Raw genomic sequence first — 72,089 nt, 5'->3', positions numbered from 1 at the left:
TTGATATTATTGTAAGAACATAGAGCGCTCTGCCTAACACTTCTACTAGCACATTAGCTTCTCCATCTAGCAAAGTAGGAAGTCCATGAAAACTAGCCCATATTGGGCATTCAATTTGCAAGAGCTCCTCAGGAATAAAATCAACATGCCATGGAAGCATGTAAACAAGGCTCACTTTAAGCCAAACAACTGAACCCGAAACCCAATCTCTTTTTGCTTTAGATGAAAGCAAGACCCAAAAGAAACCTCATAGCAAGCAAAACAATGTGAGCACCACTTTGATCCAAAGGTGAGCCAAAACAATCTAGCAAACTCATCCTTAAGGGGGGGACCTTCCCTTAAAATACATGTATATGTTGCATAGAGAATACTTAGCATTGCTTTTCTAAATGCATGGCAACAAGGATACCCCTCATGCACATAGCACTTGCTCCCCAAATTCTATTGTGACTCTTTTAATTCTCATTGAAATATTTTTTCTCAACTAGTAAAAGTGGAACACTTTACAAGTTAGTGATATAGTAAAATATTTCTATATAGAAAATTTTTAAATTCTAGTTGATGATGTAGTAAATTATTCCTACATGAGAAAACTAGTTGGAATCATAGATATAGTAAAATTTTCCTATATAAGAAAACTAGTCGAAACCACTTATACAAAAAAATATTCTTGTATAGAATTAACAATTTGAAAAAAACTATAATACAAGTTAATTAGTAGAATAAATATGATAATTTTTGCTCATACATGGGAAAAAACATCCAACTCATAGATAGGCAAGTAATACCAGTCAAGGATAGAAAAGGTTGCCCAAAATGTTTTTATTGAAATAATTTTGATCAAGTCAAAAAATAATCCACAAAATTCAAGTCACATTAGGATCATTTAGAATATTGCAATTTGTAAAGCTAAAGAAGCCACACTTGGAGAATTGTCGAGAAACCTATATAAACAAGTGGTTGGTAAAAGCACATCACCTGTACTCTCAAGCTTCTTCTCAAATGGCAAATAGATTAGCAACAATCATACAATTAACAATCAAGAATCACAATTTAGAAATCTCCTTAACCCTAGGCCCTCCTCACTCATGATGAGGGCAACCCTTGCTCGACAATTACAGTTTCCAACACAAGCAACAACACTTATTTCTATTCTTTTTCAAATTATGGATAGGTGTACCACACTTCAAACATTTAACATTCAGTATACCTTTTACCAAAGTAGCTTTCTTAGTCAGGCTTCGTTGTGATGGGTTTCTACACTTTGAGCCTCTCTTAATTTTGAACTGAAGGCGTTCCAACTACCCTATTTACCTTCCATTCTATTGATAAAGCTAGAGCATGTTCTGTTGATTTCATACACTCCCAATTACATCTCACATATTAGATAGTGGCTCTGATAAGGATGGATGACATCTGTCAAGTGCTCTCACTAAACATGTTACCAGATCCACATTGTAATATAGTGGTGGTTAGCATTTTAATATTTCATGAGATCCAGACACAACCAATAGACCGAATTGGAGCAACTTGGACAATCAATAGTTTTGACATTCATTGACTTGGCTTCTAGCAATCAACAAATGCTTTTAAAGCTCAGTAATGCTCACAAGACATCTACACACCTTAAAGACTGTATAAATTTTTAGTGATGCTATTTAGATTTTTCAATCCGTCAAACACTTTCCACTAGAAACACAAATTTTCATCATTTTATACAAAAAAACTCTTACTCATTTGGCTTGATGGTATATTGATTCACACCAAGACTTGGAATGAGCATCTTCAAGCACTTCATGATGTTCTTCATCCTCTTCTAGAAAAAAACCTATGAATCTAGTTCAAAAAATATTAACAAAACATCATTAAAAATCCTATGTTGCATGTAGAAATTCAAATACGCCCAAAAACATTATCAACAATCCAAGAGAATATCGTGCTATGGGAGAGACATCTCTTCAAATGATACATCAAAGCTCTCTTCCATGAGCAAGCACTCTTGAAGCATTATTTAGGATTTAATGGTCAAACAATAGCAGAAACCCATAGCAACTTTGACTTAGTTCTACCACAATATTTCAAATACAAGTAAGATGCTTCTCTACAACTTCACCGATTTGACTGATTCCTACAACAACATGACAAGTGCAAGTAAGATGCTTCTCTACAACTTAGGGCCATCAACATGTACATTAGTATATGAATTTGTTGTGATGTATAATCAAAAATTGTTTGTATCCTTAAAAAAGAATTCAAACATTTGGTACCTCTCATCATGGAGAATGCCCATTTGCATTTTCTACACACTAGGATGTGTATCCAACATCATTAGACATTTATGTACTGCTCCTATAGATGTGTCTTGGGAGAGAAATATTTTCAAATGATGCATCACCTTAAAAATCTTATAACCCACTACTTTTCAATAGGTGCAAGCATTGATCAATGGCAAAGCCCAAAAGCACTATGTCAAAGCTATCCTGATGTATCACAACCAAGAGAAACCCTACCTTTTTTAGCATACCACCTTCCCTTTGATCTTGTAGGCAGTGCAATCTCTCATAGCTCCATGGCATAAATCTACGCTACTGATAGTCCACTTTAGGTCATGTATTCCTATCCACCATGAGACAATTAAATAATGAAATGATATTTAAATTATTTGCTAATGAAACCATATTGTATCATACTTGCTGATGGGGATAAATGTAATGCCCATCCAAATCAATGCATACTCTTATGGGAATATGTAATGCTATCTAGACTGTAAAATAGTAAGATTTACAAAACACATATGCTAGTGTTGACTTTTCCCACAAGATAGAAATCAATGGAGGCTCCCAAAGAATGCTCTGTATACATTTACTTGAAAAAAACTTAAAGCATCTGTTAGCAAATCAATAGAGCGACATCATTGGTATTTACAAGCTTGATGTTGTACCTGTGTTTTCAGACCTTCCAATGCACAATCTATAGGGGTGCTCCATGCTCAATTTAGAGCAGCAAAAAACTCAAAAATAAATTTGATTCATGCTCGCATGCAGGCTTGATAGAATACCTACATTCATTGTCCCTCCAATGCATGGTTCTATGAGCATCTAATGTTGTACTTGCTCCATGCTCACATGCAAGCCTAATGCTACACACAACATTAGATGACACACCATGCAAGGACTATGAAAGTTGTAAGGTTTGTTATAGCAAGCATCTACCCTCTCTTAACTATGAAGAGCTCATGAATCTCCCAACATAAACCACCTCATGTTTACTTTTGCAAGAATCATAATCAAATCCTGTTTTATGCAACAAGACTTGCACCATAAGAAAGGGTTACCGTAAGTTAGGTCACATCCTCTTCAAGCACATGATTGAATCTTTTTTTAGAAGATTGAGCTATGTTGCACCACTTCTTGACACACTTGCATGGATCAATGCTTCATCACCTTAAAATCATGGCCAAGTGTGTGCAAACTTTAAAAATTTGCAAAATATAATTTTCACATTTATGTTTCATAGATACTGTAGTTTTAAAGGCATTCTAGATACTACTCAAGCCTCAAGGGTACATGTTTTGCATCCTATGACATGGTGTAGTAATAATCTCATGGATAAACTTTGCACCATGCACACTTCTCGCCCTTGATGACAAGTATTATGCATGGTTAAATGTGATGATGATGATGGCAATGCATTTTTTTACAGTCAACTAACAGACCTGTGATTTTTCATGAAGGGGCAGACCCTACTTCACTTTGGGAATATGCACATGCTACTCTGCTATCAAAATATGATAAAATAAAAATGCAAATGTCATAATATTTCTTTTGTATGTCATCTGAATTCAAAAGTGCCATTGGATTTGCCAAGCACATGCTAGCTATTTCCAAGATTCGATGCATAAAAATATTGGAAAAACCAAACTGTAATCTGGTACTTACATGCATATATGGGCCCAACAACCTGGAATCAATCCATGCCCCTTCTCCTCCATGCTCCATAATTCAAATTCTTGGCTTGATGTAGCAATTATGGAATAGGAGCCATATGTAGCTACTTCACAACAACTAATGCAACCATATGTAGTTGATACAGACATGGAAGCCTTTGGGGGAGATCACAACTTGCCCAGCACTGTTGAACTTAATAACAGGGAAGACATTGAGACCCATGCCCTTGGATCCAACCACCTAGTACATGGCTCAAGTGCAGTGGCCATCTCCAAAGAAGCCATACCTCTGATACCCACCAATAGTGATGCAATAGCATCTGAAGAGGTCAACGAGGCCATTCAGGTGCAATAACTAAAGTGACAGAAGAAGAAAATGAAGATGCACATTTGGTCCTCGTAGCCTCCCCCCTTGCTACTATTCACTCAGGGGATCCCTCTTCTTTAATACTGCCAAATCTGCAGATTAACACTAACATTGACCCTACAAATTGACACTCACGTACGCTGACACTAGCAGATCTGATTGGTAGATTAACGCTAACATTGATCCTACAGATTGACATTGATCATGTACGCTGGCACTAGAAAATTTTTCCAAATTGAGAGCGGAATTTAGGAGACGGCAAGTGCTTAAAAATAGCTAAAAATTATGAAGATCAAGGGAAAAATATCCACCGTCAAAGGCGGCGGCTCGATCTAGGACGATTTTAAGCGCCAAAGTGCTTTAAAGGCGCCCGAGCGACACTTGGTGATTTTTCATAATTTTTCAGACAGTCCTGCGGGTTGACACGAGCTACTGGCCAATGCGGGATGCTAAGCCGGACGCCCAGGATTTTTCAGAGCTCGATTCCGAGTCCGGACGGGGGAAAGGCCACAAACCGGTCAAGATTTGAAAAGGTGGACTTATTTTTGGCCAAAGTGGGCATGACCTTTGGGGCCCAAATTTTATGCCACATGAAATGTGGATGAAAAAAAACGTGATGAGGAAGAAGAAGGCGTGAGGAAACAGGCGCCGATTTTTTCGCCATGATCTTGGGAGATGGAGGATGGAGACTGCACACAACCCCCCCGAGTGATCATTGGCAGTGAATCCCCTCCGTATGCTGATCATATCGCCGCCCTTCGCCCGTGGAATGATGGCCTGGTTTGAAATTTCTGATTCTAGTCTTTCTCTCTCCTCCCTCTCTCTCTTCTAAGAGGCAGTTCATGTGTGAGAAGGAGCAATGAAGAAAGAATGATGGAGACTTGTCCGGCATGGACCGGATTGCTACACGGGCTGAGAATGGTGATTTGGGATGTTGCTGGACATGAAGGGTTGCTGTTTTCCAAATCTACAGCCATGGATACAAAACCCGAAACACGCGCTTAAGCGGTAAACCAAAAAATTACAAAGAAAATTTAGTGTTTTATGCTTTTGATTGATGGAATGCCGTTCATATGGACTAAGATTTGATTATGTTGCTGATTCTTCTGAGTTCTTACTGTTTATAACCAGAAATTATGAAAAACATGCATTTCATGGCTCGAAATAATGTCAAGAAACCCGAAAACCGTGAAAAATGAAGGAAAACAAGGGTTTTGGGCATATAAATGGGGAAAACTGTCGATACACATCAACTAATCTTTCAATTTTGTTGCAAATGAACTAAGGGCCACAGCCCACAAACTGGTTTTCATTTTCAGCAATTTAAAAAATACAAGAAAATGAAGAAAATGGGGGAAAATGATAAAAACACCATGAAAATAGGGGAAAAATACATTTGGGGCTACGAAAAATATAGAAAAATAGGATTTATGTTTGTTGATGTATAGCAAGGCTGGGGCATGAAGTTGTGCTTCAGTTCAGCCTTGTTTATTTGTTGTAGTGTGTGTTTCCTTCCTTTCTCCACATAAAATGACAAGGAAACCCTGAAAGAAATGAATGCAATGATGCCCTATCAACGGGGAAGGGTAGAGTTGTGGAAAAAATGGTTAAATGCCGTTGAGCATGAGGAATAATTTGCTGATTTTATATGCATTGCATCTAGGACGGAATAATAATGATAAAAATTAAAACCTAGTAGCACGAAGATCACTTCGGTGCTAGGTGTTGCAGCGAAGCACAAAGCGGTTAGAAAGAAAAGCATGAAAGAGATGTTTTGCACTTGCACGCTGCTGGTTTTCAAAATGTTTGAGCACTAGGCATCCACCTCTTTGCATGATCATTTAGAGGAAATTAAAAGTATCAGAGTTAGCTCCTGGATATGCATAGCAATTGTTTTCAGTAGGCCTGTGACCCACCGTTGAGAGTGTGAGGTTCCTATGCTGTAGGCTAGTCGTGGGATCCTAAAGGGGAAATTAAGTAAGGACAATGGTACATTCCTGGATACGTTTATTTGGTACCTTGAGTGACGTTTGTGCGAAATGTCTAAATGTTGAGCGGCGCATCGAGGGGCCAATCCCCAAGGTGTAGGAGAGTCGCAGAGGGTTGACGGCATTCAGCCGTAGGAGGAACCCATGTGTATGTGATTCGAGCCTTTTGGCTATGTGAAAGGGACTCCCTCTGAGGAGCAATATTGGGTTAGGATCAGTTGGACTACAACGTATTACAAACGCAATGTTTAGGAAGGCAGAGATTTTGATAGACGCTCCTGGCCGCGAGGCCGAGGGGGTTGTCTTGCGCATAGTGACGAGGTCCGGCTAGTGCATGAGCCAGTGCCGGCCCGTTTTTAGGTCCATCAGTGGTGCGTCTGCCGGGAGCTGCTTAAAAGTGGCGGTTCTCGAATCCTGGTTGTTTAAGGACCAACTAGTAGTTTATGCCAGAGGATACTGAGCTTGATCCGGTATTTAGTGATAAGCATCGTCTAGCAGAAATCCAAAAGCAAGAAAGAGACGAAAGAGCTAGGCGACGTGCTGAAATTTTTAGGAGATATTCCCCTAAGCGTAGCGGTGCTGAACCCTTACGAGGGAGTGGATCTAGTGGTCTTAGGACCACAAGAAGTAAGTTAGGAGGAGGTGGAAGCTCTAGTGCTCCCCTTCCTTCCATAAGCCAGTCCACGTCAATTGCGGGAGGTGTAACTCCACCGTTCCCTATTCCTAGTGCAAATCCAATCCTCATCATGGCACAGCCTATTGCAATTCCAGCAGGAACAACGGATTTGCCGGCTCTAGGTTACCCGCTACCCATTTTTAATGGGCTAGTTGAGGAAGATGCGGAACTCCACATTAGGGAGTTTCAAAAGTTGATGTTTAACTGTCGCATTCAAGAAGAAGGACATTTAATGATGTTCTTCAACATGACTCTCAAAGGAAGAGCCGCTATATGGTATCATGGTTTAGAAGCCGGAACCATATTGAACATTGATGCATTTTATGGAGCTTTTCGAAGGGAGTTTGCCCCTGAAAGGGGTGGGCAATATTGGTTGCGTGTACTCAACGTGACCCGCCAAGATCCACACGAGGATATTCGTGCTTATGCGAAGAAGATAAAAGAGGTCTTCCGTAAGTTGGACACCTCTATCCCTATCCCCGCAGCTGCCCAATTGCAATATTTCCTACATGGGTTGGACTTCAATATCCAATTGCAGTTGAGTAGTGTCCCCTTGGGGGATATAGATACTGCCATTACACGAGCACAAGAGGTGGAATCCCGACTACAAGCAGCCTATGCTTCTAGAGGCAATTCGAACATGGGTTTAGTATTGGGAAACAATATGGCAATAGCCAATGGCAGTAGTGGCCAAGGGATAGCGATGGCTAACCCTAATGGGAGAGGGAACATGATGCCGAATGTCCCTTTATTACCAGCTCCCCCTAGCATGTCGATGCCTACGGGCAGTCAAATGGCTCCAAGTAGTGGAGGCCAGGCGGTCAATTCTAACACCATGCCTGCAGCTCAACAGCCTGTGCCTAATCGAATTGTTAGGCCGATTGAACGACATGGAAATGACCAAGGCTATGAGTCGAGTTCTTCCAATGTTCTTGGCGAGGTTAAGGACATGATGAAGCATTATACCGACATGATTACGGAGCAGTATCGACAAATAGCCGTTGATGTCAACTTCCTTAAAAAACAACAAAATTTGATAGGAAGTAGATACCCAGAAGAGGGTGCGCCGTCGAGGTTTAGTTGCAAATGGTGTGGCGGGCAGCACTATCCAAGAAATTGCCCAAATGTTAAGTGCGACATTTGTGGAAAATCTGGCCATCTAGCAGCTACTTGCTGGAGTAAGATCAGTTCTCTCCAGCGTGGTAGTCGGCAACCAGGGCCTGTTAATCATCGTGCCCAAGGAAATGACTCCCAGCCAGAAAATGGGCCTAAACAAATACTTCAACGACCAAAGACTACAGTGGAAGAGCTACCAAGTGGTAGTGGGGTTAGTTTGATTGAGGCTGTACGCGTTAATGATGCTGAAACCTCTAATCTACGAGCTGTCCTTACAAGAGGTAAAAAGGGTAGAGAAGCCGACATGGATAAGCCTGTCGACGGAAACCCTAAACAAGGCGACAAAGGAACGCAAGTTTTGGATCCTGCCCTAGAAGGGGGACCTTTGAAGCCCGTAGAGAGTAAAGCCGATAAGGAACCACCAAAGAAGAAGGTGAAAGTTAAGAAAGAGGCAATGAAGCCGGTTCAGCGACCTAAAGAGCGGATGGTTTGGCGTGAAAAGCGAGCTCTATCAAACTATCATGAATTCGATTTGGCGGGCTCTCTTTGCGAAGTCAAGCCGGATGTGAATTTTTTACAGCTTATTAAGCTTTCCCCAGGAGTACGCAAGGAATTTAGAAAGATCCTACGTACCGGGTATATCGTAGAACCTTTGGGTATTGCGCGAGTTGGTGATGACTGGTTCGAGCATGCTGAGAAGCATTGCCCAAGGGTTGCAGCCTATGTCGATGGGATATTAGTAGATTATGCCATTGTCGACACGGGATCATCTGTTAACATTATGAGTTCTGAACTGATGGAAAGGTTAGGTCTTGCGATTCAGAAAGATACTTCCACAATTCTCAGAATGGCAGATGACAGTCTGAGACAGCCGGAAGGCTGCATTACTAAGGTCCATGTCACTGTTGCAAATGTAGAATGCCTGTTGGACTTTAGGGTGATTCGTTTTGCAGGGCGGCCAAGTTACCAAGTATTACTTGGACGACCTTGGATCTTGCAAGCGGATTGCCAAGTGGATATACCCGCCGGTCGATTAATATTCGGCAGAGGTGCTCAGCGTGTGGTGGTTGATGCTTATCCTGAGTCCCCACAGAGTGAGAGGGCTCCTCTATCTTCTACAGAATTGGAGACATTAGAAGATTCATCTGTTAGTGAGGCATCATCGAGTGATGAGTCCAAAGAAGGATCCACCACAGAGGACATCTATCAGATCACTTTGAACGAGCCGATAGAGGCCCAAGATCGTATAAGAGATGCAGATGTTATCGAGCTAGACCTTGGTACGCTTGATGATTCGCGGCCAATCAAATTAGGGTCCATGCTCAGCACAGCAGAAAGGGAGGACTATGTGGCCTTGATCCAGGAATTCCGTGATATCTTTGCCTGGAGTTATGATGAGTTGAGAGGCATCCCTCCCAGTCTTGCTGTTCATACAATTCCGTTGAAAGAGGGCAGTCGTCCTGTACGGCAGAAAGTAAGGCGTATGCCTTTCGAATTGAGGGACGGGCTGTTTGAAGAGTTACAGAAGCTTCGAAAAGCGGGTTTGATTTTTCCTGTGCAACACACGGAATGGTGTTCGCCAGTTGTGATTAGAAAGAAGAAGAATAATCAGATCTGTTTATGTGTAGACTTTAGGGAGCTGAATAAGCAGACAGTTAAGGACTACTACCCATTACCATTTATTGACCAGATTTTGGATCAATTAGCGGGTAGGGAGATATATTCGTTTATGGATTGCTTTGCAGGATACAACCAAATGGCAATTGCAGAAGAGGACAAGTTGAAAACAACTTTTATCACTGTATTTGGCACTTTTGCTTACCACGTGATGGCTTTTGGTTTATGCAATGCGCCTGGTTCGTGGCAACGAACAGCCGATAAGACATTCGGTGACATATCCCCTGACGAGTTGAGGGTGTTTATTGATGACCTAGGGGCTGCCACTGTGAGAGAAAGGCAGTTGATCATTTTGAGAAAATGCTTTGAGCGCTGTAGACAATTTTGCATTGCCCTAAACCCACGGAAGTGTGCTTTTGGAGTACCTTATGGGCTATTGCTGGGCCATGTGGTCAGTTCGGTAGGAATTGCGACAGACCCTGAGAAGGTGAAAGTTATAGTTGCCATGGGTCCACCACGCACTCCGAAAGAGGTTCATAGCTTTCTGTCTTCGGTTGGTTACTACCGTAGATTCATTAACGCCTTAGCAGAAAGAACGTTGCCACTTACAAATTTATTATCCTTTAGCTGTTCGTTTGTATGGGGTGACCCTTGTAAGGTAGCATTCGAGGATGTGAAACAAGAGCTAGCAAGAGCGCCCGTTTTAAAAGCACCTAAAAGAGGTGAGGTGTTCTATATATTCTCAGCAGCCACCATGTATAGTATCAGCTGCTGTTTAGCCCAAATTTGGGAAGAGAAGTGGTACCATCCGATTGCTTTTGCTAGTCGGAAGCTGGGGGTATCCGAGCTCAATTACACCTACATGGAGAAATTATGTCTAGCGATGGTCTTTGGGACCAAGAAGTTCAGGCATTACATTCTCTATGAAAAAGTCGTGCTTTATACGAAGGCGGAGGGACTTCGATTGTTGCTGAATAAGTTACAGCCGCCTGATCGGTTAGCGAAGTGGTTGATCACTTTGCAGGAATTTGATTATGAAATCAAGAGTAAGCCACCAAGGTTGCAAGGCATCGTGGAATGTCTAGTGGACTTTGGGGAGCCGAAAGAATCTGTGGCTGAAGGTAGTGACATGGAGATTATATTTAAAATAGATACGGCATCTATTCCCTCCTGGTATGCTGCAATAACGCATTATTTATCAACGGGAGAGGCGGGATCCGAACTATCTAAGGCTGAGAAAAGGAAAATTAAGCAGCAAGCGTTAAAGTTTGCCTTGATCGCAGGTACATTATATCGGCAAGGGGTTGATGATATCTATCGCCGATGTGTGACGCCTGACGAGGTGCCATTCATTTTGGAAGAGTGCCATGATTCTGCTTGCGGTGGCCATTTTGCTGGACGACTCACAGCACAAAAGGCTTTAAGAGCAGGTTATTGGTGGCCTACCATCTTCCAGGATGCGTTTGCGTATGTTAAGTGATGCGATATTTGCCAACGACATGATAGTCGAGAGAATAGGAAACGACCACTCACCCCTATTATGGCGATACTTCCATTTGAGAAGTGGGGAATAGACTTTGTGGGTCCTATTACTCCGTCATCGACTACGCAAAAGAGGTACATCATTGTAGCAACTGACTACTTCACAAAGTGGTCAGAAGCACGTGCAACAAGGAAAGATGATGCTAAAGAAACTGCTAGTTTCCTTTTAGAGCAGATAATATGCCGGTTTGGTCCACCGAAAGAATTAGTGTCGGACCGCGGAACTCATTTCCTGAATAAGGTGATCAAAGGTTTGACAGAGTTGTGGAACATCAAGCATAACAAGACAACCCCATATAATCCGCAAGCCAATGGGCAAGTTGAGAGCACCAACAAGCAGCTTGTGGGCATCCTGTCCAAAATTGTGTCGGAAAAGAAACGGGATTGGGATAAAAAGTTATACGTGGCAGTGTGGGCTTATAATACGACTTTCAAACGAGCTACTGGCCATACCCCGTTCAAGTTAGTATATGGGGAGGAGTGTGTCTTGCCTCTAGAAATTGAGCTGCCGACTATTCGGTTTGCCATCAATCATTCTTTGAGTGATGAAGACGCTCTTTTTGAGCGCTTGACGACACTGGCACATTTAGATGAGCTTAAGCTGCAGAGCTTATTGCACCAAGAAGTGGCGAAGCGCCGAATGAAGAAGCTACACGACCTCAAAGCCAAGAAATACACCTTCAAGAAAGGACAGCTTGTTCTGTATTATGACGCACGACGTGAATTATTCCCAGGCAAGCTAGAACCCAAATGGGATGGGCCCTATAAGATCGTTAGAATAGGAAAGAATAAATCCACAGTTTTGTTAGCTGACCTTGAGGGGATAGAATTTAAAAATAAGGTTAATCTTAATAAGATTAAACCTTATTACTTCTGATTGTACTAATGCTATAACTGCCTTGCAGGTCTAGGCAAGATTGATCAAACATCTGCAAGGAAATCGTGATAGAGGTTGATGGGTCGTCTGATCCCTTATTTAGAACACCCATATTTGGAACAGAGGTATCATCAGGGAAAGCTCATTTGGTGGAGCAAAGGATACAAGGTGATTGAGCAAGAAGGCGGGACATTTATTTGGGAAATCAAGGTCTTCTGCCATCACTGCCTACGAATTTTGACGAGTATCCCTGTTGAATTCAATGATGATGGAGGGATGGAGCCTACAGTCCACCCGTTGAATATGCTGAATTTCGATTACCATAATTACGAGTAGAGTTCAGGATGGCAGGATATGTAAACCCTTTATGGACGTATACCTTGTACTTTGATGGGGCGTCCAGGGGTCCATGCAAAAAAGGAAGTGTAGGAGTTGTCATCCGCGACCCCCGCCGACGCATTGTCATGAAGTTAGCTGCTTATCTCGGGGTGAATTTCACTAATAATATGGCCGAATACAAAGCCCTGATCATGGGTTTGAATATTGCAAAAAAGGGTGGTATCCGCCAGTTGTTGGTAAAAGGGGACTCTCAGTTGGTTTTAAATCAACTCAATGGGACGTACATGGTGCGGAACCCGATCCTTTGTATGTACCATCATACTGCCATAGCCCTGCTAGACGAATTCGATAGAGTGTCTTTTCAGCTGATTCCACGGAATTGGAATCAGTTTGCCGATTCATTGGCTAATCTTGCGTATGAAGAGGACCTCTTCTTTAATTGTGGCCCTTGTCCCGATATATCTATTGATGGTGAGACAGGACCTGGTCGTTTGTGGGGTATGCTTTCTGAACATGCCCTCTTTGGCAGACGATGGTTGATTTGGGTGATGCAGAGGGTAAGCGAGACTCATCTCCCTTTATTATCTGGGACCCATAGACTGATTCGACGACATGTGATGCGAACACCTCTTGCGATATACGCAGGAGGGATAGGTCATAATTTAATGCACCTAGTTTAGGGCTATGCGCCCTTGTTCCCCTGGGAATAGTATGCTTTGATGTCTATCATGGTTGTTTCCAGGAGGATGTTATGCAAAGTCATGTCTGATTTCATTAGGCCAAGAGGGCCATTTCCCTGTCTAGTGCGGGTGCGTTTAATTGGGTTTTTGTTTAGTGTTGTGCTGGACAGGTTTCGTGGTGCGTGGAATTTGGTGGAGCCTGGAGGAGCCTTTGCTGCGATGGAAGCTTCTTGTGGCCACTCCAGGTGATATTTCTCCTTTACGAGTACCTTTCTTTCCTGTTATATGTGTATTTGTACTTGTTGAGGGGATACTTTTTGTTGGGGACCGGCGACCAAGGCATGAAGTCCCAGGTTTAGGCTACGTATGTTTGAGGGAGGTCGGAGTAGTCATTGCCTCCTGTAAAGACATTGTTAGACATTGAAAGATCTGTTTTAGAAGGAAGCCTAGTGGCTCTGTTCTGCTAGCCTGCTAGGCAGCCGTTCTAGGAGTTCTTGTTAGCAGTGAGGCAGTTAGAGAAGCCTGCTAGGCGATACTAATAATGATGCCAAGAAATCCTAAATATCCTAAAAGATGAATATAAATGCGACGGTGTGTAAAAAGGGGTTCTAACCCCTCTCTAAGAAATGAAATGAAAAGAAATGAAAAGATATAAGCAGTTGATCATTGCCTTGCGAAGGCCTGGTAGGTTCCTGGGGACGAGTCAGACCCGGGGCCGATACCTTGTCTTCCTAGGGGTGGCTTCTTGCTGGAAAAATAATATCAAAACAAGGAAGGTTGGAGCGAAAATAAAAGTGAGCGTTAGAAAAGGATTAAGTGTCGCCTTGCGAGGGCCTGGTAGGTTCTTGGGTGCCGAGACAGGTCCTGAGACCGATGCCCTGTTCTCCTTGGGTCACTACGCTCAGCTCCCTCCTTTTTACATGCCCAAGTATGTTCATCCAATCAAAACCCTCAAAGAAGAGATATACTGAAAGAAAATATCCTTTGTTCAGGCTATAGGAGTCCTCGCCTTGTAGGAGCTCCTAGTTGCGTTGTCTTTAGTTGGCCAGTAGTTCAGACTACCACTTAGGGCAACCTCTTTGGCAGTTCTTTTTAGTTTGGCTGTGTTGGAGCAGCTGGTTAGTGACTCACTTCGGATCTTCTATTAGATGATGCTAGGCCTACTCCTTGTGGATGTCATGCCTTGGTTCTGTCCAGGGGTAGGGGGAGCATTGTGCTGAGTTGTATGATGATAATTGCTTTGTATCAGTTTGATGCTTCTTTGGTTGTTTATGTGCAGATATGTTCGTGGATTCGACGGGCTGAGTCGCCCTATCCCGTGGTCGCCAATGAGAGCGGAATTTAGGAGACGGCAAGTGCTTAAAAATAGCTAAAAATTATGAAGATCAAGGGAAAAATATCCACCGTCAAAGGCGGCGGCTCGATCTAGGACGATTTTAAGCGCCAAAGTGCTTTAAAGGCGCCCGAGCGACACTTGGTGATTTTTCATAATTTTTCAGACAGTCGTGCGGGTTGACACGAGCTACTGGCCAATGCGGGATGCTAAGCCGGACGCCCAGGATTTTTCAGAGCTCGATTCCGAGTCCGGACGGGGGAAAGGCCACAAACCGGTCAAGATTTGAAAAGGTGGACTTATTTTTGGCCAAAGTGGGCATGACCTTTGGGGCCCAAATTTTATGCCACATGAAATGTGGATGAAAAAAAACGTGATGAGGAAGAAGAAGGCGTGAGGAAACAGGCGCCGATTTTTTCGCCATGATCTTGGGAGATGGAGGATGGAGACTGCACACAACCCCCCCGAGTGATCATTGGCAGTGAATCCCCTCCGTATGCTGATCATATCGCCGCCCTTCGCCCGTGGAATGATGGCCTGGTTTGAAATTTCTGATTCTAGTCTTTCTCTCTCCTCCCTCTCTCTCTTCTAAGAGGCAGTTCATGTGTGAGAAGGAGCAATGAAGAAAGAATGATGGAGACTTGTCCGGCATGGACCGGATTGCTACACGGGCTGAGAATGGTGATTTGGGATGTTGCTGGACATGAAGGGTTGCTGTTTTCCAAATCTACAGCCATGGATACAAAACCCGAAACACGCGTTTAAGCGGTAAACCAAAAAATTACAAAGAAAATTTAGTGTTTTATGCTTTTGATTGATGGAATGCCGTTCATATGGACTAAGATTTGATTATGTTGCTGATTCTTCTGAGTTCTTACTGTTTATAACCAGAAATTATGAAAAACGTGCATTTCATGGCTCGAAATAATGTCAAGAAACCCGAAAACCGTGAAAAATGAAGGAAAACAAGGGTTTTGGTCATATAAATGGGGAAAACTGTCGATACACATCAACTAATCTTTCAATTTTGTTGCAAATGAACTAAGGGCCACAGCCCACAAACTGGTTTTCATTTTCAGCAATTTAAAAAATACAAGAAAATGAAGAAAATGGGGGAAAATGATAAAAACACCATGAAAATAGGGGAAAAATACATTTGGGGCTACGAAAAATATAGAAAAATAGGATTTATGTTTGTTGATGTATAGCAAGGCTGGGGCATGAAGTTGTGCTTCAGTTCAGCCTTGTTTATTTGTTGTAGTGTGTGTTTCCTTCCTTTCTCCACATAAAATGACAAGGAAACCCTGAAAGAAATGAATGCAATGATGCCCTATCAACGGGGAAGGGTAGAGTTGTGGAAAAAATGGTTAAATGCCGTTGAGCATGAGGAATAATTTGCTGATTTTATATGCATTGCATCTAGGACGGAATAATAATGATAAAAATTAAAACCTAGTAGCACGAAGATCACTTCGGTGCTAGGTGTTGCAGCGAAGCACAAAGCGGTTAGAAAGAAAAGCATGAAAGAGATGTTTTGCACTTGCACGCTGCTGGTTTTCAAAATGTTTGAGCACTAGGCATCCACCTCTTTGCATGATCATTTAGAGGAAATTAAAAGTATCAGAGTTAGCTCCTGGATATGCATAGCAATTGTTTTCAGTAGGCCTGTGACCCACCGTTGAGAGTGTGAGGTTCCTATGCTGTAGGCTAGTCGTGGGATCCTAAAGGGGAAATTAAGTAAGGACAATGGTACATTCCTGGATACGTTTATTTGGTACCTTGAGTGACGTTTGTGCGAAATGTCTAAATGTTGAGCGGCGCATCGAGGGGCCAATCCCCAAGGTGTAGGAGAGTCGCAGAGGGTTGACGGCATTCAGCCGTAGGAGGAACCCATGTGTATGTGATTCGAGCCTTTTGGCTATGTGAAAGGGACTCCCTCTGAGGAGCAATATTGGGTTAGGATCAGTTGGACTACAACGTATTACAAACGCAATGTTTAGGAAGGCAGAGATTTTGATAGACGCTCCTGGCCGCGAGGCCGAGGGGGTTGTCTTGCGCATAGTGACGAGGTCCGGCTAGTGCATGAGCCAGTGCCGGCCCGTTTTTAGGTCCATCACAAATGATGATGCCTTCTTTCCTGGAACAACACGCACCATTAAATATGCCTCTGTCATCCTTGCATCCTCCACTTTCACGGACTATGCAGCAGATGTCGTCGATGATGCTCCAGATTTCCTTCATGGAGGCCTTGATCTAGTGCAAGAAGCACACGAAAAAGAATACTCAGATGGGGAAGCAATCACCACCGGGTTGTCCTCAACCAATACTCGTATTCTTGCTTTTTCCCTCTTCAAAATAAAAAGATGCTTCTTTGTGTTTTTTTCTACTGTCCTTGCTAATTTCAACACTATGCTTCTACCAATGCATGATATGCCACAGGAAAAAGACCCTAGAGAGGCCGCCAATGACAGGAAAGAAAAGGTTAAGGAAGCCCCACATTAAACCCTACTGCGCCGCTCAAAGCCGGGAGCTTGTGTTGATTCACAATATGTGTCTCCCCACCATCGCGCACATAAACATTAGGCCTCTGTATTTGGGTATTGCATGCAAGTTCTTTGAAGTAGTCGAAGCTGCTTTGGCTGTGATTGGCTATCTGGGCAACATTACAATTTGTTAGTCAATAAGCTCCTCTAGTTCTACATGTAGGCTCCCATTCTGTTTCCATATTACTTTAGGTATTTTTCTTTCGTGAAAATCTGCCCTAATGGAGAACTAGTTAAGGCGAAAGTCATCCTCTTCTCTAATGGTTGACAGTCCTATCATTCTCTTACATTGCCTTGCCATGAGCAAACCCATCATCTGAGCCTATCTACATCAATATCCTTTCCATTAAGGCATGTTGCAAGCTCTAGTTTCCTAATAAATTCTCTAAGGTCCTATCCTTCATGGCCTTGATACTCTTTGGAGTGATAACTCAACCCCAAGAACAAAAGAGGTCCTCAATGGATGGATGTCTTTTCATTTGAGGCAACATACCCTAGAAAGTCACCAAGAAGAATAGGAACTAACAAAGTTTGTGTTGTAAGATGACTTTGCCACTAATAACCAATTCCCTTGGTCAAAAACTCTAGCTCTACATCACAAACCCTGGAACAAAGATGCCATCTATGCAAAGACACATTAGCATGTGACTAGGATAAGATCTTTAGTGGGTCCTTGCATTGGCAAAGCTACTATGATTGGAGAAGCATGGGGACATTGGTGGTATTGATGGTGCAGTTTCACTAGTCTAGAAGTGGAAGCATTCATAGGGATGCAAGTTAGCTCGGAAGTCATCAATGCCAACTACTAGGTCTTCATGCTTTCTTCTCACTCTCTTATTACTCATGTGGACTTTAAAATATAGTAATGCAACTCCTCAATGGCTCCTCCTAAATGTAATGATTGGCCTCTCTCCAAGTAAAAAAGAAAAGACAACCCTATTGAATGCACAGACACATACACCCACACACATCATTAGATTAAAACATTCTATTTGACGTATGTACAACTAGTTGAAGGTTCAAAACTAGGGATCACGAAGGGTTTCACACATTCTATTTTTGAAGAAGCTTCCACAAAAATCACCCACAGACCGCGGAAGGACACAACTCGGTTGTGAAGGGAGTTCCCTTGTGGAAAGAAAGGACTGCCAGCTTGCAAAGAATTTCAACACACCCTCCACTTGCCCAACTTATTCCCAAGTCCCAATTGCGATGGCCCCAAAGCGCCACAAAAGAGGAGCACACGCGGGAGTAAGAGGAGCACATGTAGGAGTCCCCACCCGAAGTGCAAGAATCGATAATACCCCTCCTGCGGATATTCAGGTTCCATCAAATTCACCCTTTTCGTTTCCACATGATATAGGTGCATTAAGTATAAATTTGCATAGGGAAAACTTAATTGCATTATTAGAACACTTTGTTTTAAAAAGATCATAGGAATGTTTGGAAAAGTTTTAAATTGCATGACAAGGTACTTATATTTCTCGCACCATCATGATAAAAAATTTGTTGCATTTTTTAATATATGGTTCATGTGTTAAAAGATACACTTATGCAATAAGGTCCTAGTTGCATCTCGCATATAGGTTAAATATAAATTGTGATGTTCTTGTGCATTGGAAGGGTTGCATTGGGTAATTTACGCTGGAAGGAATATATTATGTTGTACACAATGCTTTTGTGCAATAAAAATCCCTTGTGATGACCATAAATAGGTTAATTCATAGAAGGATGTTTAATTAAAGAATTAGATAGTTGCTATGGAGAGCAATAAAAGAGTTATATTTTATTTAGAATTCGCATAAGTAACTGCATTCTTATTCGTGTGACTTGCATGGGAAAAATGTAGACGCATTTTCAAACACGTAATTATTAAACCACCTAAAATTGGGCTTAATATTTAAAAAAAACCAGAGTTAATAATTATTTTTACATTTCTCTCTAATGAATGATAGTTCCTCCAGTTGACAAGCCTGATATATTTAATTAGCGGCAAGTGACACAAATCTTATTATACAATTAGTAGCAAGCATTGCATGTATCTCGTAATTTCTCTACTTGAAGAAGATAAAAGATACTTCCTTTTTATTATGGAAATTTCAATTTAGCTTTAAATTTGACTATTGATTCCTGAGTATACACATGTGTGTATGATATTTTCCATAGAATTAAGAATACACATTGAATCATAAAGCGAATTAAGTATGTTACAGTGAATGATCCATCTCATCTTCAATTAGATCAGCCCTTGCTAAACTATCTACTTCTAGGTCTATGTTACCAAGAGGTAACGAAACAAATAAGTCTATCCCACTATCAGATGTATTGCTATATTGCTCAATAACTTCATCATCATCAACCACATTATTATCCTCTTCTGCGTTTCCTTGAATATCCTCGTGAGGTTCATCTTGTACTACATCACACATGTTATCCATTATAGTGTCATCATGTGCATTATCATTAATTGTTGGATTGTCATCTGCTATCTCTATGTTGGTAATATTACCATATATTGGTTTTGAACGATTAGATATAGGGATGGCATACCACCATCGGTTATTGTTTACCATTGGATGATATATCACAACCTCTATTTGAAAAACAAAAGCAAGAACTTAAATACTTATTATATTGTGTATATGTATCACATGTATACATATAAAAAATTTAGATTTTACATATATAGATGCTCACATTGTTGAGGTAGTATTAATGTGTCATTCTTGTTTTGGTGAAATTTTGTAGAGTCAATGATTACAAAACCACTTGGATGGCGTCTGATTGTGCAATGCTCACCATTTGTTACCACTTCTTTAAACCACTTCACATCTAGTACATATATAAAGAATCGTCTGAAGTCAAGCTTCAGAATATCTTGGATCAAGCCACAATAACCTTCCATGGTACCATTAGCATCCTCGAAGTGAGCAAGGACACCACAATCTTGGGTATTTATCTTTTCATCTATACGTTAAGTTTGAAGATGTTTACCCTCACACCAAATAGCATTGAATAATGTGCACTAATAGTAAAGGATTAAGATCAAACATGTCAATTTATTATATAAAATATAACTAGAAACAAATTAATTGATAGTATGTCTCACCTTTGATTAGCAACCTTGTGTGTATTCCCACTCTTCTTGAGATATATTAATTTCCTCCTCTTTTTCCATTCACTCCATTTCCTCATGTAACCAATCTATATCAATATGACGTGGGAGCGCATTTAGATGATCTGAAAATGAGACATTACGTCCATATCTGGTGCAAAATGCTTGTCTTTCACTTTTTCTTCTTGCCCTTGCTTCATTATATAGTGTCACCCATTTGCTCATTACATCACTATTGAGCACACAAAAACTATTTAACTTACGAAGTTCTTCTTTTGTTAGCACTTTACTCATTCCTTTTCCTTGAGGTATTATACAGGTCATCCTCAAGTCTTCATCGTCTTTCCATAGTCATGGTTGAGAGGGGTCCACTTCAGCAAGATATCCAGAGATATAAACAAGGGATGATTGCAGTAACCAACCCTCAGCCATGCTTCCCTCAGGCCATGCTTTTTGCCTCACAAAATCTTTCAAGGTTTTCATGAAGCACTCAAGAAAAAACATCCACCTTGCATGAACTGCCCCACAAAGTGCGATCTCATTAATCAAATGTACAAGTAAATGTTATTGAGTAGTGAAAATGGAGCGAGGAAAAATTTCTTCCACCAAACAAACCACCTCAATAGATAATACTCGAGCATCTTGCAATGTGTTTGGATCAATTTCCTTCGAGCTCACGTATCTGTCAGGATGTATTTGACAATTGTTTATTTTTGTGTAGAAATTCAAAGAGGTTCACTACATGATGTATGTAATATATAATGAAAAAATACAATGTATACACACCTCACAAGCTCTCCCATCTTGTAAATGATATCACGTATATCTTTGGATACACAACGGGATATGCTAGTAGGAAGTACGAACTGAATGTAAATAATATTCATAGATCAAATGATTAGTTGAGGAAAAATTCATTATACCCCAAAGTTTACACATAGTTACTCCACTAATTACTATATTCATGGTTAGAGATATCCTTACTTGAATCATTTTGTGCCAATCATGGGACTTTAAACCAGATAGTTGCTCCACACCTCTTTTCTTTTTCTTTATGAAGGCTCCCTTGAGACATCTCGTACATCCTGTGGGTATTCGAAAGCTACATATTTGTTCCTTCACAATTTTTTCATCGTTCTTTGACAGCATCCAAGGTGCATGGGGTAGCTCAATCTTTCCTCTGGGTCCAATGCGTGGCCAAGCTCATCTCATGCGACCAATGTTACTTAAATCCTCCCTGACATTGACTGAATCACGAGCCCCTATCAAGTGATCCCATAATGTACATACAACATTTTTGAATATGTGCATGGGGTTCAATAGGCGATTGATCTTGAGTTCACTCCAATACGAAAGACGAAAAAATATAGAGAACCTAACAAACAAAGAATATATTATGTAAAAAATTCATCATGCTAAATACTTTAAAGTCAATCGAGAGAAATATACTTCTTATCGACTCATGCCATCTCTCCTTCCAATCTCGAATGGTTAGAGATTGTGGATTCATTCCATTAGTAGGGAGAACATATTTGGGATGGTCAATAGGAAGAAATCGATGATGATGGTCATAGATTGTTGAGATATCGAGCTCCACTCATGATATACTAGGGTGACCATTGTGCATTTATGTCACCGACTTGTCAGTTGTAGATGCACTTGGTATACCGCCCATGAATAATAGCTACATGATAGCTATCCTTATCTACTCTAGTTCGTGGCTCAGTTAGTATGCCACCTTAGTTAGTTGAGTTTGGTTTGAGACCCATATATAGGGTTCTTCTATTTCTTTGTACTCGAGTTCTTTTTGGCTTACACAACTAAGAAGAGGAAAACTGTTTTCAGCCTCCACCTCTGAGTATTCCCCCATTGTGCAAGCAAGAAAGCTACAAGTGAGACTCCTTCTCTCCCACAATCTTGACATAGATAACCTTCTTTAAACATGCTGGCCTAGAGGAAACTAGAGAGGGACCGCAAATAGGACATGCATTATATCCTGATGTGGTTAAACCTAAACAAACAAGTGAATTAATAACATGCAATTGATTCAAGTCTTGAATTTCAAATATAGAGTTATATATATGTACCTGAACACTCTCCATATCCTGGAAAGTCATGCATAGTCCACAACAACATGGCCTTCAAATTGAAATCTCTAGAGGATGCAGATGCACTTGTATCTTGCACCTCAATACCTTCCCATAACATTTCTAACTCTTCAATCAAAGGCTCTAAGTAAATATCCATGTTTTTTACCTTGTGTTTTCCAGGAATCAGAAGGGACAACATTACATTCATCCCTTTTTAATTGCCATGGATGGAGGAATATTATAGTTCACCAATACCACTGGCCATACACTGTATGATGTGCTTTTGATGCCAAATGGATTGATTCCATCCATACCTAAACCAAATCTCAAATTTCTTGGCTTTTCTTTGAAAATGGGCCACAAATTGTCTATATGTTGCCATGCCAGTGTGTCTGCAGGGATCCTCCATTTTCCATCACTTGAATGATGACTAGCATGCCATGACATGAGCTTTCCAATAGACTTACACTTGAACATAAGTTGAATATGTGGAATAATCAGAAAATGTCGCAAAATAGGACACTCTCGTGCAAACTCATGAATCCCACGAAATAAAACACAATCATTGACACATGCATGGATCTTGACATAATCGAGGCCTCCCAGAGATGTCAAGTAATGTCTTGCTTGCTCTCTCTTAGTTGGAAATTTGTTTCCTTTTGGAAGAATTTGTGATAATAACCTACATATATTTTTAAAAGTGAGTTAAAAAACCACCAACATATATTTGTGTCTGATTTCAAAATAGAACAATTAATATTATGATTCATAAGCCAAACTGAATTGATACCTACTTCAATAACGCACTCAAAGTGACATTACTCCATCCATAAATTGTTTTCAAGTTAAGTATCTCGAGGGACGCACGAAGAATGGAGTACGCACAACCTTCATACAACGGAGTAGATGACGCTACATATAGTGGGTCATCTGGCTTTGTCAAGTGACCTTCTCCCCGAACCAGTTGTGAAAATAGATCGTGTACCATGTTGTCCAAAATCTCATTCTCTACAACTTGATGGGGCATTTCAAGAGGGCTACTATCATGGTCGTCTGTCTCCACTCTTCTTGAAGACTCTGCCTCCTCGCGTCGACGTTTTGCAGCCTCTCGATGCTCGGGAGGGAGAATCTGAGGATGTGGCACCGCATCCTGCTCAACCACAAAAGGGAGTTACATGTACATTGATATATATTTCGAACATAGACTAGCAATCTTAGTGTTAAAAACAATGAATACCGGTGATTTTTCTCAGTCCCATTCTCCATACATGCTCATGTGTGACATTGCAACTCAACGTGCTCAAAAAATATGCCCTCGACAACGATCACACATGCATTTAATTTTTCGTCGTAGCCATGCATCACGATTATGAAGATGTAATGTTTCATCCTCACTTGAGGATGTGCTCGTTGACTCATCAGCATGCACCGTACTAGGTGATGACGACCACATGATTAAACCTAATTCATGACAACATCAAATTTGTTATTAATATGTTTACATAAAAACTTCAAGGCGTATTAATTATTCTAAGATATTCAATTTTAAATACACAAAAATGATCATAAATACATAAAAATTTATGATAAAAACTTACTATCAATACTTATCTTAAATACAAAAACTAATTATGATAAAAATACAAGCGCACTAAATGCGTGCCTACTAGTGCGTTTACGTAAAATTAGACGCGCATATACATGCAAAAATAGACGCAAACGTCAAAATTCAAAAGATACAAGCGATTTCTTTTCAAACTACACCTTTCCTGCGTCTTTTGCGTGTTCTGGAGCTCGAGTTCAGCCGACATACAATCTACCTCCACTAGTCTCTTTATGACTCACCTCCTCATGACTCACCTCTTCTTTCACTTCAAAGAGACAAGAAGGGAAAGAAGACAGCTAAAGAGAAGAAAGCCAAGAAGAGGAAGAAAGAGAGAACAAAAGAGAGGAGAACAAGAGGAATAAGAGGCAAAGAGAGGAGACAACAAGCAGGAAGCATCAAGGGAGAACAACTCACCAAGGGGAGGAAGAAGGAGAAGGAAGCAGCGCCACCACCCGTCTACACCAAAGACCCAAGGTGAGTCCTCTCTCTCTCTCTCTCTCTCTTTTCCCCTCCCTCCCCCTCTCTCTCTTTCTGTATTAGGATCTTTCTTTCTATGAATTTGAAGTTTTTTTATCACAAAACAATCATGGCGGTTGTCGGCCTGAGAGCGGCTGACTTAGTGCGTCTGACACTGCGTGTAGATTTCAAAGCAGATGCAGATATAGATGCGCAGCTATGCTTGTTGTTATCGCATCTGCAGTCGCGTCTCTAAGTACATTTATTATGAATGATAGACGCAAGTATACACGCGCCATGCTCAGTTTTTTCCATGGTGGTACCGTGTCTCTAAGCGCGTCTATTTTGCATGCTAGACGTGAGAATACACGCGCTCTGCTCAAAAAACAAAGGCTTTGACTTCAGGGACGCGTCTGAGAGTGCGTCTATTCTGCATCTCAGATGCGAATATACACATGCCAGTTCTGATTAAAAAAACAAGCTTTTATTTCTGGAATTGTACAAACATGTTACATAATAGTACAATTTACATAATATTGCAGTTTAGCAAATTTGTCTTATTCCTGTGTTTTGTTTGCAGATGTCGCATCCTGGTTCATCTAGCAATGACCCAGATTTGGAGCGCATGAATGATACATTGGTCTTGTTCAGTAGAGGGATCAATGCTTTTTTTGGAGGTTTTCCTAGTAAGGAAGACTTCATGGGAGAGATGACTAGACACCTTGACCGCTCTCCCACAGCAGATGAGGTGTTCAGCGTCATGTCTGAAACGCCTCTGACGTCTTTGCCTAGCACTTCTTCACAAACACCAAATGTCCAAACCCCGATTGCAGGTACTCCACGTGCAGCGCCTATATATGCATCGGCTGAAGCAAAATCGTCAGCCGACGCATGTGCATTTGTGGAAGTACGTGCATCTAGCGAGGCAGAGGGTAGTCGACAGAGAGGGAGGAGAGAGAGTCGAGGGGGAGGAAGAGGCTTGTGTGAGGGTAGTCTAGGAGGTGGTGAGCGATCACCGTCACCAGAAGATCACGTAGAGGAGCCTCTATGCCAGTACTATAGAGTTATAGATACTGGTGGCATCTTCCATGATGATGAAGTAAGGGATGTAATGGCATACATGAGGAGCGTCGTGCATGCAACGTATAAAGATTGTTTCATTTACTTCAAGATTCAAAAAAGTGGCTTGTGGTAGGAGGTGCTGAGGGCAGTCCATAGGAGATACCCAAATCGTGAGGGTCAGCGATTCTCGGATGATTGGGGATGCACAAAAGTGAGGGATTTGCTTCACAACAAAAGATCCCACCTCATGACACACGCCAGGGAGTTACTACGAAGATAAGAGGAGGGGCGTGGAGCCTATAGCCAACCACCTATATGCCACCACATAGAGTGGAAGAAAGCCAAGAAGAAAGCAGCAGAGAAAGTGAAGAGTTGCTAGCACGCAGAGGCGCGACGCATCCAGATGGAAACTATGGGATCGTCACATTATGGATCGAGCGGCAGAGAGTCGTGGGGGGCAGAGTTTGTAAGTATATTTTGATTTCTAGTTTTTTAAAATTTATATTTTTTAAAATTCTTTATATAATTTGTTTTAATACATTGTGTCTCATAATTGTTTTGCAGACTACTGTCGTTGGTAGGATACCTACTCTTAGAGAGGTAGGTTGCCATCAAGGCCATTACCGCCCAGCCACATGGCTTCACTTCTATGAGGAGGGTCTCATCACTGACGAGCGATACAACTCGGCTATGAGGATTCGACAGCCAGAGGAGGTACGTTTTTCTTACTTTCCTATTAAAATTATGGCTAATTATAACTTTTTCTTTACAATTGTACGTAAGCAACCTTGATCTTTTGTGTGTGTAGGTGAACCCCGATGTAGAGTATAGCGAGGAGGGGGATAGCGACGCTAGTAGCGATGGTGGTGCTAGCGAAGATGTTTCTTCTTCAGATTTGTAGAGGAGCACCATACCTTCTCTATGGCCTACTGCTTGCGGCCACACTTTAGGTCGCAAGCACTTAAACTCCCCATGTAAATGCGTTTTATATATAATGAATACATGAATTTTTGTTTTCAATTCTCGTGCCTTGAGATCCATTGTGTTTTTCCCAAATGCACAATTTGATGTATGGGAGGGGGAAAAAAAACCAGAGAGCAAGCAACCACATGCTCTCTGGTTTTTTTTTCCAATTCTGTGCTTCGCGTCTATTTGCGCATCTAAATTGCAGAAAATGCACGTCTATACTCGCGTCTAAAATATAGAGTACACGCGCCCATAGACGCGCTATATAATTCAAATTAATAAAAAGAAATTAAATATATTGTTTAGAAAAAGTAGATTTTTGGTTTTGCGGTCGCGTCTACTGGCGCACGTAAAAGCGCGTTTATGCACGTGTCTATGTGCCCCTCTAATCTTCCAAGTAGACGCGCTTGTAGACGCACAAAAGAAATTAAATAAATAATAATTTTGATTTTCGTGTGCGCGTTTTTTTATGCGTGTATATGCGCATCTAAAGCGCGTCTATTGGTGCAGGTGGATTTCCTTATACACGCGACTATAGACGCGAAATGGTACACGCGTGTTTGGACGGGCTTATAGACACGCCCGTAAGATTTTCTCTCAATTCAAAAATCGCTTCTAAGGGTGCATCTAAGAGGCCTTTTTGTTGTAGTGACACTTGCATTTACTTCAGCTTGCATACAATAATACACCACATACAGCTACACAGAAAGCACCTTTTGAAATAATTTATGGACATAGACTGCCTACACCTGTTACATCATTGTCAAACAAAATTAAAGCTACTGATGATATTGCCAATATGCATGCTACTATTTTTACTGAAGTCAAAGACATGATTACGAAAGCTCAACAATTATACACAAAACAAGCTAACAAGAAAAGAAAAGCTATGAGTTTCAAAATTGATGATTATGTTTGGTTACGCATTGAATAGAGAAGATTACAAAGTGTTGAGAAACACCCTGTTGTTAAGTTAGCCCCTAGATTTTATGGACCTTTCAAGATCATTCACAAAATCAATGATAATGCATTTAAATTAGAACAACCTCAACACTAGAAAATCCACAATACTTTTCATATCAGTTTGTTACAACCTTTTAGAGGCCAATTATCTGTTCACCCTATCTATGAAGACTCTCCTTTGTTAGAAGAAGAAATTGAAATCCTTGAACCTGAAACTATTCTAGATATTGACTTTATGACCACTAGAAGTGTGACCTAAGTGCTTACCCCTCACTGCTAGCTCCACATTGAGCTAATAGCAATGGAGGACAATTGCTATCCCACCTCGGGGATATGATGCCAGGAGGCATATTCCACGGCAGATTCTGTGAGACCACAGTGGATTCTGTGAGTTTTTATTCCACGGTGGATTCCATAAAACTATATTTATTTATTGGGGCTTGTACACAAGGTGGATTCCTTGTGCGAGAAGTTGATGAGGACGCCTGTCCTTTTCGGGCGTCATGTTAATTTAATGTGCATGTGGGTGATTCCATACCGGGTGATTTCGCAAAATGCATATTTAAATTAATGGACGTTTATGAGTTTACAATGCACTCGTATTGAATTAAGGTTAGGACAAAGTTCCAACCTATTTATTTATTTTGTAGCTGAAGACTACTAGGTATTCACCTTTGTCGGTTCAATTTTATTATTTTCTAACAATTGTGAATGCTTCAGTTGATGTGTAGAGCACGCGAGGGTGGCGTTGGAAAGCACTGAGCGATAGAGTGTATTCAAATTACCTAGAAGGAATTATCATTTTTGATGGGCGCGCGACTTATTATTAAAGGCATGGTACTAATATTTATTTAGGCATGCTTATTTATTGAAGCACTTAACAAATATTTATTATTTTGTATATGCATGGACGCACGGTTTAAATTTTTTATTATGGAACATTGTATTTGGGCATAGCTACAACTTTTGGGCTATCCAACTGCTTTATTCTTTATTTGGACAAAAGCAAACACAAAAGCTAAAGCATGCTTATTGTAATATTGGGCTAATTCTGAGCTTTGAGAGGAATAAAATTTATAAATACATGCCTTGTGAAGCGCTCACACAAGGCATGGGGGGAGATTGTACCCAATTAGTCTCTTTTCTTCATGTCATGCAAAACCTTCTTCTTGCTTTTTGAGCTAAAGTAGAGTTTTTTTGTTCTTGGAGACCTTCCGGTGCTCGCTATGTATGCATCCATCATCCGATTTGCGCACCAATCTATGGAGAGGAGAACTTCCTTGAGTGGAATACCAGCGGATGCATATAACCGTCATCTCCATGCTGGGACAATATAGCTCATAAAACATAGTTTGATACATCGGTCTCCAAGAAAAATAGCTTGGTAGGATCTGGGTGGACAGGGCAGTGAAAGTAGTCTTCAGGTTCTAGAAGGCCTTGTCAGCTTTTAGGGTCCATGAAAACTTTGAGTTTCCTGTGATTCTGGTGAGTGGTGTGACTATCTTTGAGTAGTCCTTGATAAATATCTTGTAGAAGTTAGCAAAGCCAAGGAAGCATTGAACATTCTGGATACATGTGGGTGTCTGCGAGTCAAGAATAATCTTGATATTCTTGGGGTCCATGAAGATTCCTCTCTGGGAGACATTGTACACCCAAGAATTCCACTTCTTTTTTATGGAGAACTCGTTTTTCTTGCTTCTCTTATTCAGGCTAGGTTCCACTATTTGGCAAGGCCATATTTACATGATATATGAATTCACTGATAAAATACTCCTCATGCCAAGTGAGGTCACACATTAGTTGCCTAAATTGAGATGCATAAGCAAAGGCAGGGCAATTACCTTGTCGTAGCTTCTGAAGTTTTTTTTGTGCAACTTGACCAATGTCTACATCTCTAAATATGGAAGTGAGGTCGCAAATAAATGCCTCATAGTTATGAAGTACTGGCATATTCTTTTCCAAGATTAGAGCGAACACCATAATAAAGCTTGACCACAAAGCAAAGTCCCAATGAATCCCACCTTGGAAGCATCATCTGGATACCTATCCGGTTGCATATGGATATAAAGCTTTACTTGTTGTAGGAATCCCGTGAACTTCCAACAGTCACCATTAAACTTCTCTGGCAGGGGTGGATTAACACGTGGAATCATCTGATCACTTCCTCTATTATTCTGCAAGTCTTAGATCTGGTATTGCATCTCTTAAAGTGCAGGGCTTAGATGCATAGGGTATTTTATTTGAAGTTGCGCTTGTCGTTCATTGAAGTCTTGAATTTGTTGTTAGAGTTTTTGAAGGAAGGCCATGATTCTTTCAAGGACCGCCTCCATGGTGCTCAATAGGGCTAGAAAGTAGTCTTGCCAAACTATTATGGGAGCACTAGACTGTGCTCGAGAGACTAGACTAGATGTAAGATTTGTTAGAAGACTTCTGATTTCAAGGTAGTCCCATGTAGGGGCACAAGGTACAATAATGACATAACAAGATATGAAAAATCCCACAACTCAGGACCATAGGTATAGACAACATGACTTGATATGATATGAATGATCCCACAACCTGAGACAGTAGGTATGGATACAAGATATTAGAATTACAAGATCTCCCTCGACGGGGATGAACAAGATGCAAGACATCACTTGACAAGATCTTGTACTATGAAATTACAAGGTGACAAGACAACAGGAGTATAATGGAAGATAAGACAAGACTAGATACTATGACTAGACAAGAACTAGAACTAGAACTCAAAGTTACTTACTTGGAGGTCTTGACTCCTTGAGCTCCCAAGACTGGCATTGGTAAGACTGAGGAGCTCTATGGCAAGCCCCTCATTTTATAGGTGTTGGAGGGTGGCTAACAATCTTCTAAAATGTTCCATGATGACATAATTGATGATGCAAGCGATGACATGGCATATCTTTTAGAAAGTTCTATGATGGGATTGCAAGGGTGGTTCGCATGGTTGGCTCGAGGATGTTCTATTAAGGGTGCATTCGCATGGGGTGTGGATTCATATGGCATGAGCAAGAATTAATATGTACACTTGATCATGGCATGTGCATGACAATGGGCCCGTAAATGCCCCTGACTCCATGCTGTGCCATGTTTCTTGCCTTAATGAGGTAGCCACATCACCCAATCCTATCTATCCCTTTGGCTTGCTTTTCGAGCCCTCCCTCAATACATGAAAAAAATCATGTGAGCTTCGAGAGAGCTCACTATCAAAATGGTTGCTTTGAGATCTTGCCTTTATTTTGACCGACTAAGTTTAAAAAAAGTTTGTCGTGGGGAACTAACACCCATGACCCATCCACATGCAGTCCAGCGCATACCATACTGACATGTGCAAGTCAATCGCCTCCCAATCGTAAGCATGAGTGCTAGTGGAGCGACTTCGGAGCCGGGACCCTCGGCAAGTCCCTTCAGAAATTATTATAACATGCCTTGACTTTGGAAGTTATTATAATACGCCCGGAGTCACCCAACGAGGGTGCTGATTTATATTGCCATCTTGGAGCTCGGTAGAAGCCCCGAGCAGAAGCTGAAACCTAGAAATTTAGAGCACCTATTCCATGGCAGCTTCTAGCTCAAACAGTTTTGCAACACCTTCGACGTGCGATCTCCAGCAAGCCATTCTCTGCTGTGCTTGTAGCTACACGCAAAGGTGCAACAAAGAGGAACTGGCGGCCTACGCTCATTCGGTGCACCTCACCACACTCCTGTATGGAGAGCGCAGTTTGTACAGAATGGTGCTAGCTATTGCAGCGGATGATCACAAGCGCACCCTCTTCGTAGCACTTCCGGGGTCACAGACCTTCCGAGACTGGTTGGTGAATCTGGACATCCGCCACAAGCACCTCCGACGCGGCCTGGGTATGTTCCAAGGGGCCGTCGAGGGCCTGTATCATTCTGGTTTCGTGAGTCGTCTGCAAGAGATGCTTCCAGATATGGCTCGCCTCGCAGACTACATGTCCAAGGAGAGTATCGACCGCCTGGTATTCTGCGGCCACAGCCTCGGCGGGGCCTTGGCGCACATAGCGCTGATCAGATTCTTCATCCACAATGGGTTGGATGTAGGAAGCTGCCAGCACATCTCTATTGCTTTTGGACCTCCGAAGTTTTGCGATGATGCAGCTGCGAGGTACCTTGACGGCCAACATCTAGGCCTAGGAAAGAGGATGTTCACGTATGTAAAACAAGATGATCCTGTGCCACATCTGCTCAATGACTTCCAGAGCGCAAGGTCAGCAGCAATTAGGTTCCTTCTGAAGCAGGGAGGCAAGCGAATGAAGGCCATCAACTGGTGCCCTCAGAGGACGGTCGACAGCAATCGCAACCCTCACAACGCCGGTGCCAACCTGCTACCGGCGTTCCATCATCACCAGGACTTTGGATTGTTCTGGGTAGCACTTTTTAGTGTGTTGCAGTTCGGTGGAACAGCACCTCGTTACGCTCACGCGGGGAAGTTCTTTGTCTTGCCAGAGGAACGCGCCGACGCGAGCCCTCCCCAGCTGGAACCTATACCTATACGCCCCGAAGATCTGCCGACCAGTGGCGTTAGAACCATAAATTCAGATGCCATCCAGAGGCATACCACCGGCGCTTACCTCCGACTATGTCAGGTGAGAGCTGGTCAATCGCCAGAGGGACGTGTCGTTCGTCCAAAGAGCATCTACCCTCACATTACCAGCGCCAAGTTCAACTTCAAAGGGAAGGTCCACGAAGAGCTGAAAGAAGCACACATCTTCATCAGGGGACAAAATCTGTTCCTTCCCTTGAGATGCCGGGTGCAGGGGCCCAACTGGTCGTGTGGTGATCGCGGGCGGCGCCTGATGGAGGGTGTGGGATGGGAGATCCACTCTTGCGACCATGTGCACTCCAGGATTGTGCTTGAATTAAGACAGAAGGTGAGTCTTGCCATGGTCTCTTCCCTTTCCAAATGTAAGTTTCGGGTGAGCATCACCACCTGCTTTGGAAAGAGCAACGAATGCCCTGTCACGGTGCCGCGACCTACCTTCGACAGTCTTATTCAGGCCAAGGCATCTCGCTCTATTAGTAGGCTGCTCCTGTTAAAATCATGCGGGTTTTCGGAGGAGCTGGATCGGTGCGAATTGGTATTAAAGGATGCATTCTGCAAGGGGATTAGCCATTTAAACGAGCAAGGACAGAACTTCTTGAATGAGCTAGAGTACATGCCTCAGGGGCTGCATGAAAAGATGAGCAGAACAAGGGAAGAGCTTGTGGATCCGCTTGTGGCAGAGCTCACCAGTGACATAGACATGTCTAAAAGAGCGATCACGGCTTGCTCAGCGCCTGGCAATGAAGTTGTCGGCTCCGATGCACGCGGCCTCCGGCTATCGGATAAGAAGGCGTCCACGTACAACAAACAGCTAGCCTATCTCGTTCAGTGTTTTACTGATGATGAAACAAATGCTGAACCGCCGAGCAGGAGACAAACGAGGGCATCGTCTTTCTATGAGGAGAAGCTATACATGCTGCTGCGGGAGAAACCAGACTTACTGGAGATGGGTCAGATCAATGATAGGATGATGAGGGATATCCTTCCACAAGACGTCAGGGAGAGACTGTTGCAGAAAGCGCAAGTGCTGCGGTGCATTTGGCAGGTAAATGAGCTGCTAGAAAAGGAAAAGGTGGTAATATTTGTAGGGCCTGAGTTTGCAGGGAAGAGCGAGCTGATCGAATGTTTAATGGAGAGCGCTGAAGTATATTATGATGAGGCTGGGAAGCAGCAGCGGCCGATGAAGCGGCCAGAGCACGGTGTCAAGGGGAGCGTGCAGTGCTGCAAGATGGTGGGCGACGTGGGGGCGGTGCTAGTGGAGGTGCCAGGGAACGTGCGGCGGCGGGGCAGGTTCGAGCGCTGGCCCGACCTGGAGCACGTGGCAGACCTCTGCGTGGTGGTGGTGTCGTACGCGGGCGACACCAGGGAGGCAGCCAAGGAGTGGGCGGCCGAGGCACGGCAGCTCAGCGGCTGCCGGAACCTGCTCATGGTTGTCAACGGCGCGGACCGCGTGCTCCACGGGCGTGAGGGCGCCCGGGTGTGGGAGGAGGTCACCAAGGACGAGGTTCGCTCGGACTACCTCATGTTCGCTGCCGCTGCGAGCCTTCCTCCCGAGTGCGTCTTCATGGCCGTCGCTCGACCACCCCACGAGCTCGAGCCCACCACCCTCGTCCTCCTCCAGGAGCGTAACATCCTTCTCCGCCCAGATATCACCGGACAACTGCGCGCTCGCATTGCTGCCATACAAGCTGCGCCCAAGCTCGCGCTCCCTCTCTCATCTCCGACGTCGATTAGATAACGTTATTTAGCACTGGCGTAATGTCTTGCACGGCTTTATGTTCATTGTTGCTATCTCTTTCCCTCCGCGCCCCCCCCCCCCTCCCCCCTCTTTCTCCGCTTGTTTGCTCAAGATATAATCAACAAAAGGTCTCCTGTGAAACAACCTGTACGCTCTCTCAAGCTTGTCTACCCCAAGACGTCGGCACGAATGACATTATCTTACGCTTCCCTGCACCTCTTCTTTCGTGTCATCCACAACTTGGTAGGCTTTGATTCACTCCGCTAGATTGCACTTTGCAAGAAAATACCAAGAACATTGCACTCTCGTGCGCATATAGCTCAAAAGTTTGACAAACCTCTTTTTAGGGTCAGCGATGCAGGGAGATGGGATGACATTGTGTTCAAAGGCCTCTCGTTTTTGGAAATGTCCTATAAACTTGAGAAGTTAAGTCACAAAGAGCTAGCAAAAGTTTGAAGGCAATTAGACTAGTCAATAAAGTGTCTCTTCTTTTTAAATGAGAGGCATTAGCTCTTTTTTAATTCAATTATATTTATTTAATTCAATTACATCTTCTGGCATCTACAAATTTGACGAACCACATTGTTCCGATGAAGCATGCCACAACACTTGTGTGAAATGATAATCTCTACCTATACACCAAATCAATTTCTAGATACCATGTTTGTTTTTTTATCGTTGGTTGTCATAGTAGAGATGTATATATGTGTGGCAGGGAAAAGGTTGAACCTCAATATAATTTAGGTTGCGACACTATGCTACTCTCCTCTCTCTTGCAAGCACTCGATTTTGATCACCTACAAGCAAAACCTTTCTTTCTCTACCATTTAAAGGTTGCATGAATGTCACGAGCCTCTTTTGTTCTATTTGATGATCCATGGACCATTGAGCTCCATTTTGCACGCGGGATACAAGAGTCGCTCTATTTATCATTTTATGATATATTATTGTTAATCTTGCATCTTCCCACAAAAGGAACTCTTAAAAAGTTCCCTATACAAGAAAAGAAAGGGTATTCCCCACATAATTTCTTCATCAGGCATGAACTTGATTAGGAAATATAAAAGCTAGGGAAATTTTGGGCATTTCAAAAGCAAAGCATGTAGGTTGTTGAACTTGGATTGTCAATTCCTCATATAGAAAAGTTTTTTCAATCCATTTCTTACATAAGAGATTGTGCATATATGGTGTAGGAAAAAATTGACAATCGATTTCTACATAGAAAAGTTTGATTACTACAATCAAGGTCAAAAAAGTTACATATTCTCAAAATCATTTTCAGCACATGACTTGCATACTTGTACTTTGCAAGCTCTTTAGCCTTGACTTTGCATCCTTCTCTTCCTTTTTCTTTTTTGAAGTTGCCACTAGATTGTAAAACCTGTCTCTCAAAGCTCCACCATGCTTTTATTCAACAATTGAGTGTCCCGGTAACGGTTCAATGTTAATAGATATATTACTAAACTTTAAGATATACATAAACACGTAACTAGATTTGACTTGTCCTATTTCATAAAACACCAAGGAGTTGCTGATTGTAAACTTCTACATAGTATGCATGCCTATAACTAGCAACTTCCTGGCTTTTTTAAACTGATGTTTATAATTACACAATTAGTCCAAAATCATACAAGAAATCTCATACATTATCCCATGCATATATTTGTATACAAAAAGTACATTCACGATTGTGTACATGGACTCTAATACACCATTTTTAGCTTAAATTATAATAAATATACATAAAAACATAACAAAGATATTTATATCATCTTGAGGTCACCTATTGTGGCTTGTAGCATTGACCAAGCTAGCTATGATACTATACACATTAATCATAACTTTTATAAGGAGATATTATCATCTGATTTACCTCTTATTCATCCTCCTCATTACCATCCTCTTAGCTCACTTTCTCATTATTTACCTTATTACCTTGTTGCCACTAAAAATGTGGAAAATATATACTTAGAAACAACACAAAAGTTCTAGTGCATATGACAAAAAGAATTACTGAATAAATTTTAGTTATTGTGATTTTATGCTGCATTTTCTCATTATGACATCCTCCTCATATAAGTGTATCCAAATGTCAAACCTACTATTATAGTACTTATGAGCTATCTCCCAACTAGTAGAATTTTGACCCACAATATTAAACTTCAAAATAAAAATGCCACAAGTATTAGAAATAATATTCAATCACAAATTTAAGCGCATAGAAAGTTAAGACTAAATTTATGTACTTACAAACTCTACCTCGCACATATCAATGGTCTTGATCCAAAATGCAACAATCCAAATTGCTCCATGTAACATCCCGAAGGCACGCGTGAACTACCTCAATAAAAATGGAATTGGATAAATGACAAAATTTTTTATTCCCCTTATCCCCCCAGCCAACTGACAAGCTGGAGGGAGAGGGGAATAGAAGGAGTGATTAAGCTCCTTGGTAGAGCTTGGAGTGAGGGAGAGCCATGCGTGATGCCACGCAGGGGAGGGACGATCCCCCTCCCCTCCCCTATTTAAATCGAGGGGGCACAGGCTGAAGGGGGTGGCCGCTGGAGATCGAGAAGACGACGCTGCCGCCAGTCATAAGAGAGAGAGAGAGGGTTATTACCCCACGGCCAAGGGATAGTAGCCGTGAGGGAGAGAAGAAGCCGATATGATGGCAAGTGGTGAGCTGGGTGGGCGCCGCCATGAAAGGGAGTGAACACCGTGCTGTGGATGAGAGGCTGGGCTGCCGTGCAGCTAGCGGGAGTCGCCGCCAGACTGCGAGAGGGAGAGGAGGAGATTCTGCACGTCGCCACGCTGCACAAGCGAGCCGTCTCCCTCCACGTGGTTCCACATAATCCCCAGAAGCTTTGGAAGCTTCTTGAGGAAGCTTCCAAAGGCCTTGATAAGCCCCCCTTCATGTGGGCCTATTCAAAGCCCTTTTTTCCCCCCTCCTGAATTGCCATTAAAGGCACCCTCCTGTGGCCTTAATACTATCCCCCTCAAATTTCCCCCTTGGAGCTTTATAAGCCCTTTTTCCCCCCCTTGATTAATTCTTTCCTAGTCCCTTGTTTATACCTTTGTTTTCCCCCACACAAAAAGGAAAAAAGCCCTTTCATGTGACCCTGAAGTTTTTCTTTATCCCCATACAAAAAGTCTTTTTTTAAGCCCCTTCATACCCTTTGTCCCCCCACACGAGAATCCACTCTTAAGGATCTTCTACACCTATTTTCCCCCCTTTTCGAGGTTCTTTTGGAAACCTAGCTATGAGGGTTGGTATTCCCTTCCCCCCTCGGGATTCCAGAAAAGCTTCTTTCTGTGGCTTTAAAGAAGCTTACCTCGAAGACCATTTAAAACCCTCCCAAAGTTTAAGCACCCCCTTTTTCGTGAAATCCCTACTTCAAGGAGGAAGCCTTCTAAAACCGCTTCCGACGGACGGTGCAAGTTATCACAAAGGGAGCTACGGTGGAATTTCAAAAAGGAGTTGCAAAGCTGCATCCACGATGGAAAGGCTGCATTTGCAATGCCTCCTAAGAAAGCCCAAGGCGCAACCGCAGGAGGATCGTCCCCTAGCATCCACGTGGACATCTCACCACAAGTCCAGGTTTCCCTTCCTAATTTTTATTTGGTATTGTTATAATTCAATCGTGTGAGGATAATTGTTGGAAATAGGATGCATTTTCGTCTTAAACGCTTTAGAAAAAAATTAACTCGCGACGAAGGAATTCAGTCATTAGTATTTCTAATAAAATGAATAAAATAAAGTGGGCAGAAAAGATTAACATGCATTTCTAGCAAGTAATTTGATGCATTGCAATGAACTGAACTTAGATTAATGTCCACATTTACAAAACGGAATTAAGATAACGCACTCCGTTTAGGCATGGAAATATAAATTGCATGTCTCAATATTAGGACATATCTTCTTCGCAATGAGTTATTAAGGAAAGTGCTAATAATCCATGCAAAAAAAGCAAGGCATGAAATGATTCTTAGGTTGCATAAATTGGTCAATTATCGTTTTTCAATTGCATAATTACTAGTAAAAGGTTACTTGTTTAGCGTGAATCTTGTTCGCAAGTTGATTAGTTGGAATTAGGTTATAACCTAACCTATGCTTGATCTTAAATCGATAAGTTAGGATTGAAAAATCAACTTACGCATAGACAATGAGTCATATGGTTATGAAAACGATAGCGTAATTATCGCCAAAAATAGATAGATTAAATCGGCATAAACCTAAACACCAAAACCCGCGGAGTACTCGTTTTAGAAACAGTTAATTCAATTTCAAAGAACTCGCTAGGATTTAATACGTGACCTGGTCGCACATATTGCTGAAACCAAAACTCCTATACCCTAAATACTTGCCCACATTCACCGAATGTAGGGACAACAGAACATACTTGAGAAGTGATCTAGGGTTTGTCCCTAAGAATCTTACGCTAAAAAGATGGAACTTGAAACCCTAGGACTGACAACGTCAGCCTAATGTAATGAGGAACAAATTGTTTTGTGGCTCCATTTGATGGGTAGAATAGTCCCATAGTTCAATGCGACACTTGTGCAACAAGTGCGGAGTCGTATGATCTTGTGATTGGACACAAGGGAATGGCCAATTCTCGCAATGAGGTTGGCAGGTCCTTACGCAAGTTTTCTTGCAAGAGGATGAATAATCATCCTAATATAGTATCTTTCTTGAGTAGAGATAATTGCTTGGAAGCAAAAGACCAGCCGATAAAGTGGAATAATCTATGAACTTAAGATTTGACCAAGTTGGGTTAATAGGGTACGCCCTAACCCAGGATATAGGGGATCTTGCCAAGTCGCACGTCATCCCAGATCGAGTGCTGGACGCATTTAAAAGGAAGGATTCATTCCTTAGCAGTTGGCCAACAATAAACGACCAATGGAAATGTTTGTGCTTGTTACAGATTTAAGAGCACTGTTTTGCTTTGTTTGACCAATGAATTAAAGGATAAAATGATAACCTATTAATAAGAAACTTGTTTGACATTGTTTTTCTATGTCAAGTGATATGATTACGTGAAAGAACCAGTGCCTAACGGGCTAATTAAAGAAGCTGATTGTTACATGTCTAACTAAATGTGTTAGGTAATTAGATAACTAAAACAACTTGAGGAAAGTGCGGTGGATGTGTTCATAGGTCCATCGTACAGATGGGTGGTCCCGGTTGGCCGAAAACTTTTCTCAAATCACGATGGACAGCCAGAAGATCGTCAACAAACACGAACAACAAAAGCGTTGACCTAGAGTTATAATTGATCCCGATTTATGCTGTTTTAGGGGTACGAAATGGGACTATGCCTTATGGCAGAGAGGTTGAGCTTCGCATCCCTCTCGTTTTCCATTCTCCTTTAACCAAGTGCAGCGTGAATCCGCTTCGGACTTGGCGTTTCTGCGTAAAGTAGTTTGCTTGGGTTCGATCGCAAACCCCGTAACATTCCATGGGAGTGCCAGGAAGAGCTTTCTAGACATCCTTTCCGATGGACTGCCAAGACGTGTCATGAAGATAACAGGTGGACACGTTACAGTTGGTATTAGAGCGAACCAACGAAGGATTTGTTTTTATGAAATCTTAATAAGATAAAGTAAAGCAAATGTTGCTATCCAAACATTTCCTTACTTTCAATCCTATCTTGCAGAATTACGAAGTATGGAACAAGTCCTTAGTGTTCCAAGTCATGTTTATGACTGTGATGCATTCCCCGGATTATTGACAAAGGGTTGAGCTGATGAACATCCTAGAGTGAATCTATAATCCATCACCTTTGCACATGGAACGAAGATGGACGGGTACTTCACGAATCTACTATATAGCTGCCCACCGGTTTGCTTACCTACAAACCAACCTAAAGAGAATCAAGTGGTTGGAAGACCTGAAAGTCGTGAAGCTATTCATTTTTATGGAAGCTCACGTAAACTCAACTTTACATATTCGAGGTCGAAGGGTTGAGATGAACTTATATGTATATGAGGAAGTAACCCGTGTGATCCCCACCAACAGGATTAAAGTGTTGGGGCGCCATGAGAAGAATGGATTCCAAAGGAAAGGATACCCTGAACTTCCAATGAGTTACCGATTCCTGAAGATCCATGACCCGAAACCATACTATTATACAATTCCTCTAGATAAATGTAATACAACGTTGTTCTCCCCAAACTAAATGTAACAATTGGCTTATCATCGCAAGAAATGTTGTATTCTGAAAGGGGCTATGCCCATATAAATACAAATAAGACTTCTTTTTATCAATGTCTGATTGTGCATGAGAATCAATAAAAAGTTAAGTGGTTAGATTGCTTGGATGATAGCGAAATTGAAGATGTAATATAAATCAATAACGATTATCGTGTAATAACGTTAAGAAACCTTTATCCAGGCACAACCCCAGGTACAGGTTCCTAGTTCGCCTCCTACATCAAGTACTGCTGTAATCCAGGAGAAGAAGTTTCTTCTCAAGCAGATTAAGCCGCCCGAGTTTGACGAGAGAGGCAGGTCCAAGCAGACGCTAAAATTTGGATTGAATCCATGGAGGATCACTTCGAAGCAGCCGGTACTACACCCGCTAATTAGGCTATGCTCGCCAAGCTGAAGCTCACCGGTGAAGCCAGGCTTTGGTGGAAGCAATGGTGCAGGGATCAAGGGATCGCGGAAGGATCCATTACCTGGGAGAAGCTAAAGAAATCCGTGCAGAGAAGATACTTACCACTTGCATATCGCACGCAGAAAATGAATGAGTTCTACGAGCTAAAATAGCTGGGGCTCACTCTTGACCCATACTACTCTAAATTCATCTCACTTTTAAAGTATGCGCCGCAGATGGACATGACACAGCAGGTGTCCGAATTTTGTGCTAATTTAAACCCACCAGTGAATACTCATCTCGAATCTATGCATCCATCAGATCTTCAGGACACACTCATTCGAGCTGCGCCTATAATTCAGGAGGTGCAGGCTAGGCCAAGGGGTAACAAAACTTGGTCTGATAATGACCCGAACAGAGGAGCATTCAGACCTCAGATGAAGAGAGTTCAAGGTCAGAATCAGGGACAATGAAAGAAAGCAAGGACTAATAACGTCAATAACTTTGTTCCTACTCAAAGCAATGGCCGAAACCTCCGTTGTTTCCATTGCAACGAGCTCGATTACTTCAAGAGGCAATGTCCCAAACTTGGAGGAAGACATCGCTAAGCACCTTTTCAAGGAACAGGCTGTGGTCAAGGAACCGCTACCCGAGGTAGAGGAAGAACTGTCTACGTTGCCAATAGGCAAATGTGCGAAGAAGAAGAAGATCTGACCTTGAAAGCAGAGTTTGAAAGGGAGACAGTCCATGCCCCTCTACACAAGAAAGGCCCAAATCGCCAGTTCTCGGTGATTCACACCGTCGGACTATCAAGGTAAAAGTTTCAAGACCTTGATTGATTGCCGTACACATTCCTTTATCTCACCAGCTTGTGCAAAAAGACTAGGAATAGCCACAGTAGAAGCACCTATTTTGCTTGTGGAATTGGCAAATGGTTGTGAGGTTACTTGTACAAGGCAAACTGCTAAGGTGAAATTCTTCCTCGGAGGAAAGATGACTTCGGTCAAATTCAGAGTCATGAATTTAGGTATCCATGAGTGCCTACTCGGAATGGATTGGCTTAAGCCTAATGACGCCCACATTCATTGTTAAAAGGGCCAAATTTCCTTTCGAAACTTTGAAGGGGTTTTGGTCACAACTCAAGGTGAGGCTGGAGTGCCAAAAATCCAATTGGCCAAAGCATCTTGGATCATAAAAGGAGTCAGGAAAGGATTACTTGTCTACTTGATTAAGCTCAACAAGTTAGATCAGAAGCAAGAGTCTAGTGAAGGACCTTCTTGGCTAAAGGAATACGCAGACGTATTCCCTAAAGAGTTGACAGGACTCCCGTCTCAAAGAGAAGTGGATCATGAGATTAAGCTAGTACCAAGAGCTATGCCAATTGCAAAAAGATCTTATAGAATGTCTATACCAAAAGCAATTGAGCTGAAGGAATAACTCAAGCAACTGTAGATCAGGGCTACATCCATCCTAGCAGTTCACCATGGGGAGCTCCAGTATTGTTCCAGAAAAAGAAAGATGGAACGCTTTGGCTATGTATTGATTACAGAGGGCTAAATCAATTGATTGTCAAGAACAAGTACCCTATTCCTAGAATAGATGAGCTTCTTGATCGTCTTCAGGGTGCGAAGATCTTCTCCAAGATTGATCTCAGGTCTGGTTACTATCAGATAAGGATCAAGGAAGAAGATATCCCAAAGATAGCCTTCAACACAAGATATGGGCACTTTGAGTTCCTAGTTATGTCATTTGGACTTACAAATGCACCTGCCACTTTCAACAGGTTAATGCAGGATATCTTTAGGCCATATGTTGATGACTTCGTGCTCGTCTTCTTCGACGACACTTTAGTCTATTCTAAACAGGAAGAAGATCATGAACCCCAACTTCGGATTGTCCTTGAGACAATGAGGTCACATAATATGTATGCTAAAATGAAGAAGTGTGCATTCTTCAAGCATCAGATTGAATATGTGGGATTCATAGTATCAGCGGAAGGAATCTCAGTGGACCCAGCCAAGGTCAAAGATGTGCTACAATGGCCAATACCAACATCTGTCAAAGAAATACACAACTTTCTTGGATTGAAAGGATGGTATAGGGTCTTCATCAAAAACTATGCTTTGATTGCAGCACCTCTGACGGACTTACTGAAGAAGCAAACTTCCATTGCATGGTCAACTCTCGAACAAACTAGCTTCAATAGGTTGAAGCAGAGTTTGGTATCAGCACCTATCCTGAAACTTCTAAACCTCAATAAGGAATTCGAGGTAGTAACTAATGCTAGCACACTTGCCTTAGGATGTGTGCCTATGCAGGAAAGCCATCCTGTAGCCTACTTTTCAAGGAAATTGAAGAGTCATGAGAAGAATTATGCTACGCATGATTTGGAATTGCTAGATGTCATCGATGCTCTAAAGCTTTGGAGACACTACCTGTTGGGTAACAAGTTTACCCTAGTAACTGATCATAAGAGTCTCAAGTGGATCTTTACCCAGAACGAGCTCAACATGAGGCAACGTCGGTGGATTGAAGTACTGGAGGAGTATGACTTTGAGATCAAGTACCGACCTAGAAAAGAGAATGTAGTTACCGATGCACTCAGTCGCAAGGCATTCCTTAATTCCCTAATCTTGCATAATCCATCAACAGCTAGATCTCTAGCTACAAAAGTATCTATGCCAAACAATCCAATACTTGAGCTAGCTAGAGAGGATGCATGCCATGATCCAGCCTACCAAATGATGCTAAAGGATCAAGGAGATATTCAAGCTACATGGGCTACCCAAAATAATCATTAGTGATCGTGATTCTCTCTTCACATCACACTTCTGGAAAGCTATCTTTGAAGCCATTGGGACTCAACTCTGTTTTAGCACAGCTTACCATCCCCAAATGGATGGCCAAACAGAGCGAGAAAATCAAGTCATCGAGGATATGCTTAGGGCATACTGCTATCGTGAGCCAAAATAGTGGATTCAATACTTGCCTTTGGTTGAATTTTCCTACAATGCTTCTTACCAACAAAGCATCCAAATGACCCCTTTTCAAGCATTGTATGGTCATGACTGTCGAAGTCCCCTAAACTTCTCAGATCCAACCTTGAGGGTTGAAGCTTCAAGGCAGATGTTGGAAGAGATGGATGACCAAATAAAGTCAATAAGATAGGACATCCAAGCCGCCAAGGATAGACAGAAGGCATACGCAGATTTGAAACATCAAGATAGAATCTTTGAAGAAGGAGATATGGTCTTCATTCGCGTACACCCTAAGAAGAGTTCCCTATCCATAGGAGATTGCAAGAAGCTAAGTCCAAGGTATTGTGGACCGTACAAGATCCTCAAGTACCTAGGACCTAATGCTTATAAACTGCAACTCCGTGAGAACCTAAAGGTTCACAATGTATTCCATATCAGCCTATTGAAGAAGTATGTACCTTATACTAACCATGTACTTGATGACCAATAAGTTATAATGCCTATTCAAGGAGTCCTTGAACTAAGGCCTGATAGGATCTTAGATGTAAGGGAGACACAACTGAGATCCAGAACCTTGAGAGAATGCCTCATCCAGTGAAAAGATTATCCCGAAGAGGATGCCACTTGGATAGATGAAAGCACTCTCAACCATCAATATCCCCAGTTTATCTCGAGATGAGGACATCTCGATTCCTCCAAGGGGAAGAGAATGTAATATCCCGAAGGCACGCGTGAACTGCCTCAATAAAAATGGAATTGGATAAATGAAAAATTTTCTTATTCCCCTTATCCCCCTAGCCGACTGACGAGCTAGAGGGGGAGGGGAATAGAAGGAGTGATTAAGCTCCTTGGTGGAGCTTGGAGTGAGGGAGAGCCATGCGTGATGCCACGCAGGGGAGGGAGGATCCCCCTCCCCTCCCCTATTTAAATCAAGGGGGCCTAGGCTTAAGGGGGTGGCCGCCGGAGATCAAGAAGACGACACTGCCGCCAGTCATAAGAGAGAGAGAGAGAGGGTTATTACCCCACGGCTAAGGGATAGTAGCCATGAGGGAGAGAAGAAGCCGATACGATGGCCAATGGTGAGCTAGGTGGGCGCCGCCATGAAAGGGAGTGAACACGGTGCTATGGACGAGGGGTTGGGCTACTGTGCAGCCTGCGGGAGTCGACGCCAGATGGCGAGAGGGAGAGGAGGAAATTCTGCACGTTGCCACGCTGCGCAAGGGAGCCATCTCCCTCCACGTGGTTCCACGTAATCCCCAGAAGCTTTGGAAGCTTCTTGGGGAAGCTTCCAAAGGCCTTGATAAGCCCCCCTTCATGTGGGCCTATTCAAAGCCCTTTTTTCCCCCCTCCTGAATTGCCATTAAAGGCACCCTCCTGTGGCCTTAGTACTACCCCCCTCAAATTTCCTCCTTGGAGCTTTATAAGCCCTTTTTCCCCCCCTTGATTAATTCTTTCCTAGTCCCTTGTTTATACCTTTGTTTTCCCCCACACAAAAAGGAAAAAAGCCCTTTCATGTGACCCTGAAGTTTTTCTTTATCCCCATACAAAAAGTCTTTTTTTAAGCCCCTTCATACCCTTTGTCCCCCCACACGAGAATCCACTCTTAAGGATCTTCTACACCCATTTTCCCCCCTAGCATGACTTGGGCTAATTAAGAAAGCTGATTGTTACATGTCCAACTAAATGTGTTAGGTTATTAGATAACTAAAACAACTTGAGGAAAGTGCGGTGGATGTGGCCATAGGTCCGTCCTACGGATGGGTGGTCCCGGTTGGTTGGGAACTTTTCTCAAATCATGATGGACAGCTAGAAGATCATCAACAAACAGGAACAACAAAAGCGTTGACCTAGAGTTATAATTGATCCCGATTTACGCTGTTTTAGGGGGAACGGAATGGGACTATGCCTTATGGCAGAGAGGTTGAGCTTCGCATCCCTCTCGTTTTCCATTCTCCTTGAACCAAGTGCAGCATGAATCCGCTTCGGACGTGGTGTTTTTGCGTAAAGTAGTTCGCTTGGGTCCGACACTAGTTGCCGTTAGGAAATGACCAATAAGAAAAACCCTAATTCAGGTTGGTCCTAAGTGGGAATGGCCGGAATACTTTCGCTACGTGGCAGACGTGGAAAGCCCTAGATCGCAAACCCCGTAACATTCCATGGGAGTGCGAGGTAGAGCTTTCTAGACATCCTTTCCGATGGACTGCCAAGACGTGTCATGAAGATAACAGGTGGACAGGTTACACTCCATTTGGATTAGTCACACCTCCATCTATACTGGTATTAAGATCCCATGCCCCACCCTATTTACTATTTTTTTCCACTCTTCACCACGTCTAATAAGGAGTAAAAAAATCGGCCGTCGCTTAAGAGATGACGAGGTCATCGCTTAAGCGATGAAACTGTCCTTTAAGCGATGGCATTTGAATTTTTAAATGCTGCCCTTGCTTACACAAGGCAGACTGTCGCTAAGTGTCCTCGCTAAGGTCTTTGCTTAAGCGACGCTCATAAGCAATGACTTGAGCAACGTTGGCAAACTGCAATTTTTCACTTAAGTGACGAAGTGTTATTTTGACAAAAGTGCAAACCCAAGGTTTCTCTTCACAGTGCGTGCTTTTCACTTGGGTAAGTTACTCATAAATATATGTGTACATCACATGGAGCAAAAGCATGCTATTTGTAAAGTGGACTATTTTTGGACTTTAAGATAAATAAATCTATAAATACATGCCTTGTGAAGCGCTCACACAAGGCATGGGAGGAGATTACACCCAATTTGTCTTTTTGTCTCATGTCGTGCAAATTCCCTTTTGCTTTGTTCTTGAAATTATTAAGGTTTGTAGAGTTCTTTGTTCTTGGGTACCTTCCGGCATTCACTACGCACGCATACAACATCTGATCTGCGCACCAAGTGATGTCTTTGAGGGTCTTTTGCAACTTGTATTTGGATCCGAGCCTATTGTAAATGCAAAAATAGATGTATTACAGCAAGCTATTGTTGCTCCACCTGCCCAATATCAGCCCTTGGTTGATCATGTTTTGCCTCTAGTAGTGGACTAAGTAGTTGAGTAAGAAAGGGATGTTATAAATGCGACAAAACAGTCCTGAGATGGTTGTTATTAACTAGCAAGAAGACTGTTGGCACTAAATGAGTTTTTAAACTCAAGTGCAAGGCTGGTGGTTCAATTGATATGTACTAGACACTTGATCTTGAAAACTCTACGTTTCTCATCACTATGCTTGTAAAAGAGACTGACTTGATATATTGAAACCTTCCTTTTTTATTTAAAGTAGCTCCAATAGCATTTGTTCCCATTGCAAGATTCACATAAAAGAATTTCTTCTAATTTGGAGTTTGAAAATTATCCAAGTTTTCCAATACCTCTTTCACCCACAGAAACACCTCACACTCCATCCACAAAAATGTCCAAGTTTGAAATCAATTTCAGATGTTGAGACCTCTTCCTCATCCATTTCATCTAAAACAAAATTTTAGCTTTTATTTTCAAACAAGCCGGTGTCCACACACTCCCATGTCCTAAAAATCCAATGGCTTCGTATGGTATCTCGTAAGGAAGAAATAGCCATGAGATAAAAGATAGGGAGGGAAGTAGAGGGAGTGAAAAGAGGGAGTGAAGGAGGAAGAGTGGGGAAAAGGAAAAAGAAAAGGAAGAAGAAGACGGTGGAATTCCAAGAAGAAAAAGGAAAAGGCTATCTCACATTCGAACTATGATGCCGCCGAAGAAAGTCCAAGGTGTAGCTGCGGGAGGGTCATCTCCCAGTATTCATGTGGATATCTCACCTCAAAGCCAGGTTTTTCTTCTTGATGTTAATTCGGTTTTAAGTCAATCATGCAAAGAAAAATTGTTAAGGAAAGATATATTTGTTCGAGTTATTTTTAACGACAATGTATACAAATTAGCTTTCTTCAAATTGCGTCAAGCATTATAAAATTATAGGCAAGATTAACCATTTACTATAGTAATATATTCCTAAAGTGTAGAAATTATATCTTGCACCATTAGTCTTATTCCTTTCGCAACGAATCATGGTAAAATGGCTAAATTCATGGAAGGTTTCTTCGATGCTCAAATTACTAGGGAGTTATCTTTGCTAGTTGCACATCTTAGCAAGGCAACTGTTGTTATTTGGCATGAGTTCATCTTTAAAGAAAACGGAAGTTAAATGTTAGGAATTAACAAGTATAAAAAAATTGATATACGAACTCATTTGGAAAGAAAAATGTAATGGGGAATTGCTGGATGACACTCTATTAACACTTTTCCCCTACTATTTCAGGACTTGGAACTAATAAAGTGTGTATACACTAAATTCTCAACTAGGCCTTTTGTCCCAAGGAGTATTGTCACCTTTGTATCATCTTGGCATTTATGCTATATGCCAAATAGAACTGTATTGATTGGGAAAGTTAATTGTCACAAGGATAGTAAAACAGTGACAAGACAAGTAAGATTACCTTCCACAAGCTAACCGAACCAATCTAAACATAGAAACATTCATACCCTAACACTTGACTACTTTCCTTACCGTAAGGACAATAATTTCATAAAGATAAGAAACTAGGGTTTGTCCCTAAATGAAGAAACCCTAGGCCTGACATATGTCAGCCTAAAGAATCTAAACAGATTATTCCATCGCAGGACTTGTGTAACATGTATAAAATCATTTTGTGATTGATTCACAAGGATAAAATGAAAGAACACTTCCTTAGAAGTTTGCCATACAACTGAGTTGATTAATGGAAATGTTTGTGCTTACTAGAGATTTTAGGGCTCTGTTTGAATTATGAATTATAAATTAAACAAGTACCTATACTTCAGGTTAAAGGCCTGAAGGGAGAGGCAGCTTCAGTTACACCCGACTGCCTGCCTGACCCTAACCAAGGGGGTTGTTGACCGCACCGGGAACGTGGACCGAACTCGCCGCGAGAGGTCTCTCCGTTGAGTTCTACTTGGAGCAGGAGGACGCTTGGGTGCCAGGGGGGGCTCTGGCCGTAAATCCCTCGCCTTCCAGGTCCTGCACAAGAGGCTAACGTGACTCGGGATTGGATCTCGAGGCCCGCATACTAGTTGACGGGCAGAAGCTTGGAATAGTGATCCCTAGAGATTACTGGTTAGCCTTCGGGAAGATTATGGACAAGCCTACGGGCGGAACTTCTTGTAATTCAAAGATAAAATGATGAGATGTTAAAAGAACTTGCTTGATATTGTTTTTATATGTCAGGTGATAAGATTACGTGAAGGAACCAGTGCTTAACAAGATTAATTAAAGAAGCTGATTGTTATATGTCAAATTAATGTGTTAGATAATTACATAACTAAAACAAACCGAGGAAAGTGCGGAGGATGGGCCATGGGTCCGTCCTACGGTTGGGTGGTCCCGGTTAGCCGGGAACTTTTCTCAAAAATCTCAAGGAACAGCGGAATGATCATCATCATCAAAAAGAATAACGAGAACGATGACCTAGAGTTACGTCTTACCCGATTTACACTGTTTTAGGGGAAGGAATGGGACTATGCCTTATGGCAAAGAGGTTGAGCTTTGCATCCCTCTCATTTCCCATTCTCCTTGAACCAAGTGCAGCGTGAATCCGCTTTGGACCTGGCGTTTCTGCGTAAAGTAGTTTGCTCGGGTCTGACGCTAGTTGCTGTTAGCTAATGACCCATTAGGAAAACCATAATTCCGGTCGATCCTAAGTGGGAATGGCCAGGATACTTCCGCTACGTGGCAGACGCGGGAAGAACTAGATCGCAAAACCCATAACATTCCATGGGAGTGCCGGGCGGAGCTTTCTAGACATCCTTTCCGATGGACTGCTAAGACGTGTCCTAGATAATACTATGGGACACGTTGTCGTAAAGTGCACGCAAGGGCTGCAGAACACGGGGTTCAAGATACAGCAAGAGATGAGGCTAACAAGAAGAACTCAAATATTTGATGCCAAAGTTCACTATATTCCTTGTCAAATGAGTTACAAGAAGTTGATGTTCAGAATAATCTGAAATATCTCATAAATTATTTACATTCAGGTGTATGATAACAGTTACAGTAGGAAGAAAAACGTTCTTCACATCAGCATGCTCATTATGTAACTTGGCAGTTGCCTAATCAGCAGAGGATTTCAGAAACTCCAGAGAAACATCTCAATAGTGAGGCCATTCAGAAGCTCCAGAGGAACAACTCAATAGTGAGGCCAAGACCACCATTATTTTCTGAATAGATACAACAAGTCTTTATAACTTCCATCTTTTGTTGATTGGATTCATGGCTAAAGGAGAGGGCAGTGACAGCTAAAAGTTCAAGACATATGTATCCCCTGTTTCCTACTGTGACTGTGGAAAATAGTTGCTCTTGCTGCAATTTAAGCTCATCGTTCTTTTCCTCTGACTCCTTAGCAGAAGATCAATGGCCTGGGGGGACAGAACTCTCTGTAGAAGAAGTCCAGCTTAAATTGACCCTTGGACAAGCTTACAGTAGCAGCAACATGGCCAATAGTGTATACCAAAGCATCCGGTGCAAGTGCCTTCCAAAAATCAAAATCCACATCAGGAGTTTCCACGATGCATGTGAACCAAGAGGAGAGCACGATCAAAGATCCCGCAGCCAACGAGAGCATGGATGTCAACCATAAATATTGCAGAAAACAAAGGCCAGATTTGAAATCATTATGTTGAAGTTCAGTTCTGTCAAGGCAGCAAGGCCACAAACCCCAATGTTTCCAGGCCTACTTCAAATTAATCAGGTGGTTCCAAATGATTTCACAAAGTCTGCGGAACTCAGTGGTCCGCTTGTATTACAGGCAGAACTGGAATGCTCGATGCGCAGTCATCGCATACAAAGCCTCCAGTTTGGAATTGATTAGGAGTATTTCGAGTTCAGTTCGGTAGGTTTTCCACAGGAATTTGAACCAAAGAGTCACAAGCTCTCTATTAGAGAGTTCTTTGCCCTTTACTCCCCTGACATTCTGGTTTTTGGCTTAATTCAAAGCAGCTTATGCAACGCGTCAGCCTGTCCTTGCCTCTTTCACACATGTCGATCTTCTAGCCATCTTCCAGAGGTGATATGGATCCCTCAATTCTCTGTGCAAGCCACCAGTATCAGACCTCGTAAAAGTGTGAATGAACGAGCGATTATGCAGCTACAGCGCTGCCTGGTCTTGAAGTGATGCTCCAATAACGACTTATGGTGCATGTCGTGTCGCCTGCCCTTCGTCACTATTGCCATCGTCTTTCTTTAGCATGTTGATTTCACCTTCTTCTATGCCTTCGTCATCGTTCCAGTATTTGCCGATGTTCCCTCTATTTGTCCTCGACCTGCATTTATATAATCACTCTTTCTCATTTGTGACTCCTTGAAATTCCATACTGTAGCTTTTTCCTTAGGGAAAGCTTTCGGTATTAACTCATAGACGAATTTGTCCTTAACTATTCGATAGTAGGCAATCCAGTTAAACAAATCCTTTCTGCTCAACGAATTGATGTCGAAAGGCAGGGTTTTGCAGTGATCTCATAAGGTGCAGATATGGCACAGAGCAACCACCCTTCCGTAGAGCTGATGTTCTCCAGTTTTTCATTCGTCGTTTTCAACTTTTCCTTTGCCGTTCTCTGCTTTAGACGTTCTTTCATGGAGTAGAGATGAATACAATGCTCCTCATTCACTGCAGGCTGGCATTCCTCCTTGTCATCACCTTCAACTCTCTTCCTCATCCATCTTCAGACTCCTTCGCCTTCATATGCAAAGCACCGACTTTAGCATTGTCTTCTGATGTTAGCTTCCTTCGCTGTCAGCTTCGATTGATGCCACCGTCATCTGTGCCTAAAAAGTCATTTTCTACCCAAAAGATGTGTTTTCCCTCCAAAAACGGTTTTTGAAAACCAAATTAGTCTCCCCTTCTGTTTTAGTTGAGCGACCAAAACCTCCTCTTTAACAAAAATAACTTTAGTTTCTTTACACCCCATAGGAGATCTATGCACCAACTTTAATTTTGACCTTAAGGACTAACGTAAGGTATCTTTGGAGTCATGGATTGCCCCATTAACAGTCAGCTTTATGATGATCTGCGCACAATCTTCGACTTCAGCCTTGAGGATTGAGTGGCAAAATGCTCCCTCAGTGCTTCACTAGCACTTTGCTCGCTTCAGCAACTTTTGAGAGACTTCCTTCAACTCTATGTCATGGGAACTTTTGAACGTAGATGATCGCTTCCACAAACCTTCCTTTGATTCCATAATTCCCTGCACTTTTCTTAGAGATCATCATTGAAATTATCTGCTTGATAATGTCCTTTGGCATCAGTTTTTCATATTTTTCTAACACACACACATCATGCATCCAAACAAAATCATACACATGCACTAAGGGAATATATACATTGGATGCGGATTATCGTAATGCATCACACACAATGAATCACACGCAGAAAATAACACAAATGCACAACAAAAGAAATGGAGGTGTATACGACTCGAATGCGCAGCAGCACGACGTCCACCCCCTCTAAACCTGCGCATCCTGCGGATGTGCCAACTATCCAGGATCATTCAAATCCACAAATAGGTCAAGTCCATCTTTTGTTTCTAGTAGACATGTTTCTCCATCAGCTTCATCATCTATATTCTCTGCTTCTTCTGTTTGTCCTTCTACCTGCTCTTCTTCTGTCAACGCTTCAAGTGCATATTCTTCATCTTCTCTTCTCTTGAAAATCTTGACTCGTTTTCCAGCAATGGGCACTGTGAATACTATTCCATCTAATTCAGCCAACTCATAGGTACCATTGTCAAAAACCTGTTTCACCTCATACGGTCCAAACCATCTTTGAACCATTTTTCTCATGCTACTATGATGTTTCTCTAGACTACTATCATAGACTAGAACCCAATCTCCTTCTTTTATGGCTCTAGGCCTCAAGCGATGCCTTAAATCAAACCTGTCCTTGTTTCTGAGTCAGGCTGCCTTCAAACGATCAACTGCTAGCTGCACATCTTCTGTCCTTCTCTCTAGTTGACGAATCCGAAGAGCTAGAAGCTCTTCCCTTGATAAATTCTCATGCCACGGAAGAACACTCCAATTAAGAGCACAAATTTCTGTAGGCATGACAGGTTTTTGCCCATTCATCAACTCTGCAAGCATGTATCTAGTAGTCACACTATGTGTAGAGCGATCAGCCCACAACGCAAAAGGTAGTAATCTCGGCCAATCCCCAATCCAACCTCTACAAGCTTTTGCCAATGCTTTAACTATCGGCGGATGTCCTCTTTCACTCTTGCCATTTCCCTCTGGATTATAGGCAGTAGTAAGAGCCAATTTAATCCCAAGCCGTGAGAAAAATTCTCTAGCTTCATCTGCATCTAGCTCTCCACGATCAGCTGTAATCTTGCCTATACATCCATACTTGCAAAATATTTCTTCCAACAAGAATTTACATACTGTAGTGGTGATCTTTGTCCGCAAAGATCTGCCTTCAACATAGTTTGTAAGATCCTCCCTAGCCAAGACAAGATATCTCATTTGCCAAAGTCCCACTGGCAAAGTAACCAAGTCTACCACCCACTTATAATGCATACATAGTGGATAAGTCGGATGCAACTCATCACGATGTCGCACTAAAGAGTAAAGCTGGCAGTCCCTGCAAGTTTCCACAAAGTGAGAAACATCTTTATACATCCCTTTCCACCAGTATCTTTCTTTGATTTTCTCATAGGTAGCCCACACACCTCTATGTCCAGCCCATGAGCTCTCATGAAACTCTCACAAAATCTGTATCTGCATCACTATATCACAAACTACTCTCAAGGGCAAGCCTCCTCTCTTCTTTGGATGCTTCCAAAGAAAACCATCTTTGAAGAAATACCCATAAGCCTTCCTTCTGATTTTCTTGAATTCATCATCTGTCCAATCAGCTCTTCGAATCAATGAACTTAGATACTGTCCAATTTGCAGCCACTCGTCAACATAAAGTTCTTCAATAGAGGCTTCGATAGTAGATACATGACAATCATGAACAAGAACAGAAGCTGCAAACTCTGTCTCATCATCTTCTGCGAGCATCGACTCCTCATCCTCATATCTTGCTCTAGATAGCATGTCAGTAACTGGATTATCTTTCCCTGCTATGTGTCGAAATTCTGGATTCAATGATTTGATATAGACAATCCACCGAAGCATCGCTATATCTCGAGTCGAGCAACTAGTAATCATGCCAAGCAAAGGCAAACAATTTGTTTCCACAACAACTGAAGCTCCAATAAAATACCCTTTGTTACACTTCAGTGCAGTGACTACTCCCCACAACTCTCTTTTGATCTGCGGATGCCTCCTCTGTCGCTCATTAAGAACTTTAGCTCCAAAGCAGATTGCATACCTATTTCCATCAGCATCATCCTGTCCCATTGCCCAACCTATGCCAATAGGGCTAGTATCAACTGTCAACATGATCGGCCGTCCACACTGATAATCCACCTTGCGAAGAGTAGGAGCTGACTGCAATAGCTTCTTGAGCTTACGCATGGCTTTCGAATGCTTCTCATCCCAATGAAATTTCTGCCCCTTTCGAAGCAGCTCTGAAGTAGTCGAGCAATACTCTCCAATCCTGTTTATGGCATCCACCTTTGCAGGTGAAGGTTTCTTGCCATAATATCCAACCATATGCCCAACTATGATGACTTCATTAACACCAAAGACAGATTTCATCCCTGAAAGTGTCAAATTTACCTCCTCTAATCGTGTTAATATTTGCTCACAAGCAATCAAGTGGTCAGCCAACTGTCTACATCCATGCAAATCAAGACTTTCATTCTTTTCTTCTTCTGCACAACCCTTAATAGGCACATCATCTAGAAAAGGCATGGTATACTGCAGAATATAGTCTCGTAGAACTCTATGCATAGCATCCATCATATGAGCAACTGAGTTTGTGGCACCTTGAGGCAAGGTACACATCCTCACAAGACCAATAGGTGTCCGCATAGTAGTAATATCCCTGCTTTCCAAGGCAAGCTGAAACTGATCATAACCTGAATACAAGTCACCTAGGGAATAGGTGGCTCGTCCTGCAAAAGCCTCAGCAAATTCATTCACAACCTGTTCCCACATTCCTGATTGTCACTTTGTTCACAGGTTGCATATCCTGAATAAATCTCAAAGTACCATTCTTCTTTGGTACAGTAAACCACCTGTTAGAATAGGGTGCAGAAGAGGGTTCCAAAATTCCCATCTTGATCTTCTCATTCAGCAACTCTATCAGCTTTGGCAAGTGTGCTTTAGGGACAGGTATAGGACATATATTCCATGGTACATGAGGAACAGTTAAGATGACCATAGGTGCAACCAATTCGGCACTAATGCAGCCAATTTCATGTGGAAAGAAAGCAAATGCCTTACCATGACGTCCAAGCATCTCTCTAAAACATTCTTTTTCCACTGGAAGCAAGAAATCATCATTTCCAATCTTCAATTCTGTAAGAGTTTCAGCTGTAAATTTATGTCCAATATTTGCAGGATCTCTCAACATAGGCTGCCTCATAGCTTTTTCAATCTGCTCATCACTATTAGAAGGAAGCGGCCCTGCAACCGGCTTAACCTTCTTATCAACTGTTTTATATTTTGTGTCAACCTTGGCATCATTCAAGTACTCTTTTCTTTGCTGCAATTTCTGCAAATTTTCAGCAACTTTAAACTTTGTTGGCTGAAAAATTTCAGCCTTTCGCTCTATGGATTGCATGGGTGCAGCCTGAAACTCTGTATGCAGAAATTTTTCTGCATTCAACTCTGTTGGTTGAATGAATTCAGCCCTCGGCTCTATGGACTGCATAGGTGCATCCTGAAACTCTGTATGCAGAAATTTTTCTGCATTCAACTCTGTTGGCTGAATGGATTTAGCCCTCTGCAGCTCTGTTAGCTGACCAAGATCAGCCATAAATTCAGTTTGCTGAGTTTTCTCAGCCTCTACTCCCCACAACTCTCTTTTGATCTGTGGATACCTCCTCTGTCGCTCCTTAAGAACTTTAGCTCCAAAGCGGATTGCATACATATTTCCATCAGCATCATCTTGTCCCACTGCCCAACCTATGCCAATAGGGCTAGTATCAACTGTCAACATGATCGGCCGTCCACACTGATAATCCGCCTTGCGAAGAGTAGGAGCTGACTGCAACAGCTTCTTGAGCTTACGCATGGCTTTCGAATGCTTCTCATCCCAATGAAATTTCTGCCCCTTTCGAAGCAGCTCTGAAGTAGTCGAGCAATACTCTGCAATCCTGTTTATGGCATCCACCTTTGCAGGTGAAGGTTTCCTGCCATAATATCCAACCATATGCCCAACTATTATGACTTCATTAACACCAAAGACAGATTTCAGCTCTGAAAGTGTCAAATTTACCTCCTCTAATCGTGTCAATATTTGCTCACAAGCAATCAAATGGTTAGCCACGAACTGTCTACATCCATGCAAATCAAGACTTTCATTCTTTTCTTCTTCTACACACCCCTTAATAGGCACATCATCTAGAAAAGGCATGGTATACTGCGGAATATAGTCTCGTAGAACTCTATGCATAGCATTCATCATATGAGCAACTGAGTTTGTGGCACCTTGAGGCAGGGTACACATCCTCACAAGACCAATAGGTGTCCGCATAGTAGTAATATCCCTGCTTTCCAAGGCAAGCTGAAACTGATCATAACCTGAATACAAGTCACCTAGGGAATAGATGGCTCGTCCTGTAAAAGCCTCAGCAAATTCATCCACAACTGGACCTGTTCCCACATTCCTGATTGTCACTTTGTTCACGGGCTGCATATCCTGAATAAATCTCAAAGTACCATTCTTCTTTGGTACAGTAAACCACCTGTTAGAATAGGGTGCAGAAGAGGGTTCCAAAATTCCCATCTTGATCTTCTCATTCAGCAACTCTATCAGCTTTGGCAAGTGTGCTTTAGGGACAGGTATAGGACGTATATTCCATGGTACATGAGGAACAGTGAAGATGACCATAGGTGCAACCAATTCGGGACTAATGTAGCCAATTTCATGTGGAAAGAAAGCAAATGCCTTACCATGACGTCCAAGCATCTCTCTAAAACATTCTTTTTCCACTGGAAGCAAGAAATCATCATTTCCAATCTTCAATTCTGCAAGAGTTTCAGCTGTAAATTTATGTCCAATATTTGCAGGATCTCTCAACATAGGCTGCCTCATAGCTTTTTCAATCTGCTCATCACTATTAGAAGGAAGCGGCCTTGCAACCGGCTTAACCTTCTTATCAACTGTTTTATATTTTGTGTCAACCTTGGCATCGTTCAAGCACTCTTTTCTTTGCTGCAATTTCTGCAAATTTTCAGCAACTTTCAACTCTGTTGGCTGAAAAATTTCAGCCTTTCGCTCTATGGACTGCATGGGTGCAGCCTGAAACTCTGTATGCAGAAATTTTTCTGCATTCAACTCTGTTGGTTGAATGAATTCAGCCCTCGGCTCTATGAACTGCATAGGTGCATCCTGAAACTCTGTATGCAGAAATTTTTCTGCATTCAACTCTGTTGGCTGAATGGATTCAGCCCTCTGCAGCTCTGTTAGCTAACCAAGATCAGCCATAAATTCAGTTTGTTGAGTTTTCTCAGCCTCTAACTCTGTTTTCAGCATAAAACCAGAAATTTCCTGAAACATATCCAAGGTTTGCATAGGTATGATCTTTGAACCCTTACATACATCAGTTTTCAGCATTGCTCCCATCTCAAACAAAGTATCTGCATAAGACATCCCTTCATACAATCAGCCCTCGGCTCTATGAACTGCATAGGTGCATCCTCAAACTCTGTATGCAGAAATTTTTCTGCATTCAACTCTGTTGGCTGAATGGATTCAGCCCTCTGCAGCTCTGTTAGCTAACCAAGATCAGCCATAAATTCAGTTTGCTGAGTTTTCTCAACCTCTAACTCTATTTTCAGCATAAAACCAGAAATTTCCTGAAACATATCCAAGGTTTGCATAGGTATGATCTTTGAACCCTTACATACATCAATTTTCAGCATTGCTCCCATCTCAAACAAAGTATCTGCATAAGACATCCCTTCATACAATCCATCTACATGCTCTTCTGCTTGCAAAATACCTGCATTCTTCAACTCTTTCTCCTTACGACCAATGTACTGCCTGGCAGCTCTAGGCAAATCTAAAATTTTCTGATAACTCACTGAACTATCTGAAGAAAAACCAACAAAATTATTGGAGAAAGGCTGGCTGCTAGGAGGCGAGATCTCCTCTTTTCTCCGCTCCGTACCACTGGCGTCTCGCAAGACAGCGGTACCTAATGAAAATCCAACTCCTTCGCAGGTAGTGGTGCCTCACGCAAGGAGTCCTTGTTTCTCGGATGATTTACCCCAACAGTCATAAACTGAACAGCTTGCATACCATCTTTACTACGTATCCATGCATAAGCTGACTCGTCATCCATCACTTTCGTTTCCATTCTTGCTTCTGTAATGAAAGGCTGTTTAAGAATAATCGGATAAGAGCATGAATCCTGAACAAAGCAATGATAGTCCTCTTCAACATTACCAATAGAAATTCTGATACTCGGACAAGCAGTATACATATCACCAGAAGTATTATTGGCGGCTCTCATGCGCCAGCCATGCTCTGCATCCATAGGCCACTTGCCACTCTCATAAACACCTCGAGCAATAAGATTAATCTCAGAACCATGATCGACTAAAGCGATCAAAGGAATTTGTTTCTCTCCAATCCTTACCACTGTCTCAGTGGTTGCTCTAGCCCAATGACTTCGTGAAAAATGGCTGCGAGGAATGAGAATAGGAGTATCATCTTCATACTGCATAGGCTGAACTATTTTCTCCAATTGCGGATTAACAAAAGCATTCTCAACCATCATTGCATCATCATGCTCTTCCCCAAGAGCTCCATGCCACAATCCCTATAAAGCAGGTCCCTACAACGCATGTCGTTTCCTCCACAAAAGATCCTGCATCTGATCCTGTATTTCTCTTCTAGCAATCCCAAGAGCTTCTCCAACAGTAAAAGTGACTTCACTATTCAAAATTCTTTCATGAAAAATCTTACTCATATCCGTTTGCATATCAAGGTCTGACAAGAGCTTGAATCCTGGCTCTTTTCTTGGTTGCCTCTTTTCTTTCTGCTTGTCTCCCATTGGTTGTTCAGGACCTGATTGAGCTGGAGAACTTGACATAGGTGGAGCTGTAATAGGTGGTGAAACAAAGTCACCCCCTCTAGTCTTTTTGGAGGTGCTGGGATCCTCCTCATCTCTTCTTCTCTTTTCCTTAGCCATGGCATCTAAACCCTGCGTTTTAGTCATATAAGCAAAAATAGAATACCTGTCAACAGGAGAATCCCATCCTGTTTCTCTTCGAATGCTGGAGCCCACACAAGTCATAGTAGATGCCTGAACTTTCCCTCTTCTCGCTATCTCCAAGGCAGAGGACCATAAGGCAAAGTCTCCATCAGATTTCTGCTCAAGCTGGACTCCATAAGCTGAAGCATCTCCTCTAACACTCACATAAGCTGATCGCGCAGCCATATCATCAACAAGCTTCTTCATGCATCCCTTACCGAAGTTCGTGTCAAGAGGAGCGCCAGTCTCTATTAGCCATATCTTCCCATCTTGTCCCCAGAACACTACATTCTTCTTACGTGCTTCCTGAAAAGCATCACAATCTCTGCAATGTTGGTGCTCTGTACTATCGCACCAAATACATCGTCTCCCTTTTCTTTGACCAACTGGAAAAGCAGTCGCTGGAGCAGGTGTTGCAGCAAGTACTGACATAAGTTGCTCTTTTAACTTACCAACTTCAGCTTTGACTGCTTCAATCGTCAAATCTGCCAAGCCTTTAATAACATCATCTATAGATAAGGGCACTGGAGCAGCAGGAACTGGTGGATTCACAGCAGGAGAAGTAGGCTTCGGCAAAGACGTTGCAGTAGGGGTAGAAGAAGAAGTCTCCAAGGATTTTTCAGAAACTGATCCTGTATTACGATGCAATCGTACTCTCCTACGCTGCTTCTGAACAAGAGCATTCACAGCATCAATGACATGTCTCCACTCGGTCTTTAAACCTGAATCAGTAGCTTGATCATCCAACTTTTCCTGTAAATCAGCATCAGCAGCTTGTAAAAATAACTCCACTTTCTGTATCTCCAAAGCTTGGTGCTCAGTCCCATCCAACTGATCATAGCAGCTCTCAAACTCTTGCAGAAGAGCGGTAACAAAAAGTCCCTTATTAGGCATAGAAACCCATGCTAAGAAATTCCTGTGATTCATAAGACCTATATCCTCCAGGAAATATTCATCTTTTAATGCTTTCTTAAACTCTGCCCAACCTCCATGTGTTTCTTGAATTTCTGAAATACGGACTTCAAGAGCGCGCACCACGATCCGCAAGAAGTAGCGGCTCCAAACATCTTGAGAAACCCCAAAAAACTTCATCTTTTCTTCATACAAATGTAGGTAAGTTGACACTTGCTGGCCATTAAACTGCTTCATCTCCTGTTGGACAGCTTTCAAGGCATCCATAGCATCACTGTTACGTTTCGCGTGAGCTTGCTGTTGCATATAAATGGTAAATGACTAAAACAGGTTCTTCATGACATTATCATTTGACATCTCTTCTTGCGAGTCTCCCATCTTGCTGAAAAGTGACGCAGCACTTTCATGTCAAGTTCACTAGAAATGTCGTAAAGTGCACGCAAGGGCTGCAGAACACGGGGTTCAAGATACAGCAAGAGATGAGGCTAACAAGAAGAACTCAAATATTTGATGCCAAAGTTCACTATATTCCTTGTCAAATGAGTTACAAGAAGTTCATGTTCAGAATAATCTGAAATATCTCATAAACTGTTTACATAAAGGTGTATGATAACATTTACAGTAGCAAGAAAAACATTCTTCACATCAGCATGTTCATTCTGTAACTTGGCAGTTGCCTAATCAGCAGAGGATTTCAGAAACTCCAGAGGAACATCTCAATAGTGAGGCCATTCAGAAGCTCCAGAGAAACAACTCAATAGTGAGGCCAATACCACCATTATTTTCTGAATAGATATCAGCAAGTCTTTATAACTTCCGTCTTTTGTTGATTGGATTCATGGCTAAAGGAGAGGGCAGTGACAGCTAAAAGTTCAAGACATATGTATCCCCTGTTTCCTACTGTGACTGTGGAAAATAGTTGCTCTTGCTGCAATTTAAGCTCATCGTTCTTTTCCTTTGACTCCTTAGCAGAAGATCAATGGCCTGGGACAGAACTCTCTGTAGAAGAAGTCCAGCTTAAGTTGACCCTTGGACAAGCTTACAGTAGTAGCAACATGGCCAATAGTGTATACCAAAGCATCCGGTGCAAGTGCCTTCCAAAAATCAAAATCCACATCAGGAGTTTCCACGATGCGTGTGAACCAAGAGGAGAGCACGATCACAGATCCCGCAGCCAACGAGAGCGTGGATGTCAACCATAAATATTGCAGAAAACAAAGGCCAATTTGGAAATCATTATGTTGAAGTTCAGTTCTGTCAAGGCAGCAAGGCCACAAACCCCAATGTTTCCAAGCCTACTTCAAATTAATTAGGTGGTTCCAAATGATTTCACAAAGTCTGCGGAACTTAGTGGTCCGCTTGTATTACAGGCAGAACTGGAATGCTCGATGCGCAGTCATCACATACAAAGCCTCCATTTTGGAATTGATTAGGAGTATTTTGAGTTCAGTTCGGTAGGTTTTCCACAGGAATTTGAACCAAAGAGTCACAAGCTCTCTATCAGAGTGTTCTTTGCCCTTTACTCCCCTGACATTCTGATTTTTGGCTTAATTCAAAGCAGCTTATGCAACGCGTCAGCCTGTCCTTGCCTCTTTCACACATGTCGATCTTCTAGCCATCTTCCAGAGGTGATATGAATCCCTCAATTCTCTGTGCAAGCCACCAGTATCAGACCTCATAAAAGTGTGAATGAACAAGCGATTATGCAGCTACAGCGCTGCCTGGTCTTGAAGTGATGCTCCAATAACGACTTATAGTGCATGTCGTGTCGCCTGCCCTTCGTCACTATCGCCATCGTCTTTCTTCAGCACGTTGATTTCACCTTCTTCTATGCCTTCGTCATCGTTCCAGTATTTGCGGATGTTCCCTCTGTTTGTCCTTGACCTGCATTTATATAATCACTCTTTCTCATTTGTGACTCCTTGAAATTCCATACTGTAGCTTTTTCCTTAGGGAAAGCTTTCGGTATTAACTCATAGATGAATTTGTCCTTAACTATTCGATAGTAGGCAATCCAGTTAAACAAATCCTCTCTGCTCAACGAATTGATGTCGAAAGGCAGGGTTTTGTAGTGATCTCATAAGGTGCAGATATGGCACAGAGCAACCACCCTTCCGTAGAGCTGATGTTCTCCAATTTTTCATTCGTTGTTTTCAACTTTTCCTTTGCCGTTCTCTGCTTCAGACGTTCTTTCATGGGGTAGAGATGAATACAATGCTCCTCATTCACTGCAGGCTGGCATTCCTCCTTGTCATCACCTTCAACTCTCTTCCTCATCCATCTTCAGACTCCTTCGCCTTCGTATGCAAAGCACCGACTTTAGCATTGTCTTCTGATGTTAGCTTCCTTCGCTGTCAGCTTCAATCGATGCCACCGTCATCTGTGCCTAAAAAGTCCTTTTCTTTTTTTTACCCAAAAGATGCGTTTTCCCTCCAAAAACGGTTTTTGAAAACCAAATTAGTCTCCCCTTCTCCCCTTTTAGTTGAGCGACCAAAACCTCCTCTTTAACAAAAATAACTTTAGTTTCTTTACACCCCATAGGAGATCTATGCACCAACTTTAATTTTGACCTTAAGGACTAACGTAAGGTATCTTTGGAGTCATGGATTGCCCCATTAACAGTCAGCTTTACGATGATCTGCGCACAATCTTCGACTTCAGCCTTGAGGATTGAGTGGCAAAATGCTCCCTCGGTGCTTCACTAGCACTTTGCTTGCTTCAGCAACTTTTGAGAGACTTCCTTCAACTCTATGTCATGGGAACTTTTGAACTTAGATGATCGCTTCCACAAACCTTCCTTTGATTCCATAATTCCCTGCACTTTTGAAATTATCAGCTTGATAATGTCCTTTGGCATCAGTTTTTCATATTTTTCTAACACACACACATCATGCATCCAAACAAAATCATACACATGCACTAAGGGAATATATACATTGGATGCGGATTATCGTAATGCATCACACACAATGAATCACACGCAAAAAATAACACAAATGCACAACAAAAGAAATGGAGGTGTATACGACTGGGATGCGCAGCAGCATGACAACGTTACAGTTGGTATCAGAGCCGACCAACAACGGAATTGTTTTTATGAGATCTCAATAAAATGAAATAAAGAAATTGTTACTGTCCAAACATTTCCTCATCTTCAATGCTGTCTTGCAGAACTATGAAGCGTGGAACAAGTTTTTGGTGTTTCGGGTCATGTTTATGACTGCAATGCATTCTCCGCTTTATAGACAAAGAATTGGGATGATAAACATCCTGGAGAAAATTTATAACCCATCACCTTTATACATAGAACGAAGATGGACGGGGTCTTCAGGAATCTACTACATAGCTGCCCACCGGTTCGCTTATCTACAAACCAACCTAAAGAGGATCAAGTGGTTGGAACACTTGAAAGTCGTGAAGCTGTTCATTTTTGTGGAAGCTCACGTAAATTCGACTTTACATATTCAAGGTCGGAGGGTTGAAATGAACTCATATGTATATGAGGAAGTAACCCGTGTAATCCTAGTTGACAGGATTAAAGTGTTGGGCCGCCATGAGAAGTATGGATTCCAACGAAAAGGGTATCCTGAACTTCCAATGAATTATCGATTCCTAAAAATCCATGACCCAAAACCCTACTATTACACAGTTCCTCTGGACAAATGCAATACAACGTTGTTCTCCCCAAACTGAATGTAATGATTGGATTATCATCACACAAGACGTATAAGGCTACGCCCATGTAAATATAAATAAGGACTTTTTTTAAATCATATATGGCTGTGCATCAGAGTTGTTAAAAAGTTAAGTAGCTTCATTATTTACGAGATAGCTGAACTAAAGTTAAGCTAACGTCAATTATCATATAATAACGTTAAGGAAACTTTTATCCCAGCACAACCCCAGGTACAGGTTCCAAATTCACCCCCTACATCAAGTATTGCTGTGACCCAAGAGAAAAAGTTCCTCCTCAAGCAGATAAAGCCACCCGAGTTTGACGGGAGAGGCAGATTCGTCCAGTCTGATGCTAAAATTTGGATTGAATCTATGGAGGATTACTTTGAAGCAGCTGGTACTGCACCTACCAATCAAGCCATGCTCGCCAAGTTAAAACTCACCGGCGAAGCTAGACTATGGTGGAAACAATGGTGCAGGGATCAAGGGACTTTAGAGGGGTCCGTTACACCTGGGAGAAGTTAAAGAAAGCCGTGCAGGGGAGATATTTGCCACCTGCATATCGTACACAGAAAATGAATGAGTTCTACGAGCTAAAACAGTTAGGACTCACTCTGGACGCATACTACTCTAAATTCGTCTCACTTTTAAAGTATGCGCCACAGATGGACATGACGCATCAGGTGTCCAAATTTTGCACGGGCTTAAATCCACCCGTAAATACCCGTCTCGAATCTATGCGTCCATCAGATCTTCAGGATGCACTCATTCGAGCGGCACCTATAATTCAGGAGGTGAAAGCTAGACCAAGGGGTAATAAAACTTGGTCCTATAGTAACCCGAACAGAGGAGCATTCAGACCTCAAGTGAAGAGAGTTCAAGGTCACAATCAGGGAAAGAAGAAAGCAAGGACAAATAACGTCAACAACTTTGTTCCTACTCAAAGTAATGGTCAAAACCTCCGATGTTTCCACTGCAACGAACCCGGTCACTTCAAGAGGCAATGTCCCAAGCTCAGCGGGGGACATCGTCAAACGCCTTTCCAAGGTGCAAGCTGCAGTCAAGGAGCCGCCACCCGTGGAAGAGGAAGAACTGCCTGCATTGCCAATAGGCAAAGATGCGAAGAAGAAGAAGAGGAAGATCCGACTATGGAAGCAGAATTCGAAAGAGCGACACTCCATGCCACTTTACACAAGAAAAGGCCGAATCGCCAGTTCTCGGTGATTCAAACACCGTCGGACTATCAAGGTAAATGTTTCAAAACCTTGATTGATTATGGCAGTACACATTCCTTTATCTCACCAACATGTGCAAAAAGATTAGGAATAGCCACAGTAGAAGCACCTACCCTGCTTGTGGAATTGGCAAACGGTCGTGAGGTAACTTGTACCAGGAAAACTGCTAAGGAGAAATTCTTTCTGGGAGAAAAGAAAACCTCAGTCAAATTCAGAGTCATGAATTTAGGTATCCATGAGTGTCTACTCGGGATGGATTGGCTTAAGCCTAATGACGCCCACATCCACTGTGGAAAGGGTCAAGTTTTCTTTCGAAACTCTGAAAGGGAGTTTGTCACAACTCAAGGTGAGGCAGGAGTGCCAAGAATCCAATTAGCCAAAGTCTCTCGGATCATAAAAGGAGTCAGAAAAGGATTACCCATTTACCTGATCAAACTCAACAATTTAGATCAAAAGCAAGAGTCTCATGAAGGACCTTCTTGGCTAAAGGAATACACTGACGTATTCCCTGAGGAATTGATTGAACTTCCACCTCCAAGAGAAGTAGATCATGAAATTAGGCTAGTGCCTGGAGCTGCACCAATTGCAAAGAGACCTTATAGAATGTCCATACCAGAAGCAATTGAGTTGAAGGAACAGCTCAAGCAACTGTTGGATCAGGGTTACATCCGGCCTAGCAACTCACCGTGGGGAGCTCCAGTACTATTCCAGAAAAAGAAAGATGGGACACTTCGACTATGTATTGATTACCGAGGGTTGAATCAATCAACAGTCAAGAACAAGTATCCTATTCCTAGAATAGATGAGCTTCTTGATTGTCTTCAAGGTGCAAAGATCTTCTCCAAGATTGATCTCAGGTCAGGTTACTATCAAATAAGGATCAAGGAAGAAGATATTCCAAAAACGGCCTTCAATACAAGATATGGGCACTTTGAGTTCTTGGTTATGTCATTCGGGCTTACAAATGCACTTGCCACCTTTAATAGATTAATGCATGATATTTTTAGACCATATCTTGATGATTTCGTGCTTGTCTTCTTCGATGACACTTTAGTCTATTCTAAACAGGAAGAAGATCATGAACCTCAACTTCAGATTGTCCTTGAGACAATGAGGTCTCATAAGCTATATGCAAAAATGAAGAAGTGTGCATTCTTCAAGCATCAGATTGAATATCTGGGATTCATAGTATCATCAGAAGGAATATCAGTAGACCTAGCCAAAGTCAGAGATGTGCTTGAATGGCCAATACCAGTATCCGTCAAAGAAATACGTAGCTTTCTTGGCTTGACAGGATGGTATAGAGTCTTTATCAAAAACTATGCTTTGATTGCAGCACCTCTTACAGACTTACTAAAGAAGCAGACTTCTATTACATGGTCAACTCCCGAACAAAATAGCTTCAACAAATTGAAGCAAAGTTTGGTATCAACACCTATTCTAAAACTTCCTGACCTCAATAAGGAGTTCGAGGTAGTAACTGATGCCAACATTCTTGCCTTGGGGTGTGTACTTATGCAGGAAGGTCATCCAGTAGCATACTCTTCAAGGAAATTGAAGAGTCATGAAAAGAATTATGCCACGCATGATCTGGAATTATTAGCTGTCATCCATGCTCTAAAGCTTTGGAGACACTACCTGTTGGGTAACAAGTTTACTCTAGTAACCGATCATAAGAGTCTCAAATGGATTTTTACCCAGAACGAGCTCAACATGAGGCAACGTCAATGGATTGAAGTATTGGAGGAATATGATTTTGAAATCAAGTACCGACCAGGGAAAGAGAATGTAGTTGCCGATGCACTCAGTCGCAAGGCATTTCTAAATTCCCTAATCTTGCAAAATCCATCAATGGGTAGATCTCTGGCTACAAAGGTATCTATGCCAAACAACCCTCTACTTGAACTAGCTAGAGAGGAAGCATACCATGATTTGGCCTACCAAACAATGATAAAGGAAATATCTACCAAGGATCAGAATTAGAAATTGCAAGCTAAGTATCAAGAATTTTCCATTGATAATGGACTTGTCTACTACAGAACAAGGTGTATACCAGCAAGCCCATCACTTAAGCAAAAGATATTATGGGAAGCTCATGATTCTCCTTTCGCAGGACATCCTGGCTATGCAAAAACTCTTAATGCAGTTAGGAAGAGCTACCATTGGGAGAGGCTTAAAGGTGACGTTCTCAAGTATGTCACTGAATGTTTGTCTTGCCAACGTATCAAGGCCGAACATGTCATGATGCCAGGGAAACTGCAACCGCTTGACATTCCCCAAATGAAATGGGAATTCATCAGTATGGATTTTGTTGTGGGCTTACCCCAAGTCCAAGGAGGATACAATTCCATTATGGTTGTGGTTGACATGCTTACCAAGGTTGCACACCTAATTCCAATAAAGACAAACTATACAGCCTCCGACATTGCAAGATTGTTTATCAAGGAGATATTCAAGCTACATGGGTTACCTAAAAGAATCATTAGTGATCGAGATTCTCTCTTCACATCACACTTCTGGAGATCTATCTTTGAAGCTATTGGGACTCAACTCTGTTTTAGCACCGCCTACCATCCCCAAACGGATGGACAAACAGAGCGAGTGAATCAAATCATTGAGGATATGCTTAGGGCATACTGTTGTCGAGAGCCGAAGAGGTGGATTCAATACTTGCCATTAGTTGAATTTGCCTACAATGCTTCTTACCAGCAGAGCATACAAATGACCCCTTTCAAGGCATTGTATGGTCATGATTGTCGAAGTCCCCTAAACTTTTCTGATCCAACCCTAAGAGTTGAAGCTTCAAGACAAATGTTGGAGGACATGGATGATCAAATAAGGTCAATAAGACAAGACATACAAGCAGCCAAGGATAGACAAAAGGCATTTGCAGATTGGAAACGTCAAGAAAGAATCTTCGAAGAAGGAGACATGGTCTTCATACGGGTATGCCCTAAAAAGAGTTCTCTATCCCTAGGAGAATGCAAGAAGCTAAGTCCAAGGTATTGTGGGCCGTATAAAATCCTGAAATGCCTAGGACCCAATACTCATAGATTGCAACTCCCTGAGAACCTAAAGGTTCACAATGTATTCCATATCAACCTATTAAAAAAATATGTACCCAATCCTAATCATGTACTTGATGACCAACAAATTGTAATGCCTAGTCAAGGAGTCCTTGAACTAAGGCCAGAAAGGATCTTAGATGTTAGGGAAAGACAGTTAAGATCTAGAACCTTGAAAGAATGCCTTGTCCAATGGAAAGATGATCCCGAAGAGGATGCCACTTAGGTAGATGAAGGCACTCTCAACCATCAATATCCCCAGTTTATCTCGAGATGAGGACATCTCGATTCCTCCAAGGGGGAGAGAATGTAATATTTCACGTGGAGAAAATAATTCGGACTAATAGAAAAAAAAATTTATTCCCCCCTTATCCCTCCAGCCGACTGACGAGCTGGAGGGGGAGGGGAATAGAAGGAGCTACTAATCTCCTTGGTGGAGCCTTGGAGGGAGGGGGGGACATGCGTGTCGACACGCAAGAAGAGAAGATCTCCCCTCCCTCCACTATTTAAACGAGGAGAGGGGGCCGCTGTACAGGGGAGGCTAGGGGCCGTGAGAGAAGAGCCTATCAAAGAGAGAGAGAGAGAGGATTTGCACCATGCTGCTGACAGTAGCCTTGGGGGGAGAAGCCGTGTCTTTGGGCAACAAGAGAGGAGGGTGGCCATCGCTGCCATAAGTGAAGGAAATCGCCGTGAGCTGCCGCTCTGCGCTGACGAGGAGCTGGGCTGGAGAGAGACGTGGACCCCAGCATCGACGGAAAGCCGGCCGTCACCTGGATCTGTAGCCCACGCTGCCCTTGGCCTTTGTATCATTGCCTAGGGGAGTCCTATTTCCCCCCCCCCCCCCCCACGTGGCCCTTCCAAAAGCTCCTTGGAAGGTTCCAAGGTGGGCTTCTTAAGCCCTTGTTCTTCCCCCCTCCCGGGGTTTTAAATCCCCCCCCTAAGCCCTTGTTCTTCCCCCCCCTCCCGGGGTTTTAAATCCCCCCCCCCTAAGCCCTTGTTCTTCCCCCCCCTCCCGGGGTTTTAAATCCCCCCCTAAGCCCTTGTTCTTCCCCCCCCTCCCGGGGTTTTAAATCCCCCCCCTAAGCCTTGTTTTTTTCCCCTCCGGATTTTAATCCCCCAAAAGTCCTTATTACCCCCCCCCCCCCCCCCGGGGTTTAAATTTCCCCCCCCTAAGCCCCCTTGTTTCCCCTTCCGGTTTTAATTTTCCCCTTAAGCCCTTGTTCTTTTTTTTTCCCCTCTTAGCTCTTTAGACTATTCAAGTCACACCCATAGGCCTACCTTGTCCTTAAGCTACCTTGCGGACTTCCATTCTCTTGCATTAATTCCTTCACTCACTTTTAAATCTTTTTGTGCAAGTGCTCTCCTAGTTGAGCTTTGTGTTCTTAGTCTTATCAAACAAGCCGGTGTCCACACACTCCCATGTCCTAAAAATCCAATGGCTTCGTATGGTATCCCGTAAGGAAGAAATAGCCGTGAGATAAAAGATAGGGAGGGAAGTAGAGGGAGTGAAAAGAGGGAGTGAAGGAGGAAGAGTGGGGAAAAGGAAAAGGAAAAGGAAGGAGAAGACGGTGGAATTCCAAGAAGAAAAAGGAAAAGGCTATCTCACATTCGAACTACGATGCCGCCGAAGAAAGTCCAAGGTGTAGCTGCGGGAGGGTCATCTCCCGGTATCCATGTGGATATCTCACCTCAAAGCCAGGTTTTTCTTCTTGATGTTAATTCGGTTTTAAGTCAATCATGCAAAGAAAAATTGTTAAGGAAAGATATATTTGTTCGAGTTATTTTTAACGAAGGAGTTAGCTTATGAATGACAATGTATACAAATTAGCTTTCTTCAAATTGCATCAAGCATTATAAAATTATAGGCAAGATTAACCATTTACTATAGTAATATATTCCTAAAGTGTAGAAATTATATCTTGCACCATTAGTCTTATTCCTTTCGCAACGAATCATGGTAAAATGGCTAAATTCATGGAAGGTTTCTTCGATGCTCAAATTACTAGGGAGTTATCTTTGCTAGTTGCACATCTTAGCAAGGCAACTGTTGTTATTTGGCATGAGTTCATCTTTAAAGAAAATGGAAGTTAAATGTTAGGAATTAACAAGTATAAAAAAATTGATATACGAACTCATTTGGAAAGAAAAATGTAATGGGGAATTGCTGGATGACACTCTATTAACACTTTTCCCCTACTATTTGAGGACTTGGAACTAATAAAGTGTGTATACACTAAATTCTCAGCTAGGCCTTTTGTCCCAAGGAGTATTGTCGCCTTTGTATCATCTTGGCATTTATGCTATATGCCAAATTAAACTGTATTGATTGGGAAAGTTAATTGTCACAAGGATAGTAAAACCGTGACAAGACAAGTAAGATTACCTTCCACAAGCTAACCGAACCAATCTAAACATAGAAACATTCATACCCTAACACTTGACTACTTTCCTTACTGTAAGGACAATAATTTCATAAAGATAAGAAACTAGGGTTTGTCCCTAAATGAAGAAACCCTAGGCCTGACATATGTCAGCCTAAAGAATCTAAACAGATTATTCCATCGCAGGACTTGTGTAACATGTATGAAATCATTTTGTGATTGATTCACAAGGATAAAAGGAAAGAACACTTCCTTAGCAGTTTGCCATACAACTGAGTTGATTAATGGAAATGTTTGTGCTTACTAGAGATTTTAGGGCTCTGTTTGAATTATGAATTATAAATTAAACAAGTACCTATACTTCAGGTTAAAGGCCTGAAGGGAGAGGCAGCTTCAGTTACCCTCGACTGCCTGCCTGACCCTAACCAAGGGGGTTGTTGACCGCGCCGGGAACGTGGACCGAACCCGTCGCGAGAGGTCTCTCCGTTGAGTTCTACTTGGAGCAGGAGGACGCTTGGGTGCCAGGGGGGCTCTGGCCGTAAATCCCTCGCCTTCCGGGTCCTGCACAAGAGGCTAATGTGACTTGGGATTGGATCTCGAGGACCGCATACTAGTTAACGGGCGGAAGCTTGGAATAGTGATCCCTGGAGATTACTGGTTAGCCTTCGGGCAGATTATGGACAAGCCTACGGGTGGAACTTCTTGTAATTCAAAGATAAAATGATAAGATGTTAAAAGAACTTGCTTGATATTGTTTTTATATGTCAGGTGATAAGATTACGTGAAGGAACCAGTGCTTAACAAGATTAATTAAAGAAGCTGATTGTTATATGTCAAATTAATGTGTTAGATAATTACATAACTAAAACAAACCGAGGAAAGTGCGGAGGATGGGCCATGGGTCCGTCCTACGGTTGGGTGGTCCCGGTTAGCCGGGAACTTTTCTCAAAAATCTCGAGGAACAGCAGAATGATCATCATCATCAAAAAGAATAACGAGAACGATGACCTAGAGTTACGTCTTACCCGATTTACGCTATTTTAGGGGAACGGAATGGGACTATGCCTTATGGCAGAGAGGTTGAGCTTTGCATCCCTCTCGTTTCCCATTCTCCTTGAACCAAGTGCAGGGTGAATCCGCTTTGGACCTGGCGTTTTTGCGTAAAGTAGTTCGCTCGAGTCTGACGCTAGTTGCTGTTAGCTAATGACCCATTAGGAAAACCCTAATTCCGGTCGATCCTAAGTGGGAACGGCCAAGATACTTCTGCTACGTGGCAGACGTGGGAAGAACTAGATCGCAAAACCCGTAACATTCCATGGGAGTGCCGGGCGGAGCTTTCTAGACATCCTTTCCGATGGACTGCTAAGACGTGTCCTGGATAATACTATGGGACACGTTACAGAGAAAATGTTGTTGCCGATGCATTGAGTAGAAGACCAAGTATCCATAATATTTCCATCCTATCCTTTGATTCCCTTACTCCTATATGAAGGATACCTATGACCATGACCCTAGTTTTCAAGTTGATTTGGGTAATTTAGTTACTAATAACTAGATTCCAATTGATTCTTTCTCTTACTCTGATGGATTTATGTTTTATGAGAAAAGATTGTGTGTCACTATTCAATTTAGATAATTTGTATTGCACAAAATTCATTGTTCTCCATATCAAGGTCATAGAGGTATTATTTCCACTTTAAGAACATTGGTTGAAGATTTTTATTGGCCACAAATGGAATCTAATATTTCTAACTTTGTTTCTGAGTGTTTAATTTGACAAAGAGTCAAGCGACATTATGGTAAGCAATATGCTTTGTTAATGCCTTTACCATTCTAGATCTTTTGCGTGCATACATAATTTCAAAACTACAAACATGGGACACACAATTGCATCTACTTCAATTTGCATATAATAATACACCACACATAGCTACGCATAAAGTACCTTTTGAAATCATTTATGGACATAGATTGCCTATACGTGTTACATCATTGTCGAATAAAGTTAAAGTTGCTGATGATATTGCCAATACACATGATACTATTTCTGCTCAAGTTAAAGATATGATTGTGAGAGCCCAGCAATCATACACTAAACAAGCTAATAAGAAAAGAAAAGCCGTGAATTTCAATGTTGGTGATTATGTATGGTTACGCATTGAAAAGAGAAGATTGAAAAGTGTTGAGAAACACCCTATTATTAGATTAACACCTAGGTTTTATGGACCTTTCAAAATACTTCACAAGATCAATGATAAT

Source organism: Lygodium microphyllum, chromosome 24, assembly GCF_053477565.2.
Source record: "Lygodium microphyllum isolate KBCC chromosome 24, Lygodium_microphyllum_v1.1.10, whole genome shotgun sequence".
Taxonomy (NCBI): domain Eukaryota; kingdom Viridiplantae; phylum Streptophyta; class Polypodiopsida; order Schizaeales; family Lygodiaceae; genus Lygodium; species Lygodium microphyllum.
The sequence above is the reverse complement of the archived record's forward strand: the minus strand, read 5'-3'. Positions refer to the sequence as shown.